Source organism: Suncus etruscus, chromosome 4 (assembly GCF_024139225.1).
Source record: "Suncus etruscus isolate mSunEtr1 chromosome 4, mSunEtr1.pri.cur, whole genome shotgun sequence".
NCBI classification, from domain to species: Eukaryota; Metazoa; Chordata; class Mammalia; order Eulipotyphla; family Soricidae; genus Suncus; species Suncus etruscus.
The window spans coordinates 47438695-47510783 of NC_064851.1; the positions used below are offsets into that span (position 1 = coordinate 47438695).

Below are 72089 nucleotides of genomic sequence, written 5' to 3' on the forward strand. Positions count from 1 at the left end.
AGCACTGCCGGGCATGGCCCAAAAATCAGCGGCATTTCCAATAAAAAAGAGCAGCATTTTCCAATAAAAAGTACCATATAAATGAATAGTGGTTATAAGTATTTATTGTGTTTCTTTTTGGCACTTTTTTTGGTTTGTTTTTGTATTTTATCAACTAGAATGCTTAAACTAAGACATTATGGTACTGTTTTTGTTTTGGTTCTGGTTTTGTTTTTTTTGGGCCATACCCGTTTGATGCTCAGGGGTTACTCCTGGCTAAGCGCTCAGAAATTGCCCCTGGCTTGGGGGGACCATATGGGACTCGGAGGATCGAAACTGCGGTCCTTCCTTGGCTAGTGCTTGCAAGGCAGACACCTTACCTCTAGCGCCACCTCACCGGCCCCATGTACTTTATTTTTTTTTTTAATAGAAACATTATAGTAACTCCAAATGGTGTCCTAACACCTTGTTTCTTTTAATTGCAATGTGCATTTATGGCTCCTGTGAAAAACTACATAAATGCAGGATATGTGGGTTAGCGGTGTGTGCCTGGAATTTGGCATTCGAGCAAGTTAATAAGGTACTTCCTATGGGTTTGGTCCAGGGACCATCACAATCTGAACTAGAAAGGCCTAGACAAGGAGGGTTTTTGTTTTTTTCTTTGGTTTTTGGTTTTTGGTTTTTGGGTCACACCTGGCAACTCTTGGCTCTATGCTCAGAAATCGCTCCTGGCAGGCTCAGGGGACCACATGGGATGTTGGGATTTGAACCACCGACCTTCGGCATGCAAGGCAAATGCCTTATCTTCATACTATCTCTCTGTACCCCTAGACAAGGAGTTTTGTGCTTTACAAATTTTCCATTCAGTAGTTGTGAGTTGGGGGATTCTGCTTAGTCAGACCTTCTTGTTAAGGTGGTAGAAGCAATAGTACACCAGATAGATTTTTTTTTTTTTTGGTTTTTGGGTCACACATCCGGAAGCGGTCAGGAGTTACTCTTGGCTCTATGCTCAGAAATTGCTCCTGGCAGTCTCGGGACCATATGGGTTTCTGGGATTCGAACCACCGATCTTCTGATTGCAAGGCAAATGCCTTACCTCCATGCTATCTCTCTGGCCCCACCAGATAGGGGTTTTGCTTTGCATTCTGCTGACCCAGGTTCATTTCCTGGCATTCCATATGCTCCCTAAGCTTGGTTAGGCGAAATTCTTGAGCATGAGCTGGAGTAAGCAGTAAACACTGCTGTATATGGCCCAAAACAGAAAAGTTGTTTTTATAAATTTTTTTTTTGTTGTTACCAGAAGTTTTCTTCATTATGCTTCCCAGTGGACGTTTATTCAGAAAATTCAAATACTTGGTGGACTTTTTTTTTTTTTTCCGGCCCATGCCTGTTTGATGCTCAGGGGTTACTCCTGGCTAAGCGCTCAGAAATTGCCCCTGGCTTGGGGGGACCATATGGGACGCTGGGGGATTGAACCGTGGTCCTTCCTTGGCTAGCGCTTGCAAGGCAGACACCTTACCTCTAGTGCCACCGCGCCGGCCCCATACTTGGTGGACTTTTCCAGAAAAGTTGAGACTATTAAAGCCCTGTTCAGAACTAATAGATTTTCGGTAATACAGAAGTAAACAACAGATAAAAATTAAAATTTGTGGGTTCAGGAATATCAGTCATAAAGCACTTGCATACTCATGAGGCCCTGAGTTAGATCCCCAGCATTTCGTACACCTTTGCCCCCATGTAAATTTTGTTGGAAGCTGAAAGATGCACCATATACTTTATTCACCTTGATCTGTGATGTTCCCTGATGAAGGTTGGGTGTGATCAGTTAATGGCTGAATGCATACAAATAATGAAAACTGAGGGAGGAAAGAATGGACTCTGTGTTATCATCTGTGTAGTTATCAAGTTCTGCACATTTTTGCCTGCTGCTGAGGTATAAACTAAACCAGCTCTTTGTTTTTAAACACTGTTGACTAAAATGAAATGGTATTATTTTGTTGTTTTTAAGGTTCATATTCTCTGTAATTGTAGAAATAGTGGAATAGTTCCCAAACTGTCCTCATCCCAAATAAAAAAAACTTCTAGGATACTTAGAAAAAGTTTTATTATTATTATTATTATTATTATTATAGTCAAGGTAATGTGTTTATAATTGTATAAATATGTATGATTTTGATGAATGTTGTTATACCACCAGCAAAGTAATACAGAATATAGAATGCTAAAGTTTTTTTTTTTTGGTTTTTGGGCCATACCCGGTAATGCTCAGGGGTTACTCCTTGCTATGCTCCTGGCTTGGGGGACCACATGGGACGCCGGGGGATCGAACCTCTGTCCTAGGCTAGCACTGCCAAGGCTAGCACCACCATGCCGGCCCCATGCTAAAGTTTTTCAGTGATCTTAATTTTAAGACAAAACCTGTAAGGGAAGAATGGATTGAGGGGGAGGTGTTTGGGCCACACCTGGTGACGCTTAAGGGTTGCTCCTGGCTCTGCACTCAGAAATTGCTCCTGGCTCAGGGGACTATATGGGACACCTGGAACTCAGGTCATCCTATATCAGCCGCATGCAAGGCAAATGCCCTACGGCTTTGTTATCACTCAGGCCCTGGAAGGAGGTATTTAGATAACTTACCAGATAGTGCAGAGGTAGGGCAGTTGCCTTGCACATGGCTGACCTAGGACGGACCTGGGTTCGATCCCTGGCTTCCCATATGGTCCCCCTAGCCAGGATCGATTTCTGAGCGCATAGTGAGATGTAACCCCTGAGTGTCACTGGGTGTGGCCTGGTAGGAATGTTACCAGAAATTTCCCTACTTCCTCCTCTACAACCTTTTTTTTTTTTTTTTTTTTTTTTACTGTTTCTTCTGCTTCTTCAAGCCAGCTATTGTTAATATGATCCCTGTTTCTCCTTTTTTATAGCTCTTCTGGTCACAAAAGTGGAGGGCTGGGAATGTCCTTCCTCTCCAAAGTCCTTGTTTTTAGAAGTCAGAGTCCCCAAGAGAATGTTTAACAGTAGATGGACAGAAGAAAACTAAACTAATTCCCCCCCTTCAGTTTGGACTCATCATTGTGAACTTTTTATTTTGAGCAAGTTCTTTTGTCTACCTTTTGGGTCCATACTTGTCATATGGACAGTTTGCTTGCTTATTCCTTATTCCAATATTTCTTTGATTTTTATTAAACTCTCAGTGCTTGTGATAATTAAATTGTAAAGTAGTCACTCTTTCAGTCTGTGTGATAAGACTACCTTGAGACAGCAAATCCTGCAGCACCACAACCTTGGTCTTCAGGACATTATGATAAGTCTTTCTATGGCTCAGATGAGTTTGTGGGTTAATAGCATCTGTATGCTAGATTTGATGGGGTTAATTGAGTGCTACATGAGGAGCAAGGTAAAAATATAGTCACAATTAGATTTGATTTCTTTTTGGTGAAAGGGTCATAGGGCTATGTCCAGACTAGTGTTAGGGGTTTGGGAGACAATGCATGAGATGCCAGAGATGGTAACTGGCTTCCTACATACACAGCCTATGCTGATCAGTCACTCAAGTTCTCTCTGGCTTTGACTTTTATTTCTTCTTTGTTGTTCTGTTTTGTTTGTCAGGGTGGGAGCAGGTACACCCAGTAGTACTCAGATCACTCTTGCAGAGATCACCAGACCATCTTGGGTGCCAGGGACTGATCTCTGATAGGTCACGTGGAAGGCAATCACCCCACCTGCCGTACTATTGCTCTAGCCAAGCTTTGATTTCTTTTTCTTTTTCTTTTTCTTTTTTTTTTTTTTTTTTTTTTGGTAAAACTCATCTTTTTTTTGCGGGGGGGGGGGCACACCCGGCAGTGCTCAGGGGTTGCTCCTGGCAGGCATGGGGGACCATACGGGACACCGGGATTCGAACCAACCACCTTTGGTCCTGGATCGGCTGCTTGCAAGGCAAACATCGCTGTGCTATCTCTCTGGGCCAAGCTTTGATTTCTTAAATCCTTCATGGGTATAGTGTTAGGGAGTAAGTATTTCAATATAGATAACAATGAATCGTAGACCATGAGCTTTACTAGAAGAACTGATACAAATTTCTGTGATACACACATCTATGTGATGCCAACATCCAAACTCTTCTGCCTTTAAAATAACTGTTATGGGGCAGAGCAATTCAGTGTCGAGGACACTAGTCCTGCAGGTGGTCAGCTCTGGTTTATTCTCTGGCACCACATATAGTCCCCCTGTTTCCCACCATAGATGACCCCTGAATACAGAGCTAGAAGTAAGCCCTGAGTGCTTTTGGTTGTGGCTCTAAAACAAAAATGAAATAACTGTTAAGTCAGTACTTGGGATGGGTAAAGTAGTCTATAGGTACTACATACATTTTATCAATATTAGGCTCATGCTAATGGATTTGCCCTTTTTGGGGGTAGGAGGAGTAAATGAGATGGTGTAGGGTAACTTGTAGGGTAAGGTTAGATTTGATTTCAAGTGTATTCTAGGGTGTCTGACATAATAATCATATAATGATAGGGAAGATAAAAATGGTAGACATCAGTCATTTATAACGTGATCAGGCCAAGACTAGGCAGAAAGCCACTGGTCCCTACAGCCTTTGTGTACAGTCATGAATATGTCCATGTGACCATAGGCAAGTCTCAGCATTGGGCAGAGTTACCACTCCCCCCCACTGAGCTGGTTTCTCTCCTCACTGCTTCAAGTCAAACCAGCGGATTGAGAAAAACTGAAAACCAATGTTACTTGCATAGGGAAAATTAGTTTTACTAAGTAAGATCTATTTTCCACCTTTTATGTTCCTGTTGCTGTGTATACAATATGGAGTTTGCCTAAACTTCTAGATAGGATGGATAAGGTGAGATAAGCCTTGGATAACCTCTGGGTAGGAGGTCACTGCAGCTATCACTGTCAGTAATTGTGTTTCTAGGATAATGTTCCTCATTATTAGCCCAGAATTCTTTCCTTCAATTGGGTTGCTTTCTTCTCCCTCTCTTTGGAGGAATTATAACTCTGGATCTGGATCATATAGTCATACATCTTGAATTACAGATTCAATATAATCTTTAGTCATCAAATACCAGCTTTGCTTAAAGTTAAGAAGGCTTTTTTTTTTTTTTTTTATCAACATGAAATGGCAATACGCCATCCCTTTGCACCACTGTGTTGCTAAAGTTCACATGTGGCTTTACTTGTTGCTGTATTAATTTGGCTTTCCAATTTGAACATCTGTTTTTCCCCTTCACCATTTGCAGATGTTCCCTAGCTGTGCTGGCCTCTGCGGTGGGTAGTGTTGTCGTCTGGTGGATTGTTTGTGACTACATTCTCCCCATCCTGCTATTCTGTTTCGATGGTTTCAGAACACAGTAGCCCTCAGGATCCTTTGGCAGGTAGCTGCTGTGTAAGTGTTTCATTCCATTTCTCTACAAGTGCTCACCTCTGCTGTCCAGTATGTTTCCTACGATGCATGTTTTTCTCACTTTCAATCCTTTTAGCTTGGCTGGTTTGCCCTTTTCCAAAGGCTTTTATTGGTGTTGCTGGATCTTTTGAATTAATGTGGGTGGTTGGTGGGGAGGGCAATCTTTTTACTTGTTCCTTTTATGATAGGGATATTAAAACTAGCATTTCGTGTTAATTTGTACTTGATCTTATATCATTGAAATAGCAGCTTCTAAAGACATGGAAATCATTTCTTTTCCCAATCCAAAAGACTTGAGTTTGGAGTAATTGGGATGATTTTCTTTCAGTAATTGATGAATGGGATTTTTCTAGTTTCTAGAGTAATATCAAGTTCATTCTTTACAACCTAGCAATATAAATCTTCTCACTATTTTTCTGCTGATTTTTATAGATGTGGGGTCTAGTAAATATCCCATCTTACTTATCTGATTCTGCTATTTACATTTATACACAATTCTTACATGCCATTGCTTCCTTCCTCTTCTGTCTTAATTCTGCAGATTTTTCTCATTTTTTAAAATTTATTTTATTATTTTTAAATTATCTTTATTTCAACACTATGATTACAAATATGATTGTAGTTGTATGATTTCAGTCATATAAAGAGCACCCCCCTTCACCAGTGTAACATTCCCACCACCAATTTCCCAAATCTCCCTTCTCCCCACCTCTCCCACACCTGTACTCGAGACAGGCTTTCTACTTCCCTCATTTATTTACATTGTTAGGATAGTTCTCAATGTAGTTATTTCTCTAACTGCACTCATCACTCTTTGTGGTGAGCTTCATGTCATGAGCTTCACCTTCCAGCCCTCATCTCTTTTGTCTCTGAGAATTATTGCAAAAATATCTTTCATTTTTCTTAAAACCCATGATGAGTGAGACTATTCTGCATCTATCTCTGTCCCTCTGACTTATTTCACTCAGCATAATAGATTCCATATACATCCATGTATAGGAAAATTTCATGACTTCATCTCTCCTAATGGAGATCTTTCTCATTCTTTCCTTTCCTTTCTCCCCTGGAGGGAATAGCATTAAATTTAGTTCAAGCTTTTCAAGGTTAAAGCAGCAGAGAAGACAACAGTACCTTGTTGGTATTTGTGCTCCTTAATCTCTCCCCTTTTCTCCCTTTTCCAAAAGGAACCAGCCTGTCTATATTGGGTCATTATAGACAGAATAGTCGAAAGTAAGAGCCCAGGTTACCTGTCACTTCATTTGCCCCTATTCTTTCCATCTATGTTGCATTTGTTTTCACTCTGAAATGTATTCTTTTTAGTTCCTGTTTCAAGTATTTCTTCTCTTTCAGCTTCCATCATAGACTTGGAAGTTGCTAAGTTTTATCCCTTAGCAAAGCAAGAGTTTCTTCTAAGATTTCTTCCAAAATAACTATCTCTAGTTAGTGGTCTTGTTGAGAATCTTACGAGGCCTGGAAAGATTTAGGAATTAGCAGGTGCCACCATCCTTTTCTAAATGAAAATAAATAGGGATATGTCGAAGAAAAAAACTCAACCTGTTCCTATTTATTCCTATTTGCTTGAATATCTTATTAGTTCAGACCTGTCACACAGGCAGTTGTTATATTTCCGATATAAACTTTGTTTTAAATGTCCTTTACTTTTCTTAGTAAGCTGAGATTTCTATATATTGAGTCAGGGTATTACAGATTTATTCTCATTTATTCTCTAAGTGGCAAAAATATTTTAAATGAGTGAAGCTTTAAATATTGTTAATATGGGGGCCGGAGAGATAGCATGGAGGTAAGGCATTTGCCTTTCATGCAGAAGGTCATCGGTTCGAATCCCGGCGTCCCATATGGTCCCCCGTGCTTGCCAGGAGCAATTTCTGAGCATGGAGCCAGGAGTAACCCCTGAGCACAGCCGGGTGAGACCCAAAAACAAAAAAAAAAAAAAAAAAAATATTGTTAATATGATTTAAGCAGTTCTTGGTTACATCATTTTTTTCACGGAGTAAGTTTAAAACTCATATTGTTTGGACATTCTTTATAAAATTTACCCATTTTATATTAATATTGGCATTTTATTCTACATATCTGGAGCCAGAGCTATTTGATTTAGCCTGGCTCATCAATTTAGAATTTATAAAAACAAAATCTCAATATCTTTTAACAATCTTTCAACAGATGTAAATAGAATTAATTCTTTTTCCTCTTTTGTGTGTGTGGGGGGGGGGTCATGAGCCGCAGGTGTTTAGGGCTTCTGGCAATGTTCACTGATTACTCCTGGCAGGACAGTGGGGACCTCTGCTGGGGGTTGATTATGTACCATAGATCTAAGCATCCTATAAAAGACCCATTTCTCAGTGTTTGCGACTGTGTGAAAAATACTGTCAGGTTCAAAATATAAGGATACTGAGATTCGAAAAATCCCACAGAAAAGAAAGTTGTACTTGGTCAAGGAATGAAGAGTAGAATTGAGGATTCTGTCAGGAAATTTGACAAGGATAAAGTACATAGGCTGAATATTGCTTTGCATTGTTGTGTGCTGGTCTCATTTGGAAGTGTGAAGTGCATGATTTACATTTTCAAGTGCTTATTAGCTGCTCCCTAAATTTCTGTCAGTGTAGGATGTCATAGATCATATTTCATGGTTCTCTGACTTTACCTATTAATATAATAACTAACTCCTGTTAATGCAAATATAGTAAATAGCCTGAACCTTACTGGCAGATTAACACATTAAAGTTTTTGTAACCACTTACTCTCAAATTTCCACATAAATTAGCTTTCAATAGTATACTAATTTACATTAGTTCTATGGAATATATAGAGAAGTAAGAAATGCTTTCTCAGGCCAGAGTAATGGTGCAAGCGATAGGGCACTTGCCTTGCGCATGCTAACCTAGGACAGACCACGGTTCAATCCCCCAGCATCCCATATGGTGCCCCGAGCCAGGAGCAATTTCTGAGCGCATAGCCAGGAGTAACCCTGAGCGTCAATGATGTGGCCCAAAAACCAAAAAAAAAAAAAAAAAAAAGAAATGCTTTCTGATTATAAGGTTTCTTTTTGCAGTAGTATCTTGGTAGTTGTTAAACATTTCAAAATGAGGCAAATTTAAAATTTGAGACCTAAATTTTTATTTCTCATCAGTGGTTTTATAGTATGGTAGTTGTCTGTACATTGGGCACTAAGTATCCTCACATTATTAGAAAAAGAGGTGTTGTGTCCCCCATATACACCCTCTTTCCAAGGAAGCCAGCAGTAAAAGTCTAATTTCTATGACTATACAGCACACTATACACACTTTTCCCTCTGAGTTCTGACTGAGAAAATACTGTGGAAGCAAGCAGGGCTTATTTTGTTTTGATGATCTCTGTGAAGTCCTAGCTTAAATCTTCCAGGAAACCATTGAGTATTCCACTTCCTTTATATTGTCTGCAAGAACTTTGTTTGTTTCTTTATTTGGAGACACACCTGGTGATGATCAAGTTTTCTTCTTGGCCCTGTACTTAGAGATCACTCTTGGTGGGACTTAGAGGACCATATGGAGTGCAAGGGTATGAAACCAAGTCAGCTCTGTTCTAGGCACCTGCCCTGTCAGCCATACTATTGCTCCAACCCCAGTCTGCAAGAAATTTAGGCTAAACTCATGTTTTTTAGGTTTCTGCATCAGTCTGGGTTCTGCAAACCAGCAGTCTGCATAAACTTTTCTGTTTCACTTTTACAATGATCAAGCTGAAGATCTCAAGAGAAACAGCGAGCAAGGCTCAATCATAGAGGGTCCCTTTGCTCAGCCAGACAGAAGGTTTCCCAGGTCTTTTCAGAAACACGAGATAGATGGATAAAAAGCAGAAAAGCAGCATGTCCATTTGTCTGGCCCAGCCTTCCTCACAACTTGAAATCCATTGGCCTCCCAGTGCTCCAGGCCTTCTTCTGGCCCAGGCCGGGCTTTAGGGATTTAGTGTTGTGACTATTTTACTGAATATTGCTTTTGCAGTGGTTTGATAAGGAATTACTCAGGCTGATAGCATGGCTTAAATTTTTTTTAAATTAATGTGCTATGATTTACCAAGTCATTCATAGTTATATTTTAAACATGCTGTTTTCTAGTACCGATCCCTCCACTTGGGTCCCCAGATTCACTCTCCCTCCCCCACTCCTACCTGCCATCTTGACAACCACCTAAGTTCGATTGTTAAAGTTTGGGTCTCATGATTTCAGTGTTTTGACTTTGGATTGAATGACACAGTTAAATAACTGATTCTGGGCGTGTGCGTGCGTGAAGGTTTGTTGTTGTTATTGATGTTTTTAATTTAACATGTGTTAGCAACAAACAAGAAATAGGACTAGAGCATTCTCGGCTTTTTCTCTTTAGGCAAGTCTCATATAATTTATTGGGTTCACTTTCCACCGTGTTAATGGTAGTAGAGGATTTTAGTAAGTAGTTAAAATTCAAAATAGTTCAAGCTTTGTTTGAATTGATTTTAAAGTTCTGAAGTGTTGAGGCTGGAGTGATAATATCAATGGACAAGGCACTTGCCTTCCATGCTACATATAAAACCTAGGTTTTATATCTAGAACCCCAGATGGTCCCCTGAGCTTGCCAGGAATAAGTCCTGAGCATTGCCAGGTATGGTCAGAAGTCAAAACAAAAGAAAAATTGAAATGTTATCTGGAATCAATATAAATTCAGTACGTAGTATATACACTTTCAGCCTCAGCAATGACTATGGTTTAGAATTTGAGGGTTTTTTGGAAATGATTTTGTTTTTATGACTAGAATTCTGAGACTCTATATTTACTTTGGGCATGAAGGTTTGTTTTACTGATTGATTTCTTTAGTGTGGGAACTGCTTAACATGCCTGTTTCTCTAATTAAAAAACAAAAAAGAGTATTTGTGTGACCTGTAGCTGTGAATGAGAAGCTTCATTCCAAAGATAGTGATGTTACATATATCTCAGAGGTTTCTGGAAAATGTACTGAAGGAAAACAATCTTAACCAGTTCTCAATAAAATAATTTTCACTAATGTGCAAAAATGTCCTCCTCTGTTGTATTTGCTCATGTGTTTCAGTGAAAATATAATCTTATTTTTTTCCAACTATTTTCAGAGTAATCCTTCAGTCCAGTGTTCAGAGCTATAAAACATCTGAACCTAACATTTCTGGCAGTACAGGCATTACTAAAAGAACTACCAGATCTGCTTCAAGAAAAAGCAGTTTTAAAAGGTGAGAAACGATTCCTCCTCATCTGAACAGTTCATTTTGTTTTTCAATTTAATCATCTTGACATTGCAGTGAAGATAGGAGCAAACAGATGCTCTGATGGGAAGTACAATGAATGAGTTAAAGTTTTCCATCATTTAAGAAAGTTTGTGTCATTTTAATGTCAGATTTTTATTGTGTTTTGATTTTTAGGGATGTTTTTCAAGACTGCAAATAAAAGTGTGTTTTAGTTTTAAGTTCTTAATTTCAGAATTTCCCAAAACTCTTGTCAGAACATGGAGGAAATCTTTGAGTCTAAGCAGAGCTATTTGTTGAATCAGCTGCAGGTAGTGATGTTCAGAGGAGAGTTGAGTGTGTGGCACCCTGTTTTGCCTATACCTTTGCTGGATATTGTAACTTTGCAGGTGAATTAAACCTTTCTGTGAGATATATCCCTTTCTTCGAGTTTTTGAACTCTTGTATCTCTTTGAGGCCTTAGATTTTCTGATCTGTTCATCTCAACACAGCCCTGAATGTCCACGCATGTTTATTTATTTGTTCTGGGTCCCACTTGGCAGTACTTGTGGCTCCTCCTGCCTCGGTGCTCAGGAGTTGTTCCTAGTATTACTTGGAGGAACAAGTGCTCTTGGGGTCACAACAGTTGCTGTACATTTTGCTTTCTAAGGAACCAGTCAGTTTTTCCATTTTTCCTCTTTACCTGATTCATTTCCCACTTTTGTGTGCATGGGAATGAGATCAGTGCTTTTTAAATTTAAAAGAAAATGTAATGATTATTATAAATATGATGCAATAGTTGAAAATAGAAACATTAAAATTATGAAGTCATACTCTAATTTTATCAATGTACTTACTATATGTTATAGATAATGTATATATAAATATGCAGCTAAATATAGGTACATTTATATTTATGTAGAAGTTTTGAAAGCTGCCATGATATTAGTGTTTCTTCTGATTGATAACCCCTTAAAGGGGTTTTTGTTATAATTTTTCTTATTCTCTATAATAAATGAGATTTTTGGGGGGCGGGTTTGGGTCATACCCGGGGGTTACTCCTGGCTCTACACTCAGAAATCAATCCTGCAGGCTCAGGGGACCATATTGGATGCCAGGGTTTGAACCACCGTCCTTCTGCATGAAAGGCAAACACCATGCTATCTCTCCGGCCCCATAAATGAGAATATTTTATCATAGATCTTTTTAGATGTATTAATCCAGGGGTCTCAAACTCTCAGGCCGCAAAGGGCCCTCCGTACAACATTTTGTGGCCCTGTCCTAGAGGAATCTTTTTTTGTTTTGTTTTGTTTTAGTTGTTTGGGTCAAAACCCTCCCCCCCCCCCCCCCCAATGCTCAAGGCTTACTACTGACTTTGCACTCAAGGATCACCCCGACTATGCCTCCTGTGGCCCTCAGGTAAATTGAGTTTGAAAAGTCTGAATAGAAACATGCTGTAATGATTGTCTCCAGACATTTTGAATGAACTGCCTATTTGGTGGTGGTGGGGGGGGGGGGGGGTTTGGCCACATCCAGTGGTTCTTGGGTTATTCCTGGCTCTGTGCTCAGAAATCACTCTGGCAGGCTCAGCCCAAGTTGGCCATGTACAAGGCAAACACCCTACCTGCTGTGTTATCACTGTGACCCCTGAACAGCCTCGTTTTTATTATAATCATTCTAATTTCTATGACTTTTTGGATGCACTTGGCACACTTAATTCTGCTTTTTGCTTAGCTAGGCTGTCTTAAGTCCCAGGAGCCAGGATTACAAGTCACTATTTTACCGGGTTCCCCTTAGAAGCTGGGCTGGGACAGCTTTTCTAAATAACCCTGGTGAATCCAGATCAGGCCGGGTTCCCCTTAGAAGCTGGGCTGGGACAGCTTTTCTAAATAACCCTGGTGAATCCAGATCAGGCCGGGTTCCCCTTAGAAGCTGGGCTGGGACAGCTTTTCTAAATAACCCTGGTGAATCCAGATCAGGCCGAATTTACTGGATTGAAGATCAAAATGGCCCAAGGTGGTTTTTCAGGTGTTTTGCATAGTGCTGCAAGCACAGTGTTTCCTTTGAAATTCCAGCATGGGCATTGAAAGATGGGAAGGAAGCAGAGAGTGAATGCTGTGGTTCTGGGGTTCTGTAGCTACTTAATTGGATGGATTTTCAGTGGGAGCACAGTGAGTGAATTAACGTCTGTGCATAATAATATGAGTTAAAATTGTTGAGTAACTTTAAAATACCATCTGGAAATCTCATATGAACAGGCAAAGCAAAATAAAACAGCATCTGTTGCATGTCTGTCAATCATCTTAAGGACTCTGACTGCCAGTTTGCGATCACTGCTGTCTGGGAAAGCCTTTTCTTTTTTGCAGATTGATGTCTTTACCTCTCCTCAACATACTCATTGTCATTGTTAAGGTCTTCCTCTTTCTCTTTGCTGCATAGGAAATGGACCTTTCATTTTCATATTCTTTTCTTAGAGGTTTTCAGCGATAAAATCTCACAAGGAGTTGGAACATAGTTCCATGAATAGGGCGTTTGAATAGAGCATTTGTCTTGCGCACAGCTGTCCCAGGTTCCATCCCGCATGGTCCCATATGGTTTCCTGAGCATTGCCAGGTGTAGTCCAAAAATAAAAACAAAGAAAAGACTGCACAAGTTCTTTCTACTATTTTTTTTTTGTTACTATTTGTTTTTCTTAAGAAGTCCTATGGCTCTGGAAAACTTACCCACAAATCAGAGTGCAGTTACTTAGAGACCAAAGATAAAAGTCTTGTATAAAATCTCATGTTGGGAAGACACACCACTGTGCTAAAGTCATGGCAGGCCCTGATTTTCCTCACGTATCCATGGAGCACAGACATGTCTAAGTCCTTCGTGACAGCCCCGTTAGGGATAGAATCTGGGCAGATGCAGGCTGAGGTTTTAAGTGTCACCTTGGCCCTTTCTTAGAGCCAGAGAAGCTAGAGATGAAGTGTGTACCTTGATGTCCAGTTAAGTTTAGTGAAGGGTTGACTAAACGAAGTGAGACCTGCAGCCACCTTGTTTCACATCATGCAGTGCTAATGTCTGGATGCTTAAGCTGTTGTTCTCTGGGAAGTCTTTTATTAAACAACAGATCACCCATATTTGGAGAAATTTTATGTACAAGTGCCTTGTTTGTTAGTTGTGGGATCTAATGGTGCTCAGGGGACCCTTTGGGGTCTGGAGATCAAACCCAGATTGGCCATATGCAAGACAAATTCCCTACACACTATTCTATCATTCCAGCCCCAGAAATGCCTATTTGAATTCCAAGATGCTTTGCAGGATTTGTTCTGTTCCACCTTCAGACCTGTCATTCCTTTGAGTATTTCCTATCTGTTGTTACAACTGTGTCAGAAAAAAAAATTCTCTGCCTCTGAAATCCCTAGTTTCTTTATGATGCTTCCATTTGGGGTCTTGGGCACATGGGACTTCTTGGATCTTGTTTGCTAATTTGGGGTTGGCTGTGAACACTTCAGTCACAGTTTCCTGTCCCTTAGAGCAGCATTTCTCAGCTGGGGCCTCCAGTCCAACTCCAGGAGATTCCAGGGCCACAGCTGAAAATCACGTAACTGGGGATCACAGCACCAGGCTCAGCAAGCCACAGGACCCAGAGTTGGAATGCAGCACAGAGATGATTGAGCAGCAGTGACCTGGAGTCTGCCCTGTTTTTCACCCTTTGGGCTTTGGTCTGACAGTCACCTTCGCCTTCACCTTGACTTGAGTGTCACTCCCGGAAACCTGGGAGTTTTCTGTTCCTTTCTTTTTAATACAGGTCGCCTCTTACCTTTAAATGATTATTTTTCCTTTGAAATCCAGCTATTTTCCTGCTTGTCTTACTAACTGAACTTGCACTTTCTCTAGTGTTTTGTTAGGGTATCTGAGTTAAAGGGGCAGTTCCAGGCAGCTGCTCCAATAGAATCTTCAGCCATGTAAAGGGCTCCTTCAGATTGGAGATGTTTTTTCCAACTTACACTTACTTTTTTCTTGAAATTGCTTTTAGTTGAAAGTTTATAAAAGAGATGCATTTGGGAAGAAGAGAGAGAAAATGAGAGTGAATGAGGGAGTGTGGTAGTGAGATATAGGGGAGAGAGTGAAAGTGAGACCAACTGTTGAAGAAGAGAAAAGGGTCCCCTAGATGTTTCTGCTCTGAGTACACTTGACTAGGAGTGACCTTGGACTAGCCCCAGCTCTCTAGGTAGATATTGACATGTATTGGTGTGTGTTTTTGTGCATGTAGGTGTGTGTTCTGTGTGTTTCAGTATGTGTTGATAAGTGTAGGTGCGTGCTAGTGTGTTAGTCTATTAGTGTGTTTCAGTGTGTTGGTGTGTATTTTGTGTATCAGTGCATGCCTACTTGGGGCATCTTTTCCTAACCTAGAAACCGCCTGAGGTGCCAGATTTTTTTTTTCTATGACTGAATTATGACATCGGAAATAACTAAGTAACATTTCTTTATCTTTTCATCTTTCCACTTTTCTCACAGCCTGATTCCTCAGAGGGAAGGAAGGAAAAAGAATTCCTTGCAACAAATGCACTTACTGGCTCTCTGGTACTCTCACTGCTCCACTACTTTTGTCCTCCCTTTAAGACAAATTTTTTTTGACTGCTTTTAATTTTTATTTAAGTTTATTTATTTTGCAGAACCAAACCTTTCCTGCTCTGCCTTTCTCTCCTGTCTTTGCTTTATGGTTGATATTGTACTGTTTTTCCAAAGCTATTTGTCATGAAATATACAGAATGTATACTTTTTAGCATGTTGATATTTTTGTTATGTTGCTTTCCTCATTTTTGATTAAACTACAGGACACTTTAATCTTCATGGTAAAAAAAAATCTTCTTTTTTCCCTTCTGTAGTCCCACTATTTCAAGGACTAAAACAGTCTTGCGTTAAGAACAAACCTGTGACCAGAACAGAAGGAAGATTCTAGGAACAGAAAACTTCCACAGGACATTATTAGCACAAAACAGAATTGCCAAAGCCTTAGCTGCTTTACACCTAAGAAGTTTACCCAGTGGAATTTCAGTAACTGAATGAGTTTGGATACAAATGAATGACTTGAAGAAGGCTCAGCTCCCCTTTTAAGGAAGTTCTCAAGTTTAATGGCAAACTAGTGCCCAGGTATTCTCAGGTGCAGATGTGGAAGCGCCAATCAGACTGGTCTGCTGTTAAGTGTGATGGAGATGGTCCCCTGCTCAGCACCCCAGCTGTTAAGTCACACCAGGGAGGTGTTTTACATACTTATTTTCTGTCCACCTTGTGTCAAAGTTGTAAAAGATGAAGTGGGCTGTTATGAAAAAATATTTTTATAATTTGATACTGTCTGATACTGTTTGCTTTCATTATCTTCACTTTAATGTCAGTGACACTTTTGTAAGGTGGGTGTTGTTAATTACCCAAGCTGCTTGTCTTTGACAAAGAGTGCTTTGTTAATAAGAATCTGTGAAAAATCTTTTGAAATGTTGCATGTTGTGTACCAAGTATTACTACAGAACCTAAAATTTGTAAGAGTCTTGGCACTAGGAAAAGCGTATGTGTTTGTGTGTTTTATGTTTGTGTGATCATTGTGGCAAGTATGTTGCAAGTCTCCTTTAAGGAATATTGAGATTGCCCATTCCAACAACTAACTACTGTCCTTTAGGCCTGGTTAAAAACAAACAAAAACGAAACTGCTGGATATTTTCCTGTCCTGGATTCAGCAATCTCAAATAATAATAGCTTTTAAGAGAAGAAAAATAATTCCAGCTTTTTGGGAGTCATTCCCTATAGAATTGTGGGTTTGATGTTCTTTGATCACACATCCTTTGCTTTTGGTGAGTTATATTAGCATCTAGATTTCTGTTGTTTGTAAGAAACTCATGGTTGCCTTTGGTTAGGGAATAATACAATTAGTAGTTCTTTTTTGCAGAGTGCCTTCTCCCTCAGCCCCACGGAGCAGCAGAGTGCTATAGAGCATGCTCTGTATCTCTCTGACTCTGTCTCTTTCTCTTAATTTGCTGCTAAGAAAAAACTTGGGCACTAGATTAAATATTACTATTTTGTAGTCCCCTTGGTTACTTCCTTAATCATAAGTGAATGGATGTAGTGATTAACCAGTTTCCTCTGTCCGAGCTGGAAGAATAGGAGAACAGAACAATAGAGCAGAAGGCAAGACCTTGCACATTAAGAGATGAATTAGGTTACTGGAGGTTTCATCAAAAAGAACAAAGTTTCTACCAAACTCTAGAGTGGTTAGAATGAATCAGGTCTGTGGGTGCACTTGAGATGCAGTGGATACATTTTGGTGTTCACCCTGTTTGAGTGAGATGAGGGAAGGAAGCCCTGTTGGTGTCCAGAGAAGAAGCTCTTCTGCACAGGCACTGAGGTGGGGGTGGCTCCCTTTATCATTCCTGAATTGGAAAGACCCATTTGCCTTCGGGGCCAGGGCCCTCCACTATACCAGAGCAGGAGGGGTGATTCTTCACTTACCGTATTTGCCGGCGTACAAGACGACCCTTCAACCCATGAAAACCTTCCTAAAAGTCAGGAGTCATATTATATGCTGGTATACGGCATGCTGAAACTTGTTCCAGCTTCAGGGACGAGTGATCCGCATCCCTCTCACTTTTAAGAAGTAATTTACTTTTAAGACTTTTAGGAAGTTTTTCATGGGTTGAAGGGTCATCTTATATGCCGGCAAATACTGGAACTGCATTGCTCTGGGAGCCACATTCAGTAACTACATTGTGGGATTCTCAGGACTTCTTCCCTTTGCATGTTTTACGGCAGTGTCCTGATCCAGGGAATTGGGAAAACCAAACCTCCTCTGAGCTATGACAGTTTGGCTTTTTCTTGCCAAGATTGAACAAGGATGCATCTGGCTCCCTCCTAGCATGTTGTCTGTTTGATGACTGGACATAAGTAAAAAATTTGGACTTGAGTGTTAAACCCAACATTTTCTTGTACTTTTTCAAGACTTTCTGTCTTGGCTGCTCATTTCCAGTTACAATACAGATACAGACACTTGTATTTCATGGTGTCGTTGAGATGAGCCCTATTTGGTAAGCATTCCTGGGAACCCAGAGGAGTTGGAGTGTTACCTTGGAGAGCTGCATGGCACAGTGGACTGGCTCCACAAGATCTAGTCTGTCTCCAGGGCTGACTCATGGCACATTTTTATGCTCTGAAGAAGGTGGACTTTTCCCTTCTCCCACCACGCCTCAAGTGCAACTTCAACACACCCAGAATCTTCCTAACTTGGAGTCCCCATCCCAGATCTTGTTGCTTTGGAATATGAAGCGGGACATGTCCGATGGAGAGACTCCATCGATTTAAGAGCCTTAAATAGCTTTGAAAGTACACACAGAGTTTCCACTGGAATCATATTTAGAAATTAATATTTTTAGATGTCCTTGGGATTTTTTTATTTTTCCCAGGAACTCACTTTAGCATACTAGGGACTGTCCACAGGAAGTACTTGCAAAACAGGTACCAAGGAGTCTAGAGTAATGGAAGGACCAGCATCCAACGACATGCTGCCCATCTGCATTGGGACTTTGCTCTTTTCCTGTCTTACCCACCCTCCCCTCTGAGGGTTAGTTCTACCTCTTGTCTTAGGCCCAGACACAAGGAGTTCTCATGGGTTCTCATGGGTGTCTGTTAGTGTTGGGAGCCTGGGGCTCTACTAGAATCACTGCCCAGAGCTGTAAGCAGGGCACATGACACCTTCCATGTCTGTGCTTAGAGGAGTTTAACTGCCTCTCTTGAGTCATTTTTAAAAGTATTGCATTTTGGAAAGCAGTGCTTAAGAATAAAATATTCTTCAGGGGCCAGAATGATAGTGCAGCTGGTAGGAACATGCTTTGCACATGGCTGAGTTTAATCCCTGAATATTGCTCCGAATATTTCCCTAAACATCACCAGGAGTAAACTGGGTCTGGCCCCCAAACAAACATTGATCATTTTCCCCTCTGCTTACCTCCCACATCTGTGTCTTTTCCACGTTGGCAAATTGGAAATTATAAGACGTTTTAAAAATTGGACAACATGGGACCGGAGCAATAGCACAGCGGTAGGGCATTTGTCTTGCACATGGCTGATACGGAATGGACCTGGTTCAATCCCCAGCGTCCTATATGGCCCCCGTAGCCAGGAGCAATTTCTGTGCGCATAGCCAGGAGTAAGCCCTGAGCATCTCTGGGTGTGGCAAAAAAAATTTGGACAACATATCTCTACAGTATAGGAAATTACCTCCTTAAGTAGCCAGTAGGATGAACAAGTCAGCTGGTTATAGCATTGCAGTTTTATATTAATAATTTGCCAACTTTTATCTAACCTGCACTCATGTACAGATTATGTTTTGAAGTGTATTTGATCTATCATTGTCTTGATCTTTTAATCAAAATGTATATTTCTAATCATTTTATAAAGGTGAGAGAAATGGCAGAATGAATGTTTATTTTCTTGAAGAAGGTATTTTTAAGATTAAGCTTCAATATGGCCTGGAAACTTTGCTATCAATGTAGTTTGATATGTATTGCATTTGAAAATCTTGTGTATTGTAACTGGTTTTATACAAATATTGACTAGTTTAAATTGTATAATTATAATTATGCAATTAAAATGATTAACGGCCTTTTGGTTTGTTGAATTTACTCACTGTCGCCTAGAATCATGACACTCAGTGGCTAAAATCCAAACTCAACTCTATAACTTTCTGAGGCACTCTGGCTGGAGAGGGCTTGGCAGAGTGGAGCCTGGACTTTGCATGCAGGGGGTTGGTGTTCAACACAAGCAACATTTAGGCCCCAGCATCGCCAGGGGCAGCCTCAAGCAATCAGTTGCCCCAGAGTATCACAGGGTGTGAGACCCAAAAACTAAAAAACTGAGTTTACCTAACAATTTTCTCAGTTTTAAATGCTGGAAACCCAACATCAGGTCAGCCGTAGTATTGGTGTCTCTTTGACTTCTTGTGCCCATAAATTGACCTTTTCTTTCTGTGTTCTAACCCTTAGTATCCCTCCTGCCTCCAGCTCCTTTTTTTTAAATGTTAGATTGGATTCAGATCCACTAAGGGGCCTCAGTTAAGACTCAATTGCCTCTGGCAAAGCCCTGCTTACAACTACAGTACCCTTTGAGGTATCAGGGGATTTGGGCAGAGATGAGGGGTCCATTCCATACACCTTACCCAATCGGACAGTGAGTGAAGGTACAGCTTTGAAGCCACACTGCACACTTGTCACCTGCCAACGATGCCACTATCACAACGTGGACACCTCATTAAGGAAAAAGACCCCATCCCTTTATCTGGGCATCGATGACTGTCTTGGAACGGAGCTAGGAAGCTGGTGTTTATTTTGTTGAGTGTATTCTGTACTCCCAGTATTCCAGGGAACTTTGCTTTCATCCTAGGTTTTCCAAGTCCTGCCCTATTTTACCTGTTTTCCCCTGTCCAAACACAAGCCACACGGTGCCAACGCTGTGGATAGCTGTGGATACTGCTGCTGTTAAAATTGTGCCTGAGCCTCCGTGGTTCAAACAAGGCTTCCCTGAAGTGGGCAGTGGGCCCTCCCAGGGCATAAAGTAGGTTTCCAGACTGCTGCTGAGTGTCTGAAAAGAGGACTGTGAATTGGCTGAAGAGGTGACAGGCCCTCCTGCTGCTGACAGGCTGGTGGGGACAAAGCAGTTCAAGTGCCATGAACAGATGGAAAACTGGATTGGTAGTAAGACTAGGCCTTTTAGAAATACTTGCTGTCTTTTACAGCTGTCACCATCCTGGCCATAACCCTCTACCATCAGACCACAGGCTAAACCCCTCTGCTTCAACTCTTTTTTTATTTATTTTTTTATTTTTTTTGGTTTTTGGGCCACACCTGGTAATGCTCAGGGGTTACTCCTGGCTATGTGCTCAGAAGTTGCTCCTGGCTTGGGGGACCATATGGGAGGCTGGGGGATCGAACCGCGGTCCGTCCAAGGCTAGCGCAGGCAAGGCAGGCACCTAACCTCTAGCGCCACCGCCCGGCCCCTCAACTCTTTATTTAATCTGGCAGTGCTCAGGGCTTGCCCCTGCCTCTGAGCTCAGGGATCTCTCCTTGTGAGCTCAGGAGACCATATGGGATGCCAGGAATCAAGGCCTGTTGTCTACACTGTCCTATCTCTCTGGACCCACTGCTAATATTTCTTCAGATGGGAATAAAAAATCCTTCCTGGGACTCAAGCGATAAATGCTGAAGCTCAAAGTGCTTGCCAAACACAGGTCCCTTAGTGCTGCTGCTACAGCGTGAACTGAGGGAACCCACAGTGAGCAAGTACCTAGATAACTCCCCAGTGAGGAAGTGTCAGGCTGGGGCCTGAATGGTAGCACAGCGGTGGGTCATTTCCCTTTCGCGAAGCTGATTCAGGACTGACGGTGGTTCGAATCCTGGCATCCCATATAGTCCCCGAGCCTGCCAGGAGTACCCCCTGAGCCCCGCAGGGTGTGACCCAAAAACAAAAAAACAAAAAACAAAGGAAGTGTCAGGCTCCTTGGGCTCAGGCTCGGTAGGAGTGTAATCCTGGAGTTACCAGTTGCGCTGTGTTGATGCAACACTGATCACATTGACGTCAGGGCCCTTGTTAAGGGAGAAGAAAATACTTAATGAGAGGGGCTGGAGAAATAGGACAGCATGTAGGGGACTTGCATTGCTCACATACAATGAGTTCAATCCCTAGCACTCCATATTGTCCCCTGAGTACTGCCAGGAGTAATTTTTGGACCAGAACCAAAAGTGAACTCTCAAGCGCCATTATATGTGCCAAAAACCGAAAAAAACAAACCAAATTAAAAACTCAAGGAAAACAAAATGAAGGAGCAAGCATAGGCAAAATGCTTCAAACAGTGACACCGGTCTCAGTAAATTCACCTCATTTTGGAGGGGGAGTCCACACCCACAGTACTCAGGGGTTACTCCTGGCTCCATGCTCAGAAATTGCTCCTGGCAGGCTCGGGGGACCATATGGGACACTGGGATTCGAACTGATGACCTTCTGCATGAAAGGCAAACACCTTACCTCCATGCTATATCTCTAGCCCCCACCTCATATATTTTTATATTTTGTAATACATTGCTGATAATTTTGGTACCTTCAACAATTTATGGAAATTGACTGTGGCTCCAAAACATGCCAGACACACACATGTGCGCATGCACATGCAAAGCCACTCTGGTACATTCCTATGTGTGTATTATTTCTAGTACTGCTTAGTTCCTTGTAAAATTTTTTTTTTTTTTTTTTGGTTTTTGGGTCATACTCAGCAGCACTCAGGGGTTACTCCTGGCAAGCTCAGGGGACCATATAGGATGCCGGAATTTGAACCGCCATCCTTCTGCATCTAAGGCAAAAAACACCTTACCGTTGTGCTATTTCTCTGGATCGTAAATTCTTACAACAGGCTTTTTACAAGATATGCCACACTTAAAAATGTCTGATGTACAATGCATCTAAAAGCAGCTTGGTATTTTTATTTAGTGCGTGGGATCTTACCCAGACTTGGGTGCAAACCTTGGTTCTACTGTTTATTCACTATGAGATTTGGGCAGTGTTTGAAGGTTGAGATATTTAGAACAAGTACTTGGCACATAATTGAGAACCACAAATACTGCATCATAGTTATTAATGAAATAATTGCCTTTATACCCTCTTAAGGACTGTGCCAATATAAAGTTTCCTCTGGACTATGTTCAGGTCCTGAGTATCAGAATAGCAGCCTGCATGTAACACATGGGAAACCCTATCTCAGCTGCCCCAATCACTCCTATTTGAGGTATTTGGTCTTCTAAGCATTTATTACAGCAAGCCCACATATTTCAGTCCTATCACTTCTTAGCCCAGTAGACCTTTTTTATTGGGGTGGGGGGAGTAATTAATGCCCTGTGGCACTTAGGGGTTATTCCTGGCTCTGTGCTCAGAAATTACACCTGGCAGGCTTTGAGGACCATATTAGATGAGGATTGAACCAGGTTGGCCATGTGCAAAGCAAACGCCCTACCCACTGTACTATTGCTCCAGACCCCCCCAGTAAACTTTTGTGGGAAAATTTTCAAAACCCTGTGCAGATGGCACCTAGGGAATGCTGGTGCCACCATATCAAGATGAAGGTCTTCCCATGGTACCCCGTGGTCCACTGGCCACATGCCCTGCTCTCTAATTGTGTCTCATCTCTCTGCTAGCAAGTCTGCATGGCCTTGGCATGTTTGATGATGGGAACTCTGGCTCCACTGAGATGCCCAGGTAAGGAGCCTAGGTCCCTCCTCACCTTCAGGCCACTGGGCTTAGTCATTGTGGTTCTTCCTTGTCAGATGCCAGGTTTTTTCCTTTGTGGTGCTAGGATTCAAACCTAGCATTTTTTATGTGCATAGCATGAATTTTGCCTTTAAATTCTACCTTGTATGCTGCTCAAATGTCATTTTCAAGTAAGACCAGGTGTAGGGGGGAAGGATGTTCATTTTTTACATTGGGGAGAAATTAATTGCTGTTTATCATTGGGTTCTTATCTCTATAAAATGTCTTTTCAGGGCCAGAGCAATAGCACAGTGGGGAGAGCGTTTGCCTTAGACACGGCTAACGTAGATTTGATCCCTGGTATCCCATATGGTCACGAGTCTGCCAGGAGTATTTTCTGAGTGCTGCCAGGTGTGGCCCCAAAACAAACACCATGCTACTTCAGACTTTGTGAAGAATGCCATGATGGTCCCAGCTGTTGGAAACTCCACTGCCAGCAAGCATTGCTGCCCAATTGGGAATTAGTCTCTTCCAAAACAATAGTTTTGGACAAATTTGTGAGAATGACAGGCAGAACAGTGTGCAGTGAAGGTCATTCTCTGGTTAGACCCCCTATGGCCATAGGTAGGATGGAGCTATTGGACCACCTGGCCCTCCTTTTCTTCAGAGTAGTCTCTGCACATTTCTCTATCCCTGGGACTGGAGTCCATATGATAGAGTTGACTGGCTCCAGGCACAGCTAGGACAGGTGGGGCACAGCCATAGCCAACAGCCAGTGTACCCTGAAGCTCAAGGCCATTATTTTGACTTTGAGCCAGTTCTTGACATACCCAGCAACCCTTTGAGTTACAGGTGTGGTGAGTGTCTATCTCCTCCATTTCCAGTGACGGATGGCTGTCCCGTGCTATCACCCTTCTAGACCGGTTCCTAACCTGGCTCGGGCTCCGCAGGGATTAGACTCCAGAGTCGTCCCTCCAGGACACGCGAAGCTTGAATTCTCTCCCGGTGCCAAGCAGGACGCTCCCAGCAGGAATCCTCGACAGGTGCCATCCAAGCCTGCCTCCAGGGCTGGGCCCTTGGCTACTCAGCATAAGTTTTTGCCTTGATCTTGACCTGAGCATTGTGGGTGGTGGGCAGGCAGGTGGGCGAGGGTAACCCTCTGGCAAAGGGTTACCCTGTGCATGTCTGCTGCCAGCTAGAGCTCTCTTGTTCCCCCAGAGAAGTTCATGCAGAAATTCTGAAGTGCTCAAAGGCCCCTATAGCCTTCCTGGCTTATCCCTCTGCCCAGTTCCAAAGGGTGCAGGACATCCTGGAGACTTATCTTAAAGACAGCTATTCACCAGTCACCCCAAGGCTTTCCTTGTCTTTCCAACAGGAGCAGGGAACTTTTATTCTATGAAAAGCCATTTTGGTATTTATAACCTCACTCATGACCACACCGTACAGGCAGATGTATGTCTCGTCATGCACATGGGCCAAACTACAACTTTGCAACTCATAAGGCTGGAAAATTTCTGGCCCTTTTGTAGGGATTTGTGGCGAAAATCCCTTGGCAGTTGGCACCCTCCCCAGCTGGAAGGAGGCCCCATCGCTCATCTCTCCTAAACAAACCCTCTACAAGTCCTGTGTTTCCTTTCTGCCCACTTCTCCAGGCCCTGTTTCCCATACCACCTGAGATGCACATCTAGTTTGTATTTATGTAAAAACTTTGCTCCTCCTAGTTGCTCTAATGGAAGCTCAGCAGTAGGGATCACAGATTGGTATTAACATAGTAAACAGACAGGTTGAGGTCCTTAGGGGTGCACATTTCTTGAGGTAGACAGTGGCGCTAATTTTCATGGGCAAGTAGAGATGCTCCTCTACTCCCATGACAGGTGTCCTCCAGTTTTCTGGTGACTGCTCCCCAAATTCATCTCATATTTCTGAAGGGAATAAAGCTTAGATGGCAGCTGCCCCTGCCAGCACTTAAGCCACTCCATGGATGGATGCACCAGGGAAATCCTCATTGCCTTTAGTTATGTGCCACCATATGAACAAAGAGCCAATGGTCAGGGCCACAGGCAGAGTGTGAGGCCTGAGAGTCAGACTTGGGTTCCAGTCCCTACCCAGCAACCTCAGGCCCTGCTCTTTGCACCTGCAAGAACCCTAGTAAAACTGCTGAAACTGTTTGCAGGGCAGACCCAGACTTGCTGTGGCCTTGCACACATGGTCAGCAGATTTTGGGTGCCCTCTAAAGCTACACACACTACCTACCTGCCCAGAACCTTGGTTCAGGAACAAACCCCTTACCCATAGATTTTAGCAGTGTGAAGAATGACCATCGGACTTGACATGGACATTGTGGCTACAATTACTATGGCGCACATGTCTTCAGCCGTGCAGATGCAGCATGGGAATAGGTAGCAGCACCTTTGGTGGTGTTGTGAGGGCAGAGTCACAGGCTTCTGGGGAGATTTTTAGGTAGAGGGATACTGGGAGGTTTAATTCACACTTTGTAAATGTGTAAATGTACTGTCTATATGCCACTATTTTTTTTTAATTTTTGTTTTGTTTCTGGGCCATACCTGGTGTTACTCAGGGATCCTGAGCTCAGGAATCATTCCTGATGGGAGCACCTTACTCCAGGCCCAACCTCTCTTTATTTTCTCCCCCACATATTGGCCCCTCTTCCAGAGCTTCCAGCTCTGAACAAAGATTGGGAGGACAGTGGAAGGGCAGCAGGTGCAGAGGGGCACAAGGCTCACTGGTACTCTGGCTGCCAGAAGGCCTGCAGGCATAGGAGAGCAGCAGACTAGAGATACCCTTGGTGGACCCAGCAATGGCTGTGGAGAGGTGACACCACCTCACAACTCAGACAAACGACCAATTCCCAAGACTTTCCTTCCTGGCCTCAGCTGTTTGGCTCTGTATGACCACTGCATATAGTCTCAAGTTCATCTTTGAAGCAGACTGGCCAGATTTGATCTGAAAGTACGGCACAGTGGATCAGGCCAAAACCTCCACAGCAGGTTTCCCTGTCCAAGAGCACTGACTAATAATCATACCAAAGAAAGCCCCCTTCGCCCTGATGAACAAAACTCTGCATAGCCTGTGCCCCCCAAAACTGCAGCCACAGTATCCCAGAGTATTTCTCAGGAATTGGAACCTTTACTTTCAAGTTTTCATAACACTCAAAGGGAGCTCTTTAAAGCCCAGCAAAGTGCAACAAAGTGACAGCTTCAACTTTATACTACTTTGTGCTGACCATTATGTCACTCTCATGAGATTTCTCTCAGACTGGGGATTCATCTGTTTTATCTTTTTCCAGGGACAGGAAAGAAAACTAGTTAATACAGCTATGGTAATTAATTATAGACCAACTGCTGGCACCACAGCAGACGCCCTTAACCAGCAGTCACATGGCTAGTTCAGAGCCAACAGCCTTAAGGCAGCAGGTAGTAAGGACTTTGGTGGGAATTCAAACTGGAAATAGGGCTAAGTGAAAAGCATGTTAATGAGTTCAGCAAGCAGTTACCCAAGTTCAAACTTTGCCCAAGACCAGTGTACAGTAAAGTCTGATTTGAGGAAGAAAGGGGTCACCTGGACTCCCTTACATTTCAACAGGTTTATACAATTTAAAAACCCATATTCAATACTCACCTTTTGCCAAACCATATGTACGTGTATGTGTGCACATACAGAGAAACCAAGAATCATTATGTAACAGAGTGGGTGACTAGTGGCTACATATTAGCTATTGGAATTTTTTGATTAAATGAAAACAAGAAAACAGAAAGTTCTGAGAGTATCACATTTACAAGTAAACATAAATACAATTTTCATTTCATGTTCTCTGAAAACTTCTTGAATGACTATATTTCCGGCTACCTATATAACTTGCTAACAAGCACAATAGATTCTAGCTTACAAATTCTATGTTTTGCAGAAGATTCAATACAAGCTCTATATACATATTTTAAACATAATTTCTGAATTTCATTTGGAATTCCTTACAAAAATAATTACCATTCTCTACCTTCTTGGAAATGTTCTAGACTGCTCTGCTTTTCTGGAGTAAACCAGATCCCGACATCACGATCCGACCCCTCCCCCTTGCCAAAAACTGTCATAAATTCACACTAGATGGAGGTGGGGGAAGCAACATCTATTGTTCAGAATCTGTGGTGGTAATTTTCTGTTGCCAGGGAAACAGGGTTCTCTCAGGCCAGAGCAGGAAAGTCTTCAGGATCATCCGGGTTTGGAGCAATGTTTTGTGTCTAAAACAGAAAAGTTGAAATAACTGTCATTTATGCTATTCTAAGAGTATGGGGTCTAAAACCTGTTCTAGAAGGGGAAAGCCAGAGAAGGAGGCAAACCAGGTTCTGTACTACTTCCTTGAGCCTTCCTGTAAAAATGTAGAACACTATATATTGAACATTGGGAAGAAAGACATGACAGAGATGAAGTTCCTGAAGGGCTCCAGAATGGACCACAGCAGGGGCCATCTAATGCCATTTGCTGGCCAAGTCCGTCCTCATTTCCTCCAGGAATAGCCACTGTTTGATCTGAGAATTACTCAGGTAATCAAGCCCAGCTGGAGAAATACTGGCAGAAACAATGGCTAAATCGCTGGGGCAGAGGCAGGGTACTTGCCTGCACATGGCTGACCTGTGTTTGTTTGTTTTTTCGGGCCACACCCGTTTGATGCTCAGGGGTTACTCCTGGCTAAGCGGCATCATATGGAATGCCGAGGGATCAAAGCATGGTCGCGGTCCTTCCTTGGCTAGCGCTTGCAAGGCAGACACCTTACCTCTAGCGCCACATCACCTGGCTTTGATCTCTGCTATCTGCCAGGCATGATCCCTGAGCAGAGAGCTAGAGGTAAGCCCAAAAGGCAAAATAAAACAAAAGTTTCTGAGGAACCAGAGATAAAGTGGGAAGGAATGATCTAAGAAGGTGGACCAGAAAAAATAAGGCAGCCCGTAAGCCTTTACATATACACCTAAGCGTGGCATTAGCATATAAGCGTGACAAAATGCTGACACAGCATTTGCCAGGCAGGCTCAGTGGACTACATGGGATATCAGAGACAAACCCAGATCAGCTGTGTGCAATGCCAAGTGCTTCATTGCTGTTCTATGGCTCTATTCCCAAAAGGATATTCTGATGGACATTCCAAATCAGGCTTTTTTTGTTTTTGTGTCATACCCGGCAGCGCTCAGGGGTTACTCCTGGCTCTGTGCTCAGAAATCGCCCCTGGCAGGATCCATCTACATGCAAAGCAAACGCCTTACCGCTGTGCTATGTCTTTGGCCCCTGACAGGCCAATATTGCTGACAGAATGGATTGAAAGCAGAAATGAATGATTGTACACACCCTCATCCTCCATTCAGAGTATGCCATCTGGAGTTTGAGGTCATAGCACTCACCACTTCTGCTCTGGGTACATAGTTCTCTGCCCTTCTGACTCTTCCTCGGCCTCCTCGGGCGCCACCTCTGGCTCCACGCCCAGGACGGGAGAGGCTTCCAAAATTGATCTCCAGCTGGGAGGTAATATCATTTGCTGCTTTCCGGAAAACATGGGCCTCATCCTCATAGTCCTCCTTCACCATCTAAAACACAGTTATAGCTTCAAATATGCAGGCCCACCCTGACTCCATACATCCAACAACCCAGGTGTCAGACAACAGATGAGTGGCTAAAGAAATTGTGGTACATCTACACAATGGAATACTACACAGCCATTAGGAAAAATGAAGTCATGAAATTTGCTTAAACATGGAGACTATTATGCTGAGTGAAATGAGCCAGAGGGAAAGGGATAGACAGAATAATCTCATTTCAAGAGATAGTATGGTAATAATACCCAGAGGCAATAGAGACAGGTCCAGAAAATCCAGCCCAGGGTAGAAAGCTTGCCAAAAAGCAGTGTGTGTAGCTAGAGTAGTGATAATTTTATTTCTGCCTTTCATTTGTCCACAAATTCTACTTCAATAAAGGAATATTATCTTTCTACAATAGTACTTCATAAGGAAATTCCTTTCAGCATGATGCTAACCTTATAAGTACCACCTGGCAAAAAGTGCAGAATTTACTTCTGACTAAATTTGAAGTGACAAAAACTGAGTATGATTATCTGTGGGTTGTCTCCAATGCATAAAGAACTAAGCTATTTTGAAATAATTTTAAAAGGTTGGGCTGGAGCAGTAGTATAGCAGGGCGGGTGACTTGGGCTTAATCCTGTCATCCCCCATATAGTTCACTGAGGCGTGGTCCTGAGCACTGCCAGATGTAGCCCCAAAATCAAAAATAGAAAATTCAGATAAAGTTCTTTTGGGTTTGGGAGTTTTGTTTTGTTTGGGGGCCATACCCGGTGATGATCAAAGTTACTTCTGGAGATGCTCTGGGGACTAACTGGGATGCCAGGGATTGAATCTGAATCAACCACATGCAAGGTAAATGTCATTCATACCCACTGTACGATCACTCCAACCCCTATTTAGTTTTAGTTTGTGTGTTTTGTTTTTTTGTAATTTCATTTATGAATGGAATCATTTGGTGTTTAACAATATTTCACTGTCATTTATTAAATTTCCAAATTTGATTTGGCTTTATTTCGTAATGGATGTAACAAAGCCTTCACTTTTAAATGAAACATCTGTTTAAAAACAAAAAAACAAAAAAACAATGCCATTGATCTTGGCATCCTATTGTGAAGCATTCCAAAAACTTGAACAGGAAATGAAGTACTCAAGCAAATTTTCTATTCAAGATGTTAATTACTGGTTTCAAAGTTCTGCTTCAAAGTTGCAGGTTAAAATAAAGTGTAAGGGCTGGGGGTGGGTGGGTATAGCTCAAAGAGGCCTATGGTCGAGGAGCTCAAATTAGAAAAGTTTAAGGCCAGAAAGACATGGGAGCTAGTTGGATTACTGGTCCTACCATAATCAATATTCATAGTCCACCCACGGTATGATCCAGTGATGAGATTACTGGATTATTCCCTACTTTGTATTCCTCTCCCACCCTAGATTATGGCCTGGCTCCTGTCAATAAAAGTAGGGGGCTGAGGAAGGCAGGCACTCATTCTTCCATCTTTCCCCACTAAGGCTTGTGTGGTGGGATTCCTGGCTTGAGTGCTGAATTTCCTGAACCCATTCTTGTACCTTTTCACTGTGTGGATTATTGCCTGCATCAAAGTTTGCTTCCAGACCCACGTCTTACCAGATTCTCGTTTTGGACCCTGGGGCCCTGGTTATATAGCACTGACACTAAATAGTAGGTAGGGCTGCATTTTTATGAAATGACTGGCTCTCAGCATGCCTCTCCAGGAAGCAGCATTTGAGCAATAGAATTTCTACTAAGTGATGAGCATTCAAAGGCCACAGTAATTAGAGAACACAACAGATTTCACCAAGATGGTTCTGAGCTTCCCAAATAAACAGGATTATTCTAGCATTTCCGCCTCTTAGGATATACAGAAGAAAGTAAGCTAGTGAACCCAAGATTTGGCTTCTTCTTTAAGAAAAATCTCAGTGTGAAAGATTAGTAGGAACTAAAAGTGTGTGCTTCAGAGAGACAAAGCTTGATAACTCAGCTATGCAATCCAGTTGCTTCAAATATTCCAGGTCTCCTAGGAGGTTAGGTGCTAGGGGAAAAGGGCAACTTGGTATAGATTAAGGAACAGCAGGTTCTATTTTTACCAAAAATGACAGTAGGATATTTTACATCTGAACACTGCATTTGGCATCTGGACTTTGCATTAGGCAAAGCTTTATTTACAATAATCCAGAACAAAAAGAAGAAAGTGGATAGGAAACAAACAGCTGACTAATGGTCTTGTGAAAATGCCTTGTAGAAGTTTCTTGGAGACAGGAGCTGAAGAGATATAGTATAGCATATAGGATGCTGACCTTTCAACGCAGCCTGTGTTTTATCCTAGTACCCCATATAGTTCCCAAGAACTAGCAGGAATGATCCGAGATCAGAGCTTAGAGCACCAAGTGAAAAAATTTCCTAGAGAACAAATACTTAAAGACTCAAAATGTATTGGTTAAGGGTTCTAAGACTTGAAATGACAAAATGATGATAGGATTCTATGACATAAATGAACTTTTAAGTGGAAGCCTTTGAGCATATGTTTCAGATGCAGGAGACCTAGGCTCAATACCCAGCACTGCACTCCCCCCACCCCCTGAGTTAACTCTAGAAGTAACCCTAGAAGTAACTATTAGATGTGGTCCAAGCCTCGCAATACTCAGATACCACCAAAGTATCAATGGGAGCACGGACAAATCTATGTAGTATAAGATGCCTGGATTTGAAATGGAAAATCAAAGATGCGTACTCAAGGAGCTGGAGCAATAGAACAGTTGTAAGGCTTCTTTCTGCCTTGCATGCAGCCAACCTAGGACAGACCTGAGTTCAATCCTTGGCATAGTCCCCCGAGCCTGCCAGGAGTGATTTCTGAGTGCAGAGCAAGAAGTACCTTCTGAGAACTGCCGGGTGTGCCCCAAAACAAAACAAAAGAATAAAAAAGATGCACACTCTAAATTTTCAAATGAGAATGTTTCACATTGTAGTTTTGCTGGCTATCAATATATGCTCAGGGGCTGCCTAGGACTAATAGTGGTTCGATCCCCCGGCATCCCATATGGTCCCCCCAAAGCCAGGAGTGATTTCTGAGCACATAGGCAGGAGTAACCCTTATCGTCAATGGTTGTGGCCCAATAACAAACAAAAAACCAATATATGCTCAAAGATTCTTTCAATGCTCTGGCTGCCAATACAAAGCTGAACACGAACTATGATAAATCAGTCCCGCACCACAGCAAAACTATTCCCAGGAACATTTCATAGGATAGTTGGTGATTGGAACAGAATCAGCCATGCTGCCAGGTTAGCTCATGCAGTACCTTCTGAGCCTGACGGAGGAAGAGATCACAGAACTACTGCATTGAGAAAGCAGGACTCTGCAGAGCACAAAATTGCACATGGTTTAAATGTTCTTGTTAAGAGCAGAAAGAAATCTAGAGCTTGTTTAGAGCAGAAAGAAATCTAATCAACTAAATGCAGAGTAGTTTTCCTGTGAAATGGCACCAATGGGGAAGTAAGACTAAAATGAAATACAATTAACATGCAGTATTTACATGTACTGTTATTATAACTGCTTTATATTTAATTACTAGTAGGTTAAATTACAATTCTTTTTTTGTTTTTGTTTTTGAACCAGTCAGTGGTATTCAGGGGTTACTCCTGGCTGTGTACTCGATACTCATATCCTGTAAGTGCTCAGGAGCCCACAGGAGATGCTAGGGACTAAATCCAGGTAATCAGTGTACAAGGCAAGCACCTTAACCATCTTTCCCCCAGCCAATTTCTTTCTCTTTTTTGTTTTTGGGCCACACCCGGTGACACTCAGGGGTTACTCCTGGCTATGTGCTCAGAAGTTGCTCCGGCTTGGGGGACTACATGGGACGCTGGGGATCGAACAGCGGTCCGTCCTAGGCTAGCGCAGGCAAGGCAGACACCTTACCTCTAGCACCACTGCGCTTTCTCTTAATGAAAAATTTCACAGTAAAAAATTGGCACACAATACCTCTTGACTACACTTAGGTAGAAACTAGAATGCCAACTATTATTGTTATATTTTTAAAATGCAAACAGAAAAGTCCATTTCATTTCTAAGAAGGTGATATAAAAGTTACCTGTATATACTCACATCATCTCTGTATTTGGACTTATGGATCACCACTGCTTTGGACGGGACAGTAGACTCAGGTTTCCGGATATTAAACTCTGGCTTTGGTCTGGTCTGCTCTTGAAGATTTTTCCACTCATCCAAGGTCATCTCTTGAACTTGAGTTCCTTCTACTTCCAAGTTAGGAATTCTATAAATAAATATAAAGACTCATTTATGAATGGGTCTAAAATGCCTACTTTTTCAAAGAAGTCACATCATTGGCTTAACATACTTTCATGGCACTGCATGTCAAGTCTAATGAGAAAGAATCTTTTTTTTTTTTTTTTTTTTTTTTTTTTTTTTTTTTTTTTTTTTTTTTGGTTTTTGGGCCACACCCGTTTGACGCTCAGGGGTTACTCCTGGCTATGTGCTCAGAAATCGCCCCTGGCTTGGGGGGACCATATGGGACGCCGGGGGATCGAACCGTGGTCCTTCCTTGGCTAGCGCTTGCAAGGCAGACACCTTACCTCCAGCGCCACCTACCCGGCCCCAGAAAGAATCTTTTTGAGGGGCCAGGGTGACAGGCAAGTATATACTGCTGAACACCACCAGGCTCCAACTGTCAGGCCTGCAACTCCAGACTGAGCCTTGCACCAGAAGTTGTTCTACTGCCACCGAAAAACACTGGGTTAAGACTCCATTAAAATAAAGAAAATCTTTGCATCATAGGCTTTGTTATTTTTATTTTTTTATTATCATTTTTAAGCGAAGAGAGCTCCTGTCAATGTTCAAAGCAGTCTTTGAAAATAGGACCATCATCCTTCCAAAATATTCTTAGGCACCCATCCCACTCCTGAGGCAAGCCAAATCAAGAGAGATTCTACAACACTGGTTTGCAAATATGTACTTTCATGAAACCCTTTATTTGTTTTTTGTTTTGTTTTGTTTTTTTGTTTTTTTTTGTTTTTGGGTCACACCTGGCAGCGCCCAGGAAGTTACTTCTGGATCTACACTCAGAAATCACTGGCAGGCTTGGGGGACCTATGGGATGCCGGGATTCAAACCACCGTCCTTCTGCATGCAAGGTTAAAACCCTACCTCCATGCTTTCTTCTCCGGCCCCTTTGAATACCCTTTAATTTGGGGAGTTTTTAAAAGAGAGGAGGAATGGAAATAGATCACTGAAACAGAAGTTAGAATCCAAATATAAACATTCACACTTAGAACCAAGTGTCTGTTTTCAACTTAGGTGCCAAAAACAGTTCAAAGGAGAAAACCAAATGATGCAGGGCAAAATACATGTTCACAAATACAGAGGAATTGCTGCAGGGCACCTGTGATAAATATAAGAGCTACAAGTATGAAACTCAAAATGGTTTTATGTTGCATTAATTGCTGATTATTAAGTCTTAGTAGTGTGGGTGGTGGTGAGGCCTTTCTCGGCACCTGTAGCCCTAGTGCTGCCTTGGCACTAACTTGCTCCAGGGTGGCTCCTATGCCACCCTGACAACTACTTGGTAAACCATAAAAACTTGCTTTCAGGTCTGTCCTGGGTCAGCCAAGTGCAAGGCAAACACCCTACAGCTGCACCATCGTTCTGTCTCCCCCCTTTTAACTGCAGTTTTTAACAGCAGTTTCAATAGACTTGATATTTGACCAAAGAGATGGGTATTTCTAAAAGTGTTCAATGTAATGTAAGTATAGTTCTTCTAAGAGCATGCTAATTATCACTCTAAATGTAACATCCCCTTTATAGTAAATAAAAGACCTTCAGTTTTGGGTTTTTGATTAAAAAAACATGGAAGAGAATTTTCGATTTCTCTCCCTCTTTCCCTCTCTCCCTCCCTCTCTCCCTCCCTCTCTCTCCCCCTCCCTCTCTCCGCCTCCCTCCCCTTCTCCCTCCCTCCGTATCCCTCTCCCTCCCTCTCTCCCCCTCTCCCCCTCCCTCCTTCCCCCTCTCCCTCCCTCCTTCTCCCTCTCCCTCCCCCTCTCCCCCTCCCTCCTTCCCTCTCTCCCCCTCTCTCCCTCCTTTTCTCTCCCTCCCTCTGCCCCTCCTTCCCTCCCTCTCTCCCCTCCCTCTCTCCTCCTTCCTCTCTCTCCCCCCTCCCTCCCTCTCTCTCCCTCTTCCTCCCTCCCTCCCTCCTTCCCTCCTTCTCCCTCCCTCTCCTTCCCTCCCTCTCCCTCCCTTCCTCTCTCCCTCCCTCCCTTTCTCTCTCTCTCTCTTCCCATGCTGGTGCCACCAGGGCCACCTAAACAGTGTTCAGGAGGGATGGTGGGTGCTAAAAGTCTAATCACACCCAGGTTTCTTCATGCAACGCATATATGCCAGCCCCTAAGCTATCAGCCAGGGGTAGGCGACAGCTTTTCACCTGAATATATAAAAGGATGTGATGACTCAAGTAGGTTCTAAAAACAATACTTCACTAAAGATTTGACTGGGGTGAGATTTAACCCAACAAACATACAAACATATAAATAGTGCCTCCTATTTCAAAGTGCTGAATGGAAGTTAATACCATAAGAAACTTGGAGTTCCTCAGAAAAATTTCAATGGGTTTTCAAGAGGTGCAGTCAAGTATGAATGACTTATCCCAACAGAAAGGTTGGGGGATGATAGGTGCTGTCCCAGTGGAAGAAAATTCAATAATTAGTATCAGTGTCTGAGCAAATGCACTTAAAAACATATACAATGAAAAATAGTTCATTGGGGGCTTGAAAGAGTTTATAGGGGTTAAAGCACATACTTATATGAGGCTGATCATGGTTAGATCCTAGGCAATGTCTGGTCCCTGAGCATTGCCAGGTGCAATCTTTGAGGCTATTAGCACCCAGGTAAACTCAGGTAATCCCTAGCATCACGCAGTCCAAACAGGACCACATCCTCAGTCCAAGCACTGAATATGTGGCCCAATTGGCTGAAAGTTGCTGGGAGGGCCCCACACCTCCTAAGCAACGTTTGGGAGACATCCCTCACTCTCAAAAAAGAATACTATGATATTCTGAGATCATATTTCCTAAACATTCTCCAAAAAGTTTGTGTGAGTTTTGGGTCTACTTAGCAATGCTTGGGAACCATGTGGTGCTAAAGATCAAACTTGGGTTTCCTATATAGGAGGGTGCTGAGGGTTCATTTCAGAATGTTGATTATCAAGAACTGATCAGCAGCCCTGCCATGTGATTGCCTATGGGTCATATAGGTACTGTGCTACCAAGTACAACAAAAGGTCCAGAGGATATATTCAACAGTCGCCATCATGGCAGTTCATCGGCCACCTCCAGAGCCAAACTATATGCGTAAAAGAAGTCAGGCTGCAAAAAATCATGGATACACCCATCTTGCTCTTGGGAAATCTGGAAGAGGTCAGACTAAGTCTCTACCCTGCTGAAACCCTGGCAGTCACACCCACACTCCACAGGCACTGCCACTGCCAATGACTCAACTTCACTGCTCCACCACTGGTCTCTACAGACACCAAACCGACAAAAACTCCAGGTATGCTGATTTTGAGGCTGAGAACTCTAGGGTCTTCTTACAATGGGAGCAGGCAGCCTTCTCTCACCTCCCCCACCCCGTACATCCAGAAGCCAGATAGTCACAGCCATATCCCACAGCCACCATGTCAGTGCATTGGTCCAGCTCCAAGAATCCTGAAATTGCTAGAGCACATAGTCACATGTCACCTCAAAATTCCTCAATACTAACAACCCAGTAGGAATGCCAGATTAAGAGGTGGAAGTAGCAGAGAGCCACCTAATCTCAACCAAGCCAGTAACACAAAATGCTCAACTAGCAACAAACAGCTGAGTAAACTTTCAGACAATGACTTAATGACCCCATTGTGAGATTTAACAATTTTCACAAATTATTTTTTACTTTCTTTAAAAAAAAAAAAGGTGGGTTTTTTTTTTCCAATAATTCCATTACCCATTAGTTGTAACAAACAATATAAATTATTTTGTGTTGTGTGTGGACAGACTTGAAGATGGAGGGGAAAATGGGGACGATGATGGAGAGAATGTTACACTAGTAGCAAGACTGGTGCTAGAACATTGAATGTCAGAAACTATTATGACAACTTTGTAAACCACGAGACTTAAATAATGAAATTAAAACAAAAACCCACAAAAGGTCCAAAGGGTAGGGTACTTATAGCCTTGGCAGAAATGTTTGATATGCTCCCTGAATAAAGGAGGGAGGATGAACTGAAAGGAGCAGAAATCAGGCTCCCTTTAAGAAGTGCCAAATTACAGGATAGGCAGACATTGGAAACATTATAGGTAGAGGATGGAATATATGATGGAACCCAACACTGATCAATCACCATTAATAGATTATTTGAACTCTGAATCTACTATTCAGTAATAAGAATAAATTAAGAATAATAATAAATTAAGAAGATCCTCTCTGTGCTATGAGAAAAGGTGGGACTTCTTGCTTTGAGGAATCCTGAAGATCAACAACCCAATGGTAAAAAATGAAACACCTACTTGGCTGGAGATTCGTCCTCCAAGGGACCCAGGACCTCCTCTGCTACTGTGATCTCTTCCATCAGCTCCAGCGGCTCTACATCACTGAAAGGCAGGAATCATGCTAGTCACACAATTATGTTCGTGCCAATGCCTTTACACATTCAAAATAAAACCACTTTTAAAAGTGCTCTTTTATTTTAGCATCCTTAAAGGAATTATGTACAAAATGAAAAAAGAGAATGATGCTCTTAGCTTCCATTCTATGTAAATTATTTCCCAAAAATGTTCACAGTTCTTTGGGTAAAGGATCAGATAATTATCCAAAATTGTATCCTAGGGAAATCTAAATATGAAAAGGTCCATACAAAATTCTCCCCTTCTGGGACCAGAGTAATGGAACAGCAGGTAGGGTGTTTGCCTAGCATGTAGCTAACCCAGGTTCAATCCCTAGCACCAGCCAGGGATGATTCCTAAATGCAGATGTAGAAATAACCCCCAATCATCACATGGTATGAAAAGAAAATCTAGGGGCCAGAAAAATAGCATTGGAGGTAAGGCGTTTGTTTGCCTTTCATGCAGGAGGTCACTGGTTCGAATCCCGGCGTCCCATATGGTCCCCCATGCCTGCTAGGAGCAATTTCTGAGCATGGAGCCAGGAATAACCCCTGAGCACTGCCGGGTGTGATCCAAAAACCACAAAAAAAAATCTATAGATTATTTTTTCTGTGTTAAACAATTTACTATAGATTACTTAATACCATGTCAGACTTAGGAAAAAGATGCAAAAGAGAAACATTACACAAAAAATGAAACAAGTGGGGGCCGAGAGATAGCATGGAGGTAAGGCTTGCATCCAGAAGTTCAGTGGTTCGAATCCCGGCATCCCATATGGTCCCCTGAGTGCTGCCGGGTGTGACCCAAAAAACAAAAACTAAAAACCAAAAAAAAAAAAAAAAAAAAAAAAAGGAACAAGTGCAGAAAAATGCTAAAAATCACTAAATATAAATAGAACTACTAAAATAGCATTAGCAACTATTTTTCTAAATGTAAGCTGAACTATTAAAAAAATAACATTTATGGGGCCGGAGTCCCATATGGTCCCCCGTGCCTGCCAGGAGCTATATATATATATATATATATATATGTATATATATATATATATATATATATATATATATATATATATAAAAACACCCAGGATTTTTTTTCTTTTTTAGCCATACCCAATGATGTTCAGGGGTACTTCTTGGCTCTGCACAAGAAATTACTCTTGGAGATACTTGGAAACCATATGGATTACCGGTGATCAAACCCAAGTAGGCTGCATGCAAGACAAGCACCCTCTGCCCTGTATTATCGCTTTGACCCCAATATCCAGGAATATACAAAGCATTCTGAGGAACATGAAAATAGACAATGTCATGTGCCTGGACCATTAAAAATACACAATCATCTATTACAAATCTCGGTTAAAATTATAGAATTTTGGGGCCGGAGAGATAGCACAGCGGCGTTTGCCTTGCAAGCAGCCGACCCAGAACTTAAGGTGGTTGGTTCGAATCCCGGTGTCCCATATGGTCCCCCCGTGCCTGCCAGGAGCTATTTCTGAGAAGATAGCCAGGAGTAACCCCTGAGCACCGCCAGGTGTGGCCCAAAAGCCAAAAAAAAAATTATAGAATTTTAGGGGGCCAAAGAAATAGCATGGAGGTAGGGCATTTGCCCTGCATGCAGAAGTATGATGGTTTGTATCTTGGCATCCCATATGGTCCCCCAAGCCTGCCAGTAGCACTTTCTGAGCATAGAGCTAGGAGTAACCCTTGAGTGCTGCCAGGTGTGACCCCCCCCCAAATTATAGAATTTTAAAAACAGATTCAAATATATATGTGATTTAAGAAACCTATTTTGAGAAGTTATGTCAATTACTAAAATTAAACTCTAATGAAGGGCAAGAATAAAAATACCCTACACATAACAGAGGGAAAAATTTTCAATAAAATAAAATAAAGGTCCAGAGATTGTTATTTAATTCTAAGTTCAAAAGAAGTACATCTCTCTCATACACACACACACACACACACACACACACACACACACACACACACACACACATTCCATACTTGGTTTCTTTCCCTGAGGCCCAAGTTCGAACTCCACGTCCACCGATGCTGTCTTCGGTTCGGACAGCTCTAGAGAAAGGAAGAATAGCCCTTTAGATTGGAAGTTGTTTTCCAGTCAGGAAAGTTGTTAAAAGTTAACCTGGGTTCATCATCTGTCTCAGGAAGTGAACCTAAAGTTAACTTAAAATGAACATCTAACAAATTTAGACTACTTATTACTAAGATCTTAAATATTATTTGCAAAGAAACTTACGTTTTATCACTCCCATTGTGTCTTTCAAATTCTCGTTTCCCTCTCTGGTCAAAGCTATCATAAGCTCTGTTTCCAGGACCACCTCTTCCTCTGCTTTGATTGTCCCCTCTTAGGCTGCCATGCCCTCTCAGAGGTCTTTCTCCATCAAACTTGTCAACTGGCCTGGGAACAGATAGATGTAATATGTGATGGGATTTTTTTTTCTTTTTTCTTTTGACCAAGGTGGATTACAATTCTTTCACAGTAATATTTTAGGTACATGGTGACATTGAATGTGGTGAGATTTTTTTGAGAAAAAAAATTCCAGAAAAACATTATAGCTACAGCATATTGGGAAGAAAAATAGTAGCTTGAATAACAAACTTAATTTTTGCACAGCCTCTCTGTAGAGTTGACTACTTTACAAAATGCAATTTAATTCCTGTAAACAAGTCTTTATTTGTTCCAATCACAGCCTGCAGACAAGGGCATGGAGAAAATAGATCACCTGCCCAAAGGTGTAAGACTGGAAGAAGCAGCCCCTGGTTAGCTCTTTTTTTTTATTTTAATTATCTTTATTTAAACACCGTGGTTACAAATATGATTGTAGTTGTATGATACCAGTCATATAAAGAACACCCCCCTTCACCAGTGCAAGATTCCCACCACCAATTTCCCAGATCTCCCTCCTCCCCACCCCACCCAAATCTGTACTCAAGACAGGCTTTCTATTTCCCTCATTCATCCACATTGTTATGATAGTTTTCAGTGTAGTTATTTCTCTAACTGTACTCATCACTCTATGTGGTGAGCTTCATGTCATGAGCTGTACCTACATGGGAAGATGGGGGGAAATAAGGGTTGGGACTGAGGCAGTAAAAGATTAGATATGAGCTTTGTAGGGCAGTATCAAGGTCACAATACAAGTTGGATATTATACATATATAAACTGTATGCATACAATACTGTCAATAGGAGACCAAGGAGAAAAAATTTCCAGTGACTGTCCCAACATAAACCAGTGCTAGAACAACCCGCCCTCCTCCCAAAGTGCATTCCCATTACTGTAGGGAGAGGTAGGGGGAAAGCCTGATGACCCCTATGAGCCCACCTGGACCGGCACCCAGGGAAGGCCTGGAGTCCAGGGGAAAAAAGAGAGGGACGGGTGGGGGCCTACCAAGCATCCCAGCACTCCCCAGGCTAGGGAGAAGGCCTCCGGCATGGGGACTCTCCAAACCCCATACCTGGGAAGAGCTGGCCTCCAGAATCAAAGGGGAAACCGGAAGCCAGATATTTGCCCACCCTCCTCCTCATGCACCTCCCTCTTGGAGTACGGAAGGAGGAGGGAAGCCTGAGGACCCCTAAGAATCCACCTGAACCCACTTCTGGACAACTGAGCCGGCACCCAGGGAGGGCCTGGAGTCCAAGGAAAAAAAAAGAGGGGGACGGCTGGGGGCCTGCCAAGCCTCCCAGCACTCCCCAGGCTAGGAAGAAAGCCTCCGGCATGGGGCCTCCCCAAACCCCATACCTGGCATGAGCTGGCCTCCAGAATCAAAGAGGAAATTGGAAGCCATATATCTGGCTGCCCTCCTCCCCATGCACCTCCCCCTTGGAGTACGGAGGGAGTGGGGGAAGCCTGAGGACCCCAGAGTCCACCTGAACCCACTTCTGGCCATCTGAGCTGGCACCCAAGGAAGGCCTGGAGTCAGGGGAAAAAGACAAGGACAGCTGGGGGCTTTGCCAAGCCTCCCAGCACTCCTCAGGCTAGGGAGAGGGCCTCCGGCATAGGGCTTCTCCAAACCCCATCCTGGTTAGCTCTTGAAATAATATATAAGGGCATCTTTGCTCTCTCTCTCTCTCTTTCTCTCTCTCTCCCCTCATTCTCTCTCTTTCTCGTCTATCTTCTCTCTTTTCTCTCTCTTCTCTCTCCTCTCTTTCTCTCTCTGTGTATGTTTGCCACTTTCATAAAATAAGGTTGGAAATACCAAAATTTAAATGTGCAATATTCTCTGTAAGAAAAGTAGTTAGGGGCCGGAGAGATAGCATGGAGGTAAGGCGTTTGCCTTTCATGCAGAAGGTCATCAGTTCGAATCCCGGCGTCCCATATGGTCCCCCATGCCTGCCAGGAGTAATTTCTGAGCATGGAGCCAGGAATAACCCCTGAGCACCGCCGGGTGTGACCCAAAAACCACAAAAAAAAAAAAAAAAAAAAAAAAAAAAGAAAGAAAAAGAAAAAGAAAAGTAGTTAAACTTCAAACAAAACATTCAACCAGTGAATAACATTTGGGGATGAAAACATTAACTGACCCACCACCACTCCATCTGGACTCCTGGGGACAGGTGAAGAAAGCTTCTTTGTTGTTAAATTTTTGTTTGCACCTTTTGACTTATCTCTAAGTCATTTGACACCAATTTTCCTCTGACCTTTTTTTGGCTTCTCTTCCCTACCTGTTCTGAAAAATTTATTTTTGGAATAGGAAACACCCAAGCATCATGAAAAAATTCACAAAGTACTTCCTCTGTCCCTTAGTCAACAAATGGGAAGCCAGATTCAGACCAATCAAGGGCCAAGTATCACACCTGGCCCTCTCCTCTTCCCTCATTCTAGAGATTCACTCATGCTGAAGAATGAGGCTATGCCCACATACAATCTCAGTCTTGGCTCATCTCTATGCTAATGCCATGTGATCTTGCTTCTCTTATTCAGGTATATTCCTTATTCCAAGCCAAAAAGACAGGTGTTTTTTCCCCCGAAAAAACACCTCTCTCTTTCCTCTGTCGAGCAGATACACAACCAGGTACATTAGTCAAAATATGGGATTTCTCAGATACATATGCTACATTCTAGGCCTGATGACACTTCACTCACCATCATTTTTATCATCATTATTCTAGATTCAAGCTCAAGTGGACTATATACCTTTTATAATAAAATCCTTGTTTAATAATATCAGTTATACATTTAAACTATGAAGACTTTTTAGAAGCATTTAAAGCAGCATGCTCTCCAAACATGTTCTCCCTTGAACACATACCTCACTAACCTGTCCCTATGCCCCTATGCCTTCTCCATTCTGGAGAAACCCTTGTTCTCTCTAACATGCACTCCCTCTTTCTTTCTTTCTTACATCTTTGTTTTTGTTTTTTTTTGTTTGTTTGTTTGTTTTTGGGTTCTTTCCTCTTACATCTTTCTAAATAACTTTCTAAGTTACTTTCTTTTTTTTTTTTTTGGTTTTTGGGCCACACCCGGTAACGCTCAGGGGTTACTCCTGGCTATGTTCTCAGAAGATGCTCCTGGCTTGGGGGACCATATGGGACACCAGGGGATTGAACCGCGGTCCATCCAAGGCTAGCGCAGGCAAGGCAGGCACCTTACCTTTAGCGCCACCGCCCGGCCCCCTAAGTTACTTTCTAAGAAAAGTAACTGCTTCACTCACTGAAAAAAACAATTAAAGCAATAAGTTACTTACTAAATCAAGTGGCTTTAGTGTTTGGAGGTATGACTACTTTTATAGCTAAAAAATGTTAGATTTAATATGATGGGTGATGGGTATGATAAGAAAAAATACAATAAAATACATCCTTTTTTACAGGTTGGTGTACAGTGAGAAATTATGAAGTCTATTTAGGAAAGTTTGTGATATAATCACAAGCAAAAGAAAAAATATCTAAGATACAATTTTATAAACTTGCTATTGACTTATAATACTCTGAATAAGTATATATATGTACCACTTTACTCATGGTAAGGAAAAGTAATGGAGAAGAAATGGGACAATGGAGAGTTTCTGTGTAGAGGTTGAGGAAGATGAGAATTCTGGAGGAGGATAGTGATAATGGTTGTACAACAATATGAATGCACCTAATGACACTGACTCACACAATTTAAAGTGGTTTAAATGGTCAATTTTACATTATGTATATTTTTTTTTTTTTTTTGTGGTTTTTGGGTCACACCCGGCAGTGCTCAGGGGCCACTCCTGGCTCCATGCTCAGAAATTGCTCCCGGCAGGCACGGGGGACCATATGGGACGCCGGGATTCGAACTGATGACCTTCTGCATGAAAGGCAAACGCCTTACCTCCATGCTATCTCTCCGGCCCCACATTATGTATATTTTAATATAATGCATAAATGCTTCCTGGGACTGGAAAGATAAAACAGCAGGTAAGGTATTTGTCTTAAATGCAGCTATCTCAGTCAGATCCCCCTCACCCCTCTGGTCCCCTTAGCTCCACTAGGAGTGATCCCTGTATAAAAAGCTAGGAATAACAATAGTCTACAGTGAGGTGTGGCTCCAAACAGTAAGAAACAAAACATGTTTCCATATGAGGGTAAAAATATTTAAACTGAGTAAATGATTCTTTAAGAACTGACTTTATGGGGCCGGGCGGTGGCGCTAAAGGTAAGGTGCCTGCCTTGCCTGCGCTAGCCTTGGACGAACCGCGGTTCGATCCCCTGGTGTCCCATATGGTCCCCCAAGCCAGGAGCAACTTCTGAGCACATAGCCAGGAGTAACCCCTGAGCGTTACCGGGTGTGGCCCAAAAACCAAAAAAAAAAAAAAAAGAAAAAAGAACTGACTTTATGTGATGGTTAGTAAACTGTACAAAGAACCTAAGAAAGAATAAATCCATTTTGAAAGTGAGTAATTTCCTAATAGCCTATAAAAGTTCACTTCAGTTCATCATTGGGAGCCCACAATAGAATTTCTTTTTGTTGTTGTTGTTTGTTTGTTTTTGGGTCACATCCAGTGGTGCTCAGGATTATTTATTCTTAAGCCCAAAAAACCCAAAAACGAAGACTGAAAGCTGAGCAAAGTAGAGTTGCTGTCTAAATGTAAGACAACGATTATAAATTTTATCAAAATAAAGATAAAAATAAAGATCAGGATAGAACTATTACAAATATCTATCAAAAATTTGTCAAGCAGAAAATAAGAAATATCAAATACTCAGTGCATATGCATTATCTAACCATCTAAGTTTTTTTTTTTTGGTCACACCCGGCAGTGCTCAGGGATTACTCCTGGCTTTAAGCTCAGAAATCGCTCCTGGCAGGCTCGGGAGACCATATAGGATGCCGGGATTCGAATCACCGACCTTCTGCATGCAAGGCAAACACCTTACCTCCATGCCCGGCCCCCCATCTAAGATTATTTGTGCAAAAAAAAATAGAAAATAATCCAATGCTAATTTTCTTTGTAATTTATCAATTGAATTACCAGGAGATAGAGTTAAAAAGTCATACAATGTTCTAATATCCACCCCAGTGAATTTTCTAAATTGTCTCAAGTGACTATATATTATATATCATACATAATATAATAGTAATATATACTATATATTTTATATTATATACTATATATTATAATTATATATTATATTATATACTATATATGTGTATATTATATGCACATATATGCATATGTATATGTATAGTTTTTGTTTCTGTTAGTTTTCAACCCATACCCAGTGGGTTACTCTAGGTTCTGCCCTCAGGGATCACTCCAGTGGGGGTTAGGGGTCCATATGTGGTGCAGGAGATGGAACCCATATTGGTAAAAGCCATACTATCTCCTTGGTCTTTATAACTTATTTCCAGTTAAGATACTATATGGGGTGGGGCTGGAGAGATAGCATGGAGGTAAGACGTTTGCCTTTCATGCAGGAGGTCATCGGTTCAAATCCCAGCATCCCATATGGTCCCCCGTGCCTGCCAGGAGCAATTTCTGAGCCTGGAGCCAGGAATAACCCCTGAGCACTGCCGGGTGTGACCCAAAAACCACAAAAAAAAAAAAAAAAAAAAAAAAAAAAAAAAAAAAAAAAAGATACTATATGGGACTTGAGCAGTGGTGCAAGCAGTAAGGCGTCTGCCTTGCCCGTGCTAGCCTAGGATGAACTGCAGTTCGATTCCCCAGAGTCCCATATGGTCCCCCAAGCCAGGAGCGATTTCTGAGCACGTAGCCATGAGTAACCCCTGAGCATCTCTGGTGTGGCCCAAAAACCCAAAAAGAAAAAAAAAAAAAAAAAAGAGACTATAAATATCCACACAAGAATACTTTTTAAGAAATCAAGAAAAATCTTTTCTCATTGCAAATTATCTTTAAAAATGTTCTTGATATAAAAGTAAACAGTCAAGATATTATCTCAGATAAATTTAAGATCACTCAAAAAATTAATAAAATGTCCTTGAAAGCCAAATTTCTAATATGACTTTGAGGAAGACACAACACTACATCTGTGGCTCTGGGTAAAGTGTATGGCCTCATTTCATGAAGAAAGGCCAAAATAAAATCCTCAGTTGTGCTACAAAGTGACTGTCCTAGATTTAAAAAAAAATAATACTCAGGGTACGGCATTTGCCTTGCACACCACTGACCTAGGATGGACCACGGTTCGATCCCCCAGAGATCCATATGGTCCCCCAAGCCAGGAGCAATTTCTGAGCACACAGTCAGGAGTAACCCCTGAGCATCACCAAGTGTTGCCCAAAAAAGCAAAAAAAAAAAAAAAATTTAAATTCAAGGCTGGAGAGATAGAATAGCAATAGGGTGTGTGCCTTGTATGCGGCCAACCCAGGACAGACCGGGAGTTTGATCCCTGGCATCCCTTATGGTACCCCAGCCTGCCAGGAGGGATACTCAGCAGTACTCAGAGCACAGAGCCAGGAGTAATCTCTGAGTACTGCTGGGTGTAGCCCCCCCAAAAAATCCATGAAAGATAAATACTAAGGAACTAATCTAACTTAAAGGTGACTAAATGTTATACACATTATCAGACTAATGGTGAGCCAGAATAGTTTGGGCCAAAAGGTCTTAGTAATATAATGACTGAAACTTGAGTAGTCTATAGATTATTTAGAGAATACATGTTATTATTTATTGTACCAATGTTAATGAGCTTGATAACTATACAAAGCTTAGGGGATTCATTTGAAGAATTTAGGGAGAGATATTCCAGTGCTTTTACTCTCAAATGTCAAATAAAGGAGGATATGAAGAAAGTATAAAGTGGTGAGAGAAATAAGAGAGGAAAAAATAGAGGGAGCTGTAGGGCAGAAGGCAAGATTGAAAAAATGTGCCGGGCGGTGGCGCTAAAGGTAAGGTGCCTGCCTTGCCTGCGCTAGCCTTGGACGGACCGCGGTTCGATCCCCCGGTGTCCCATATGGTCCCCCAAGCCAGGAGCAACTTCTGAGCGCATAGCCAGGAGTAACCCCTGAGCATCACCGGGTGTGGCCCAAAAATCAAAAAAAAAAAAAAAAAAAAAAAAAGATTGAAAAAATGTGCTAAAAAATGTTACTGTTTAAGGTATATAAAAATCTAACTTTTCTATACATCTTAATTAGTGAAAAGAATTCTCTCATATCCCATATCCAACTGTAGATGCTTACTAAACTTTAGCATCTTAATTAAGCTCATTGAAGTTCTTTTCAAGTAATAAATAATGACCTTGACCTATCTTCCTTTACAAGATTCATGGTTTTACTTAAAAATAGGTAACAAGGGTCAGAGAGATAGCACAGCAGAGATAGCACATCATTCAGGCATTTGCTGCTTGGCTGATTCAGGACAGATAGTGGTTCGAAAGCTGGCATCCCATATAGTCCCCTGAGCCTGCCAGAGGCGAGTGCAGAGCCAGGATTAACCCTTGAGCACTGCTGGGTATGACCCCCCCTCCCCCAAATAGGTGACAATGTTTGTTTTCTGAGATAAAATTTCCTGATTTCCATAGAATGTATCTCTGAATACATTCACAAAAGCAGTTCTGATAGAAGGGTTTTTTTTGTTTTTTTCATTTTTGTTTTTGGTAAAGGGAGCAGACTGACACAGCAAAATTAAAGCAATCTCATGTACAGGCAGAATCGAGGTTTTCCATAGCCTCTGTACTTCAACACAATAGGTATACTCAATTTTTGGATATGTGCTTTCTAGGATAAGAACGACAGTCATGGGGCCGGAGAGATAGCATGGAGGTAAGGCGTTTGCCTTTCATGCAGGAGGTCATCGGTTCGAATCCCATATGGTCCCCCATGCCTGCCAGGATCAATTTCTGAGCCTGGAGCCAGGAATAACCCCTGAGCACTGCTGGGTGTGACCCAAAACCCACCAAAAAAAAAAAAAAAAAAAGAACGATAGTCATCTCTTGCTCCCCTCTCTCAGAAGACTTTTTGGGGACTGGGATGGGAGGAGGGCATTGTAATGGACTCTATAATATAAAGCTATGTTCTTTGATTCTTGTAGCCAAAGGTTGGAGAAAGAATTCAAAGGGCTGAATTGTAGGTTGTGAGTTCTCTAGTACCATATTCCCTCCTCCTACCACAACAGGTCCAAACATCACCAGATACTCAGACCCAATAATTGAGTCATCCAGCTTACTCAACTGGACCACAATCAGCGACCCTGCTTGGATTGGGAGACCATCGTCCCTATATCCCACCACAAAAATAACCTGTAGCCAAACAGAGTTCCCAAGGGTAGGACTCAGTGATAAAGCACTTGCCCTGCATGTAGTGAGGCCTCAAGTTCAATTCCAAGCACTGGCCAAAAAAAAAAAAAAAAAAAGCTTGTAGCAAGGATCATGAATGGTATTAGTAATTCATACCATTGGGGAGTAAGGAGTCCCTTAACACTAAACTCTTGGAATATGAATCACAAATTCTGTGTGCTATTCATGAGAGGTTCAATGAACTGATAAAAATCTTTAGGTAGCAAAAAATCATCTTTGTTAGAATCAAATAAAATCCAGAGCTGCTTCCTATGTGAAAGTGGGCATGGAGAGCCCAGCCCATAATGTATTATGTCATATGGAAGTGATGTCAGACTGTACCAGGAGACCACCTACCAGGTGACAGCACTTACTAGAGAGATATAGAAGCCAAAAACTGATGTTGCATACGTCTGAGTTATTACTCAAAGTTTATCATGATAGTCTATTGATCATGGGACTAGGGGCATGTAGCCAACGTGTCAATACCCTAAATGCTAAATCTAACATATATCTCTAGGGACCAGAGCAATAGCACAATGGTAAAGCATTTGCCTTGCATACGGCCAACACAGGATTGACCCTGGTTCGAATCCCAGCATCCCATATGGTCCTCTGAGCTTGCCAGGAGCAACTTTTGAGTGCAGAGCCAGGAGTGACTCCTGAGCACCACTGGGTGTGACCCAAAAAACAAACAGAAAAAACCAACATTATGTCTTTAACCTAAACTTAAAAACAATCAATATAACATGTATTTTTTATGAATATTCTTCATAATACTTATGTTTTTATTGGTCAAACATTTCCTGAACCAAGATTTAATGTTATCTCTAAGACAACTGGATGATCATTCACATATCTCCCAGGGTTGATTTACTACTTAAATTGATGAAATGTTCTTTGACCAGTACCACGAATAGGTTGAAAAGGCTAGTAAATTTATGGAAGTCCTTTGATTTCCACGTTTCTTAGAAAGAAACTTTCATACATACTTGTTGTTGTTGTTGTTGTTGTTGTTGTTGTTGTTTGGGACCACACCTGGTGACACTCAGGAGTTACTCCTGGCTATGTGCTCGGAAATCGCTCCTGGCTTGGGGGACTGAACCACAGTCTGTCCCTAGGTTAGTGCCTGCAAGGCAAACGCCTTACCGCTTGCTCACCACTCCAGCCCCTTTTCATACATACTTTTCATCTGTAAACTTCTCTGGAGTGAAGTCCACTTGCCTCTCAGTTTCATAGGGTCGAAATTCTTTGTATGATCTCCGCTCTACTTTTTCAAGAGCCACTTCTGTTCCCTTGTTCCCATTCCAGCCCTGCTGCTCCCCTCTTCTGGGAATTCGCTTCTGGCCTGTCAGGGAAAGGACAAAAGTGAAAGTTAGAACACGGTCTGGGGCTGTATATCATTCACAGTTAAATTTAAATTTCACTCCTCTGGACACTAATGTTACAGGAAAATTCACAAAGTTTTGGAAAGTTTCACTGGGGAAAAAAGATCATATGACACAGCTATTGCTCACAGTCAACAACTTTTTTGGTCTTGAATTTAGGCTACACTTGGCTGTGCTCAGGACTTACGTCTGGGTCTGTGCTCAGAGATCACTCCTGGTGGTGACTGGAGGACCATATGGGATATCAGGGATCAAACCCAGATTGGCCACGTGCAAGGCAAGTGCTTTACCTGCTGCACTATCACTGAAGATCCTTAACTCCTTTTTAATCAACATTTAAGGTACTAGAAAATCACATTTTCCTTTATGAAATTATAGGAACCTCGGGCTGGTAAGGTGGCGCTAGAGGTAAGGTGTCTGCCTTGCAAGCACTAGCCAAGGAAGGACCGCGGTTCAATCCCCCGGCGTCCCATATGGTCCCCCCAAGCCAGGGGCAATTTCTGAACGCTTAGCCAGGAGTAACCCCTGAGCATCAAACGGGTGTGGCCCCAAAAAAAAAGAAATTATAGGAACCTCAAAGTTTCTCTAACAACTGTCGATATACATAATTATATACATATCTAATTTGCTAAGCAATTAATTTCATAAAACAGCTTCATCAAAAAATGGTAGCTTAATTCCAACCACAGAAGTATATACTATATTTTAGATTTTATTTTTGGAACAGCTATAGGTTTATTTTTTACTATTAAGGTTTTTTATTATTACAAAATTTGCAGATATATCTTTTTTGGGGGGGGGTTTGGGCCACACCCATTTGACGCTCAGGGGTTACTCCTGGCTATGCGCTCAGAAATCACCCCTGGCTTGGGGGGACCATATGGGACACCGGGGGATCGAACCGCTGTCAGTCCTATGCTAGCACTTGCAAGGCAGACACCTTACCTCTAGCGCCACCTTCCCAGCCCCAGCATTGATATATCTTTATCAAATAGAAAATGTTCCCTATTCTTTGATGGGGATGTATATACTTAAGGTCATGCTTCCTAAGAGGCCAAACTGATATTGGCCATTCTACTCTCATCACCTTAATGCCTTACATTATAAGCAGAGACTATGTTTAAAGGCATCTGATACCTAGTAAATACCAGGTTTACCTAGTAAACAACATGTATACCTAGTATATATCAGGTGATAACCAGCAAATTTGTGAAAAACTCTTATTACATCATGTTGTAAAAATGTCTTAACATCTTTTCTTTGTATATATTTAAGAGGACTCCATCTCAATAGTACAATTTCTATTACAGTGGTTGTAATAATTCTTGGTATAAATCTTTATATTGGTTGTACTGAAATAGTGAAATTGAGTGACTCCATGGGCTTCTTTTGGTGGTGGTGGTAGGGTGTCATACCTGGCAGTGCTCAGGGTTTACTCCTGGCTCTGCATTCAGGAATCATTTTAGTGCTTGGGGGACTATACAGTAGGGATCAAACCAGATTGGCTGCAATGCAAGTCAAGTGCTTTACTGGCTATATTATCACTCTGTCCCCCACCTTGGGGTTTTGTGGGTTGTTTTATTTTTATCTACTTAGATACAAGATCTTGAATATATGTTTATATGTATTTTTCTACTTCTAACTTTCTGAAAAAGCTTTTTTTTTTTTTTTTTTTTTGGTTTTTTTTTTTTTTTTTTTTGGTTTTTTGGTCACACCAGCAGTGCTCAGGGGTTACTCCTGGCTCTACACTCAGAAATCGCTCCTGGCAGGTTCGGGGGACCATAGGGGATGCTGGGATTTGAAATGCCATCCTTCTGCATATAAGGCAAAAGCCCTACCTCCATGCTATCTCTCCGGCCCCTTGAACAAACTTTTTTTTGTGTGTGTGGTTTTTGGGTCACACCTGGCAGTATGGGTTATTCCTGGCTCCAGGCTCATATGGGATGCCGGGATTCGAACCGATGACCTCCTGCATGAAAGGCAAACGCCTTACCTCCATGCTATCTCTCTGGCCCTTTGAACAAACTTTTAAACTGGGGGTCTGTAAACAGTTCTCAAGTTATCCACAAAAATGTATTTTTCAACTATGAAAAACTGAACAACAGATCTATTTTAATACCCCATAACCTAGAATAGTTCACATTCAATTTGTATCTTGTACTAATCACAATCTGAGCTTGTGAAATGTTAAGGATATAAGAAAGATGCTATCATAAATAAAGCATTAGAGCACTTTGCAATTTTGAAAAACAAACCAGAAACTGACATTTGTGCCTTGTCATCCATTATGCAATGTCAGGTTGAAGGGTACAGACATTGCTAATAGAGATTAAATTTCAAAGCATTTAAACTATAAGGCAGATGCAAAGAGTGGTGAGTGTAGTTAAAGAAATAACTACACTAACAACTATCATGTCAATCTTTTTTTTTTTTTTTTTTGGAGGGGGGTGTTTGGGCCACACCTTGTGATGCTCAGGAGTTACTCCTGGCTATGTGCTCAGAAATTGCTCCTGGCTTGGACGAGCATATGCGATGCTAGGGGATCGAACCACGGTCAGTCCTAGGTTAGCACGTGCAAGGCAAACGCCCTACTGCTTGCGCCACTGTTCCAGCCCCTATCATGCAATCCTAATGAGTGAGAGAAGTAAAATGTCTTGAATACAGGCAGGGATGGAGAAAGAGGAAGGGGGGGCATTCGTGGTAGGAATGTTGCACTGATGAAAGGGGGTATTCTGTTTATGACTCAAATCCAACTATAATCATGCTTGTAATCATGGTGCTTAAAGAATTTATTAAAAAATATTGGGCCCGGAGAGATAGCACAGCGGTGTTTGCCTTGCAAGCAGCCGATCCAGGACCAAAGTTGGTTGGTTCGAATCCTGGTGTCCCATATGGTCCCCCGTGCCTGCCAGGAGCTATTGCTGAGCAGACAGCCAGGAGTAACCCCTGAACACAGCCAGTGTGACCCAAAAACCAAAAAAAAAAAAAAAGAAAAAAAAACTTTTAAACTTACCCCACCTTCTATTTCCTCAAGGTTATCTTTTTTTGTTTGTTTTTGGGAGGCCACACCTGGTGATGCTCAGGGATTACTCCTGGCTATCTACTCAGAAATTGGTCCTGGCTTAGGGGACCATTTGGGACACGAGGGGGTGGGATTAAACCCAGGTGTGTCCTGGATTGGCTGCTTGCAAGGCAAACACCCTACCGCTGTGTTATCTCTCCGGCCCCTCAAGGTTATGTCTTAAATTTTATCAACTGGGAATCACCATTTAAAACTTAAAATGACATTTGCTGCATAGTTTATATTATTTTTTATGTTAAAGCCTCTTTAAAAGTTTAATATTTAAAGTTAAATAAGTTAAAAAAACTTTAAATTTAAAGTTAAATTCTTTATTAGGATACTTTCAAAATGCTGCAATTTAGTCCTGCCAGGAGCAAGTCAGGATCAAGCCCTGAGCTTAGAAATCATCATCATCATCATCATCATCATCATCATCTTCCTCCTACTTTTCCTCCCCCACACCCTCCCCTCCCCCTTCCTCTGGCTGAGAGTTCAATCCCAGGTGCTGCTGCATGAGGATGCCTAGCACTATTCTAGCAACTCTGATATTTCTGCCTGTACCAAAGACTGTTCAGTGCAAGGACTGAAACTAAAGGGCACAACTCATAGAGAAGTGAATATGCAACAAAAAGACATTGAATACCATGGCCAGGAGCAAGCCCTATGTCAGCACATGTGTGAACAACCAAAGCTTACAACAAACAAGGCAAGCATATAACCCTAATTACCAAAACACCATCAACAGAAAGGAGGTGGGGTGGCTTGAAAGAAAAAACTGCAAGTGAACCTAATATTTTGGTTTTTTGCTTGATGAGCTGCTTTCAAGTAGATAATGCAAACCCTGGAGTTCTGCCAGTCCCTTCCAATTGAAGACTGACACATTCAACCTCAGGTGCAGAAAGGCTGAGAAGCACTGCCTGTGGCCCTGGTCTAATTGCCCGATGCCCATTAGTGGGCCAGGGTACAGGACAAGTGCTGCTGCAGTTGGAAAAGGCCAAAGAGTGCTGATCTAAGCCAAAGCTCACGTACGGGGCTGAATACAGTAACACTTCTAGTGTGATTTCCCACAAAAATAAAGTTGGGCTTTCACTCAGACTCAGGAGATGGGAAAAATAAAAATGAAATAACTTCTGAGGATATCAGGACTGAGTTCACAGAAAAAGACTCACTTCAATATTTATGTCATTAAAAATAAACATATTTTTAAAGTTTACATTTCCATGGTAAGAATCATGCTTTCCACAAATTTTGAGATGCTTCCCTACACTGAACTTTTTTGTTTTTGTGGGCAACACACAGAGATGCTCAGGGGTTACCCCTGTCTCTTGCACTCAAGAATCATGCCTGAAGGGCTCCAATAACCATCTGGGGTACTAGGATTGAACCCAGGTTGGCTTCAAGCAAGGCAAATGTTTGACCCCACTAAGCATTTACTTTTAATTCTAAATAAATGTTTGAATTTAAAGAGTACAGTTCATTCACTTCAGGCTGTAAAAAAAGCTGAAAGAATAGCTCTCATACCAATTACAGATAAATTTAGTTCAGTAAGTACATAAATAAAAATCAATGAGCTATTTGTTCCTGAAATACTGGACTTGAAAAAGAACTAGAATGGCAACATGAAACTCTTTAGTATTAAACTTAAAAGGTAGATCGCAGATAGTAAACAATTAAGAGAAACTCATTTAGGGTAAACCTTTAACTGGGCTAAAATTCCAAGTGAAACCAGAAATCTGTAACCTGATTTGTATCTAAATCGAGGAGGGGAGCTCTGCACACTTATGTATATAAATATAAGCTGTTAATAGCAAGCTTATGATTTCCCTGTTATTTCATTTTTTGTGAAATGTTTTAATCCTTAAAATCGAAAATACATTCACTCCACTTTAAATAATCAAAGGTTAAAAAGCAATACATCAGAGATAGATCTAAATGCAGTTTCATAATAAGGCAATGTTTCTCAATTTTAGTCCATATGGTAACAGTGCAAGCCCCCAGAATATTCCAAGTGGGGCACAGGAAGAAAGCAATGTCAGAAGGAAAAAGGTTGAGAATAAAAAATAGACACATACGTGTATTAAGAAAGCAAAAGAAAAGCTTAGCTTTCTCAGAATTTTTATTACTATATTATCAAAGTAGTTAAAAAATAGAACACAATAAAAATGTACAGTATATCTTATATTTTGCCCCAACGGGCAATCTTAATCTTACACTTACTGGTTTACCAAGAGAACCTTGATAGAGTCAACTGCACCTTAGCTAGATCTCAACATTTTTCTCTTTTTTGTTAGTTTGTTTTAGGTTTTGGGGTCACACCCGGCAGCGCTCAGGGTTTATTTTACTCCTGACTGCGCTCAGAAATCGCACCTGGCAGGCTCGGGGGACCCTATGGGATGCCGGGATTCGAACCACCGTCCTTCTGCATGCAAGGCAAACGACCTACCTTCATGCTATCTCTCTGGCCCCACATTTTTCTATTACCTAGATTTTCATTTACCAATCCTCAAGTCCTCAACCGACAGGGATGTTTCATCAAGAGTAAATAACCTCTAGGCACGGATCAGAGCCCTAACGTGTCCCCCAAGGTTCCACCTAGGCTGGGACAGAGCAGTTTACCGCATCACCCTAAGGACGATGCTCCCCTACAGCCCTTGGGCAGGTCTGATCTGGCAGGGGGACACTGGTCTCATTCTGGACGAGGTGTCGCTGGGGTGCAGGCACGGCTTGGGGCGGGGGGGAAAGAAGGGAGGAATATTCAGAGCCCTGGAGCAGCCCCCCAACACCGAAGCCTCATCGAGTCTGGCAGCAGGGTCTCAGATGTCACAGCTGCACCTTAAGTTTTGGGGAGACTTTGCGGGTGCAGAATTCGGCACCGGGGAAACACGGGGTGACCGCCTAAGTCTCCGCCGTGCTCCCTCGAACCCCCAGCACGATCCCTTCAACTTCGCACTTCGGGGTTCTGGTTCGGAGCCTCCGCACACCCCGAGTATGCATGCTTGCACCCCCCAAGCACGGGAAGGAGTGGATGGGTTCCCGGTGTTCGTTCCCCGCAGCCCGATTCTTCGCGGCTCCATCCCGTCCTCGGGTACCGCCGAGGGGTTGGGGTGCCCCCGGGGGCCCCCAGCTCTCCGTCTCCTCCCCCCGGGCCCGGGCGCCCCGACGCGCGTACCGGGACTGACCGGCCGCTGAGGGCCCGGCGCCGGGGGGCCCTTGCGCTCCTTCTGGGACTCCCGCCGGCCGCCGGCCGCGGCTCCGGCTCGGTGACCCGCCGGCGCCCCGGCTGGGCTCTTGCAGCCGCGGGTGCCCGCCGCCTCGTCGCGTCTCTTGCGCGGCGGCGGCGGCTGCTGCTCGCGCCGGCGCTCGGCCTCGCGCAGGATGTCGAACGGGTCCGACTCGTCGTCCAGCAGCTGGTGGAAGCGGTTGGCCACGACGCAGCCGAAACTCTCCTGCATCGCCGAGCCGGCCCTGGCAGCCGCGGCCACGGGGCTCGCCAGGGCGCCCTTCATGCCGCCGCCGCCGCCGGGCGAGCGAGCAGCTCCGAGATCTCGCTCAGCGACCCGGACCCATCCTCTGGTCTCCGCCGCAGCCCGGCCTCGCTCGCCCGCCCGCCCGCTCGCTCGCTCGCTCGCTCCGGTCCTCGCTCCGGGTGCCCGCCCCGCCCCGCGGCCGCCGGGCAGCCAATCAGCGCGAGCGGACACGCCCTCTTCCCCGCGCTGGCCGAGCCGACGGACCAATCAGCGCCTGGCTTCTGTCACGTCACGTGACCTCTTGGCCCCGCCCCTCGGCTCCGTAGGGTGGGGTGAGCCCAGTCGGCTGGTCCAGGCTGCGCTGGAGGAGGATGGTCGGGAGCACTTTGCATGTGCTTGATGCCCGTTCGTTATCTAACCACCACTCATTTATTTATTTATTTATTTATTTATTTATTTATTTATTTATTTATTTATTTATTTATTTACTCATTTATTATTTGGTTTTGGGCCACACCCTAGTGCGCTCAGGGTTACTCCTGGCTCTACGCTCAGAAATCGCTCCTGGCAGGCTTCTGGGGACCATGTGGGAGGCCGGGATTCGAACCACCGCCCGTCCTGGATCGGCTGCGTGCAAGGCAAACGCCTTACCGCTGTGCTATCGCTCCAGCCCCCACCACTCTTCTTTGACTTTATTCACTTCTTCATTCATCTGCTTACCTATTGAGTTCTGACTAGTCGCTGGCAAGTTTATCGTGGGAGATGCCAGCTCCGCGTCTTCGTGTGTTTCAATCTGGCGACAAAGGCAAGTGCCAGGTAGAAAAGATTTCTTCTCTACGACCCAGAGATAGCTAAGGGAGCAGATCTCATTAGAAACTAGCATGGGATGGCTTAAAAATTAGCAAGACCAGGAGCAAAAGACCAAAGATTAAGGTGGCCTGCAGCGCACCCCACCACTCAAAGAAAATGCGTGTCACTCCACTGCAGAGACCCACAGGGTCTAGTTTGATTAAGGATAAAATTAGATTTTCATATGCAGCTATTGTTGACTTAAGAAGAGAGATATCTGGGGCCGGAGCGATAGCGCAGCGGTATGGCGTTTGCCTTTCCTGCGGTCGACCCAGGATGAATCCCCAGCGTCCCATATGGTCCCTCAAGCCTGCCAGGATCGACTTCTGAGCGCATAGCCAGGAGTAACCCCTGACCATCACCCGGTGTGGCCCAAAACCCAATAAAATAAAATAAAATAAAATAAAACAAATAAAATATATCTGAAACCTACATAATGGCACCAATGTTACAATTATTTTCTTTTTTAATTCATTTTTTTCTACTTTTAGAAAACTCTAAAAAAGTTTAGTTTGAAACCTAATATGCAAAATCCCCAAATAATGCATATTCTACCAAAAAGAGATTACTTTAAAAAAAAAAAAAAAAAAGGTAGACAGGGGCTAGCTCAGCGCGGCACTCCTTCCTTGCAGGCATAAATTTGGAAGCTCTGTCCCTTGCATCAAGTGAGTTTCCAAAAGCTTTAATTTGCCATATCTGTAGCACGTCAGCAGGAGCAGCGAGAAACTTTTCTTTTTTGTTTTTGTTTTTGTTTTTGGGTCACACCCGGCAGTGCTCAGGGGTTTTTCCTGGCTCCAAGCTCAGAAATCGCTCTTGGCAGGCACGGGGGACCATATGGGACGCCGGGATTTGAACCAATGACCTTCTGCATGAAAGGTAAACGCCTTACCTCCATGCTATCTCTCCGGCCCCGAGAAACTTTTCAAGTTGAGCTTGTTTTTCAAACAAGGATCCATCCACACTGTGAAATCATGGGTCTGGAAGGGAAGTTAAAATGGATATGGGAAACCTGGCTGAGTAGAACTCGGGCTGAGTGGGTGATGGTGGCTTGGATTAGGGTGGCAGCAAGGGGCATGCATAAAGAGAATAGATTCCACCGCCAATTTAGAGATTAACTAATCTCTAGACTTTGATGATACATTACACAGGGTCTATAAAGAAAACAGAAGAAATGTGATGTCTATTTCTGGCTTCTGAAATGTCTTACACGTGTTGAGATATGGGTGTTTGTTTTTCTTTTAAGAAAATTCAAATGAGACTTTGAGTTCTTAGAACACAACTAACATGGAGGTTTTCTAGCATGAGTGTTAATCCTAAAACTTTACTTTCCCATTTATGCTTTCCCAGGATCGGTATTTGATTAGGACATCTGTTGACTTTGCCTAAAATTTGATTGGTCTTCAGATCATGCATGTTTTCAGATCTTAAATCACTGTAATTCCACTCTCACAATAAAGATTAGTGGTGCAACCTGCAAGTAGGCAGTACAGATCAAAGAAAATGTATTTAAAGGGGTTGGTGGGAGATTTTAATTTGTGCTTAAAAAGGAAGTGGGATAGCACCTGTCATCTTTCCATTTCCATTTTTCTGTTCTTGTTATGAGATGGACATAATGTCTAGAGGTACTGCCCTTACTGTAAGTAACAGGATAGCAAGAGCCTGGGAAGCTCTCTACCTCAGAGTTATTGTTAAAGGATAAATTTATTATTCTTTTTTTTTGGCCACACCCTTTTGATGCTCAGGGGTTACTCCTGGCTAAGTGCTCAGAAATTGCCCCTGGCTTGGGGGGACCATATGGGATGCCGGGGGATCGAACCAAGGTCCTTCCTTGGCTAGCGCTTGCAAGGCAGACATCTTACCTCTAGTGCCACCTCTCCGGCCCCAGAAATTTATTATTCTTAATGCCCCCCTCGGTTCTTATTGTTTCTTGCATCCAGGAGCATCCTATTAAAGTTTATTCAGGTGGGTCACTCCCAGCTTTCATAGTTTGTAAAGAGTTCTTAAGTAGAAACAAAACCTTTTCATTTTGTGTTTTGTTCCACTGTAATTCCTGAGCAGGAGAGGAATGATGCCTGATTTATTCATTGCAATCAACATTCCCAGTGCTTAGTATTCTGAGGAATGATATAGTAGGTGTTCAATAAATATTTATTAAAGGATTAAATATTTTTAAGACATGGAGTTATTTCCTTGAGATTAACAGAGATTAGTGATAAAGTGGGGGAGCTGTATAGCAGGTAGGGTGCTTGTCTTGCATGTGGCTGCCCTGGGTTCTGGCCCCAGTACCACAAATGATCCCCTTGACCCTTTTAGGAGAGATCCTTGTATATAGAGTCAGGAGTAAGCCCTGAGAATCTCTAGGGATTACTCCTGTAACTCAGAAACCAAAAGAAAAAATAAAGTGTGTGCATTTTGTGGAGGGACACACCTGGCTCCCTGTTTAAAGGTACCAGGGAATGGATCTGGGACCTTAAGCACATGGATCATGCACTCTATGGTTAAGTCTCATTATGTCCCTCAAAAGATATTGATATATAATGCCCTATTATATATATATATATATATATAAATATATATGAGAGGATTTTGCTACTCATCAGTGCTCAGGATGTATTCCTGGCTCTGGGCTCAGGACTCACTCTTCACAATGCTCAGTAGATCATAGTTGATGCTAGAAATCAAATTGAAATGACCACATGCAAGGCAAGTGACTTAACCCTTGTACTATCTCTCTGACCACAAAAATATTTTTTTTACTCAGAAATAATGGAGTATAAGGACCGGAATGATAGTACAGTGGGTAGGGAGCTTGTCTTGCATGTAGCTGAACCTATTTAGTACCTGGCACCCTATATGGTCTTACCAGGAGTAATTCTAGGAGTTGCCTCTGAACACTGCTGAGTGTGGCTCTAAAACAAAACAAAATAAAAATAGAATTGAGTGTAAATATTCAAAGAGAAACTTTTCTTTTTGGGCCACACCCAGCGGTGCTCAGGGGTTACTCCTGGCTATCTGCTCAGAAATAGCTCCTGGCAGGCACGGGGGACCATATGGGATACCAGGATTCGAACCAACCAACTTACGTCCTGGATCGGCTGCTTGCAAGGCAAACACTGCTGTGCTATCTCTCCGGGCCCCAAAGAGAAACTTTTAAGGCCAGAGTGTGACTTGGTACAGTGCATGTCTCCTGTTCTTGGTATTTCCACACATACATACATACATGCACACACGCACACAAACAAAAAGCCAAACTGGTCCGAGGAGATAGCACAGTGGTAAGGTGTTTTGCCTTAGATACAGAAGGACGGTGGTTCAAATCTCAGCATCCCATACGGTCCCCCAAGCCTGCCAGGAGCGATTTCTGAGCATAGAGCCAGGAGTAACCCCTGAGCGCTGCTGGGTGTGACCCAAAAACCAAAAAAAAAAAAAAGCCAAACTTGCATCTGAAGTTCATAATGTATACTCAAAATATAAAAAATGGAAACAACTAAAATATATATCAATTGATAAATGGATAACCAAAATGTAGTGTAATGGACTGACTTGACTATAAAAAGAAATGAAGTAAAGATACCTGCTTCAACAGCTATTGAAAAATCACACTTAAGTGAAATATGCCAGACAGAAAAGCCTCATATTGTATGATTCCATGTATGTGAAATATGCAGAATAGATATGTAGAGATGGCAAAAAGGTTAGTTTTTGCCGTAGGAAAGACAAAGTGACTGTTTAATGGACACGAGATTGCCTTTTAGTGTAATATAACCTTTCCATAACTAGTAGTGATGATGGTTCCTAAACTGTATGTGTACTAAGTATTACTGAATTTGTACATTTTAAGATGGCTAAAATAGTAAATTTTGTGTATTTTACCATAACTATTTTGGTTTTTTTGTTTTGTTATTATTGTTGTTTGTTTTGTTTGGAGCCACACTAGCAATATTCGGTGCTTACTCCTGGTTCTGCACTAAGGAATTACTCCTGGTGAGTTTGGGGGACCATACAGGCTGCCATGTTTTGAACCCACATTAGCCACATGCATGGCAAATGCCCACCCACTACATTATTATCAGTCCAGACTTCAACTTTCTACCTATGGTTAATTTCTACCTCACAACATTGTGGCCTGAGAAAATACTTGATATTATTTTTATTTTCCTGACTTTATTTATACTCAAATATGTCTCAGACAAGACTTTTCTGTTTTGTGAAATGTATTACATGAACTGGAGAAGAAAGTACAGTCATTATTTGATGATGTTCGAGGAATGAGGGTTAGGGAGTGGAGAGTCCTATACTTGACTGTTAATCCCAGTTCTTCCAATTTCTCTATTAGAACTCTTGATTTCTAACTGATGTTACATCCATTTGGTTGATGTGTCCAATGATAGGAGGGGTACTGTTTCCTTCTACATTATGTTGACTGCAATACAGCTTCTTAGATTTATTGTCAGAAGTCTTATAATCTTTGCATACATTTTTATTTTGTTAATAAAAATTAAATCTTCTGGGCCCGGAGAGATAGCACAGTGGTGTTTGCCTTGCAACAGCCGATCCAGGACCAAAGGTGGTTGGTTCGAATCCCGGTGTCCCATATGGTCCCCCGTGCCTGCCAGGAGCTATTTCTGAGCAGACAGCCATGAATAATCCCTGAGCAACGCCGGGTGTGGCCCAAAAAGCCAAAAAAAAAAAAAAAAAATCTTCTTGCATGCTTTTTGGCTGCAGTACTCAATAATGGCCTCACACACTTGGTTATGGTGCACTAGAAATCCCACTTCATTGTGGGATCAGTTATTCAAAAGAGTTGCTGCTGAGGCTGAAGAGATAGCAAAGAGATAGAGTATTTACCTTGCATACAGGACTATGGTTTGAATCCTGGCATCCCATATGGTCCCCCAAGCCTGCCATGAGTATTTCTGAGATAGAGCCAGGAGTAACCTCTGAGCACTGCTGGTTGTGACCAAAAAAAAAAAAAAAAAAAAAGGAGTTGCTGGGATTCTACTCTGGTGTATGGGTAGTCCTGGAATCCAACTGTAGCCTTACCAGTCTCAACAGACTAGGCAGGCATTACACTGCATAGTTACTTCAGTATCTCCTGAGCTTTCTTATGACAATATGTTAGACTGGAACAAAGATTTGCAGGTTTTATGGCAGTCCCAGAAATGGGTATAGGCCCTCACATACAAAAGGTACATGTATATTCTCTTCTTGAATTAGTTGATCAGAGTGTCTTAGAAAAATACTGTAGAAGTGACTAATAGTCAAATCACTCCAGGGTGGCCAAGATTCATTCCTGTTGATTATAGCTGCTATGCTACGAATTATTATGTCTATAATGGAGAATGCCTCACCTTTTTCTTTTACCATTTTTATTAAAGCATCTGAATTTATAATATTAACAATTATATGTGTATGTGTATATCATTCCAACACCACACTCATCACCAATATTCACTTTCCTCTACCTGTGTCCCAAGAAACCATCTCAGCTACCTTGCCACCCCTGCTTCTCATATAAGCACAATTATTTTGTTGTGTTGTTGTTTTGTTTTGGGGTCACAGCTGGTGGTGCTCAGAGATTATTCCTGGCTCTGCACTCAGAAGTCATTGCTGGCAGGCTCGGAGGACCATATGGGATGCTGGGATTTGAACTGGGTCTGTCCTGTGTTGGCCCTGTGCAAGGCAAGTACCTTATAGCTGTGCTATTGCTCTAGCCCCTATAAGCTCAATGCTATAGAAAAAAAAAATCTCCTGTTTTGATTACTTTAGCCACTTGTTATTCCCTTACTATGTTTCTTTATATCCCAAAGTGAGGTCTTTAAAAAACTTTTTGTGGAGGTGGTAATACAGACACATATGATTAAAGCTAAACTCCTAAAATTTCATAAATTGTAAATCAATGAAAAGTTGGAATATTGTTCTTTTAAAAACTAAAGTTTTAGTAATATAAATATATTCTATCTAGGAATATAAATTAAAAATTAATAGTGTAACTAATTCTGTAATAACACATTTAAAATTAATGTGAAATAGGTAAGAGTGGGAGATGAAATGAAAATAAAATCAAGGGGAAATCTAAATAGGTCTATAAAAGTATAAAATGTATTACTATAAAAAAGGGAATATAGGGATTAGAGCTGTGGCGCAAGCAATAGGGTGTTTGCCTTTACACACTGACCTAGAATGGACCGCAGTTCGATCCCCTGGCATCCCATATGGTCCCCCAAGCCAGGAGCCATTTCTGAGCGCATAGTCAGGAGTAACCCCTGAGTATCACCCGGTGTGGCATAAAAACAAACAAAAAAAGGGAATATAGGCTTTATGTTAAAAAAATAAATGCTAGGGCCTGGAGAGATAGTGCAGCGGCGTTTGCCTTGCAAGCAGCCGATCCAGGACCAAAGGTGGTTGGTTCGAATCCCGGTGTCCCATATGGTCCCCCATGCCTGCCAGGAGCTATTTCTGAGCAGACAGCCAGGAGTAACCCCTGAGCCGCCGGGTGTGACCCAAAAACCAAAATAAATAAATAAATAAATAAATGATAGATAATGCTTAAGTAAGTGATTGTAATACAATTTTAAAGATAAAATATCACTTGAATAGACATACAATGTTAAATATAAATGAAATATTAATCTATTGTTGAAACTATAAAATTTCTTAGGAAGGCAGAAATAAACATCTTCCTAATCTTGTGGCTTTTTATTTATTTATTATTTTTGGCTTTGGCACCACACTCAGTGACACTCAGGGGTTATTCCTGGCTCTGAGCTCAGAAATTACTCCTGGCAGGCTTGGGGGACCATATGGGATGCTGTGGATCGAGCCCAGGTGGGCAGCTTGCAAGTCAAATGCCCTACCCCCTATGTGATCTTTTCTAATCTTGTAACACTATGAGTGAGTGACAAACTCAGTAGAAAGAGCTAAAAGGTTTTATCTTTTTTTTTTTTTTTTTTTAAGGAAAGTTCTGGGTTAGAGGTTGTAAATGCAAATGCTCCAGGATCCAGGCAGGAATGTTATATGCAGAACTATGGAGTCCTGGGCAATAGGGAGTATGGCAATCAGGGTATGCTGCACTCTGGGTCTCTCCTCTAGGGGTCACTCACAACTGTGGTGAGCAGGACCTGTTACTGTTCTGATCATCCCAGTTGCTTCCCATGATGCTCTGATAGGCAACCCTTCCATTGTATTTATTTTCCTTATTATTAAACCCTATGGTGCTCAGGAGCTGTGCTTACTCCTGGCTCTGTGCTTGAGGATCACTTTTGGCAGGGCTTGAGTGATCATATGGGATGTTGGAGATGGAAACCAGGTCAGATTCATACAAGGCAAATGCCCTACCTGCTGTACCCCAGCTCTAATACTTCCATTTTAAAATGTCAGATCTCAAGATTTTATCAATATCATATGAGCCAATCTAGGTTTTTTCAAGGGGGGCTATCCCACACCAAATAATGTTCAGGTGTTACTTCTGGCTCTGCACTTAGGAATCACTACTAGCAGTTCTGAAAGATCATATGGGATACCCGTGATTGAGCTCTAATCAGCCAAGTGCGGGCAATCACCCTACATGCTGTACTCTTATTCAGGAACCTTATCTTAATGTTTAAAGGAATTCCTTTAGGGTGTAGAAAGTAGTTTGGTTCCCTAACAGGTTGCAGACCTGGTTTTAATCCCTGATATTCTACATGTACATGGTCTAACAAATACCATCAAGAGTGACTCTGAGCAGAGCCAGGAGTAAGTCTTGAGCACTGCCATTTGTGGCCCAGAAGAAAGAAAGAGACAGAGGAAGAAAGAAGCGGGAGAGGGGAAATAGGAGAGGAAGAGAGAAGGAGAGATAGAGGGGAAGGAAGGACTGAAGGAAGACATACATTCCCCCAAGCTGAGGACTAGGAAATAATGGGTCCTAGGCTGATGACCAGAGATACTTTATTCCATTCCAACAATGCTTATATAGGACAAGAGGAACTGAGAGATATGTAGGGCAACAGAACATTGTAGAAATATAGCCAGCAGGAGGTGGGCCATGTCCAAGGCAAATGCCCTACCCTCTGTGCTGTCATGCTGGCCCCAGGCATTCAGTGTTCTAACTCTAATATCACCACCAGTATGACTTTCCCTCCATCAGTATCCCCAGTTGCCCATCCAACACTTAAGACTGCTCTTGTAACAGGATCTAAACAAATTCAATTTATATTGCTTGTTACAACAGAAAGGCAAGTATAATTATCAATACGTATCATAAAAGTCAATTTATGATAATTGTTAAATCTCACATGGTGTTGCTAAAGTCATTGAGGATTTACTGAGCTGGTTGGTGCTAGTTTTATCTTTTGTGTTATTGTTTTCATTCATTGTGCTTGGTCTATGCAACTTTTCTATCAAAATGTTATAGTCCTACTGGGCTGTCAAAACTTTGAAATTTGGAGGTGGTATTCACAATCCAGGAACTATGAAGCTGGGACAATTTGGTGGCTCACTGTGGAGCTGGGCTATTTCTGTGCTCAGGTTCATTATTTTTTTTGTTTGTTTTTTTGGGGGCCACACCCATTAGATCTTTTTTTTTTTTTTTTGAGCTACACCTGTTTGATGCTCAGGGGTTACTCCTGGCTAAGTGCTCAGAAATCACCCTGGCTTGGGGGACCATATGGGACGCTGGGGGAATCAAACCGCGGTCCTTCCTTGGCTAGCGCTTGCAAGGCAGACACCTTACCTCTAGCGCCACCTCGCCAGCCCCTCATTACTCTTTTTTTTTTGGGGGGGTCACACCCGGCAGTGCACAGGGGTTATTCCTGGCTCCATGCTCAGAAATTGCTCCTGGCAAGCACGGGGGACCATATGGGACACCGGGTTTTGAACTGATGACTTTCTGCCCTTCTGCATGAAAGGCAAATGCCTTACCTCCATGCTATCTCTCTGGCCCCCCTCATTACTCTTTTTTTTTTTTTTTTGGTTTTTGGGCTATACCCGGCAGTGCTCAGGGGTTACTCCTGGCTGTCTGCTCAGAAATAGCTCCTGGCAGGCACGGGGGACTATATGAGACACCGTGATTCAAACCAACCACGTTTAGTCCTGGATCGGCTGCTTGCAAGGCAAACACCGCTGTGCTATCTCTCCGGGCCCCTCATTACTCTTTTTTTTTTTTTTTTTTTGGTTTTTGGGCCACACCCTGTGACGCTCAGGGGTTACTCCTGGCTATGCGCTCAGAAGTTGCTCCTGGCTTCTTGGGGGACCATATGGGAGCCGGGGGATCGAACCGCGGTCCGTCCTAGGCTAGCGCAGGCAAGGCAGGCACCTTACCTCCAGCGCCACCGCCCGGCCCCTCATTACTCTTTTTTAATTGCACAAGTAAATACACTTATACATCACATCCTCTCCTTTAATCTAACAACTACTAATTTTTCATGGCCTCCATACTTTTACATTTTTCAAAATGCCATTCTGAAACCATATATATGGAAAATACATTATAGATAATTTTTATGTTGGCATTTTTAAATTTTTACTTAATTAAATTTTATCAGCTGAGCCAGAGCTCATACTCCAACACTCTTACAGGCAAGTCAAGCTGTTTACCATGGAACCACACCCTCAACTGTAGCTCACTTGTTTTTTGTGCCACACCCAAAAGTGCTCAGGGCTTACTCCTAGCTCTGCATTTAGGGATTACTCCTAGCAGGGCTAAAGAGAGCTTATGGGATGATGTTAAGGGATCATATAAAAGGCTGTCCTGACCTGCAGGACTCCGTTATTCCTCGGGTATAGAGGGGACCCAGGCTAAAAAGAGAATGGAGGGAAAGAAGAGATGGAGACCAAGTAAAGTGCCTTATCAAAGTCCCACTTTATTGACTGGTATAGGCTCTTTTAAGCACGATTATACAGGGGGAGGAGAGAAAGCAGGATGGAACAGTCAGCATTACAGTCTCTACAGGGAGCATCCTGTGAGTAATCTTTACATGCTATCTTTACACAGGAACCATTTCACCATAAGCTAGTGAAGCTTCAAAGATGTCTCAAGCTTCCTGGAATGTGTGACTGATAGGATGCTGCAGCATTTCTTTGAGCTCTTGGGCTAGTTAATAGCTAATGCCTTAGGTTACATATTCAGGCCACACAGAGTAGCTTGTCCTGCAGAATTCATATTAAGGTTTGGTCTCTGGCAAAAGCAACCACTCTAGCTGCTGGATTATTTCTTCCACCATTCCCCAACCATTTATTTTTTATTTATTTTTTATTTTTGGGTCACACCCTGCAGTACTCAGGAATTAATCCTGGTTCTGCGCTCAGAAATCGCTCCTGGCAGGCTCCAGGGACCATATGGGATGCTGGGATTTGAACCACTGTTTGGCTGCATGCAAGGCAAATGCCCTACCGCTATGCTATGTCTCCAGCCCCACCAATTTATTTTTAATACAATTAAAAAAATTTTTTTGGCTTTTGGAGTCACACCCGGCAGCGCTTAGGGGTTACTCCTGGCACTACACTCAGAAATCGCTCCTGGCAGACTCAGGGGACCATATGGGATACCGGGATTCGAACCACCATCCTTCTGCATGCAAGACAAATGCTTACCTCCATGCTTTCTCTCCGGCCTAGATTTAAAAAAAATTTTTTTAAGAGCATTGTAAATTACAAGTTTGTCATATTTGTATTTCAGGCATATAGTGACAGTGAATTAGGGCCATTCCCGAAACCAGTGTTGATCTCACTCCATCACAGTTCCCTGCATGCATCCCATACCTCTGCCCTTAGCCCCCTGGTTTACCAGTGTAACCAGTCCATTTTGTGTTTAGATTGTCATAGTCTGGGTCTCTTGATTCTATTGTCATTGACTTTAACTTGGTTATTTAGTTCTGACTATTTTTTTTTTCACCCAATGCACCTGAGACCACTTGGTTTCTGGACTCCATCCACTTTTTATTTTTCTTTTCTCCATTTGTAGAAAGACATAGAAATATGAGGTAAAACAAAGTAATTCATGTTCCAAGGTTCTATGAAAAAGAAGGGAACCCCTATTTAGAAGATATAAATAAAATTTTGGCAGGGTTGTTGTTTAGTTTTGATTTGGTTTTGTTGTATAGGCGCAACAACATTGGGGAAAAATTAGAAAGGAAATAGCCTTGGCCTAAAAAAAAAGTTGTTTCTACCCATGAAGCATACTGTCATAAGACTAACTATAGTATAGTATAGTATATATACATATATATATAGTATATATATTAGTATACTATAGTATAGTATATATATAGTATACTATACTATAGTTAGTCTTATAGTATAGTATACTAATTGTCAAACCCCAAGGTCTTTCTTTATGGTCCCAGGAAGAGTTCTATTCAGTTGCAGTTGTTGTAGTTAGTCTTCAGTAATTAGAGATCTTAGTTTTTGCACAGATCCTAAGTCAAAGCTGGGGTGTCATGGAATGTCTTCTGATTCATCTTACCATTAGGTAAGTGATGTGGTGAGGCAGGGAAACCTGCCCTTAAAGCAAGTTGTTGGCTGTTGTTTCCTCGTTATTAAGACTATTGTTTTAGGGACTAAAGTGATCGCACAGTGGGTAGGGCTTTTGCCTTACACAGGCTGGCTGGGTTCAATCTCTGGAATCCCATATGGTACTCTGAGCCTGCCAAGAGCACTTTCTGAGTGCAGAAACAGAAGTAACCACTGAACATCACTGGCTGTGGCCCAAAAACCAAAAAAAAAGACTATATTTTTAGTCCACATCATTGTTTCCTTACTATCAGTTAAATAAATTGAAATGAAATAAAGCATATTGTTTGGAATATTTTCAGGCTATTACTATTTGTATATATTTAAGTATTATCATATGCAAAAGGTAATACCATAATAATAATAATGTCTAAGCTTGTTGAATACTTTTTACTATTACCATTCTATGACAAATATTTTCTGTGTGTTCTATAAGGTGAATTATTGTTAATATTTTCTGTGTGTTCTATAAGGTGAATTATTGTTTCCTCCAAAATTCTTACGTTGGCATCCTCAGTGCATTATAATTTAAAAATGAGATCATGAGGGCAGACTCTGTGATGGTCTGCCAATAAGAAGAGGTAACCAAAAATTCTACTAAAAGGGGCTGGAGAGATAGCATGGAGGTAGGGCATTTGCCTTGCATGCAGAAGGGTGGGTTTCTAATCCTGGCATCCCATACGGTCCCCTGAGCCTGTCAGGAGCAATTTCTGGCCATACAGCCAGGAGGAACCCCTGAGCGCTGCCAGGTGTGACCTAAAAACCAAAAGAGAGGGCCCGGAGAGATAGCACAGCGGCATTTGCCTTGCAAGCAGCCGATCCAGGACCAAAGGTGGTTGGTTCGAATCCCGGTGTCCCATATGGTCCCCCGTGCCTGCCAGGAGCTATTCTGAGCAGACAGCCAGGAGAAACCTCTGAGCACTGCCGGGTGTGGCCCAAAAAACCAAAAAAAAAAAAAAAAACCAAAAGAGAAGCAAAATGCAAGCCTCAGAGACAGGCAGCATGCAATTTTCTAACCATGTTGGTTAAATAAATCAAGCATTATTAAAAAAAAAAGATGTGATCAGAACACAGACATGTAGTAGCCAGGAGGTGTCTACTTTGCCAAGGAGGGAGACTTCAAAAGGAACCAGAATTATCCCTGTCTTGAGTTTTCAGCATTAAGTACTATAATAAATTTAATTTTTATGTTTAAATGACTTACTCAGGGGGTGTATTTTAAGGTAATTTTGTAAAAGTAAAACAGTAGTAAGTATTCTCATAATTCCAAGAGAAGGTACTATTGTTCCCATATTTTAGGTGAAGACCTTGAGACCTACGAGAATTTAAAAATGCCCAATATTACTCTCTATAGAATAAATTATGAAAATTTTGGTAACAAACCAAAATTTCAGCAGCTCAGTTCAGTGAAGGTTTATTTCTAAGGAAATGGTAAGTATGGGTACATTGCATTTGCTGTTCATATTAACTCAAGGGCTCAGGTTCATGGAGCTCCTACTTCAAAATGTGTTTTATAATTAGAGGAATAGGTTTGTAGTGAATCTCACATTGACTTCTAAAGCTTCTGCCTGCTAAGCACTTATATTTTTTCAACCAATGCAAGGGGATGGAGGGGGCTACAAAATCATAACCTGTGCCCAGTGAAAGAAGAGCAGGATACTTATAAATAACATGGACACCACATGTAGCAGGCAAAACCCTCTAAAGCCTAAACCTAACAAGCAAGACAGACAAAAGGGATAATCTGTGTTTGCATTCTCATGCTAAATCTACTCCCAAAACTTGAAGTAATCACAGAAAGGTATCTGAAACCCTGATAAGTGGGACAGAAGTACAATTTTCAGATGGATTGGAGAGAAGGATGCCTCTTCAAGACAATTCCTACAGAGCCACAAGCAATAGTAGAAAGTAGTTTCCAAAGTGCAGAACTTTGTCCTGAGAAATGGTGACTGTGTTACCCTGAACACCTCACATTCCAATTCTGTAATCCTATGCTTGCAACACCACACAGTAGGCCAGAAAGTAAGAGGTAGCTAGAAATCAGCATCATTTGCAGGCATCCTTCATAATCTCATGCAATCTTGTTGGTGGATTATACTTCCATAGTGATAAACTCCACTAATAAACTCAAGAACTAAGGGCAGAGCTAAACTGTGGGGTAGAGAGACAGCTGTTTAGCTTTGGCAAAATTATAGACCTTCACTACACCTTACTGCTACCAAATGAGTCGAAACCCTATTGTCAGAAAGTATCCCATGGAATTCTCAAAGCATAGTAAGTGAGCGAGGGGCTCCCATTGCCTGCTGTGTTCCCCTTTAGTTTAGTTTTTAGTTTTTTTTTTTTTTTTTTTTGTTTTTTTTTTTTTTTGGTTTTTATGGATAACACCCAGCGTTGCTCAGGGGTTACTCCTGGCTGTCTGCTCAGAAATAGCTCCTGGCAGGCACGGGGGACCATATGGGACACCGGGATTCAAACCAACCACCTTTGGTCCTGGATTGGCTGCTTGCAAAGCAAACACAGCTGTGCTATCTCTCCGGGCCCTATTTTTTAGTTTTTTTTAGGTCACACCTGGTGATGCTCAGAGATTACTCTTGACATCACTCATGATGAAATTGGAGTTTCTGCCTCAAGCAAGGTAAAGGCCTAACTGGCTGTATTCTCTCCAGCCCTGCAGTGTTCCTCTTTAGTCCTAGAGTGCATAGCTTCCTGAAATTCAATACCATACATGTTCTCAAGCCCTGCTCAAGCCCATGTAACCATGCAGGACCCTGGAGGCTGTCAGGTACTGGCAAATTTGAATTATGTGATTTAAATTTAAAATGAGGGGCTGGAACAATAGTACAGCAGATAAGGCATTTGCCTAGCACGAGGCTGACCCAGAATGGACCTGGGTTTGATCCCTGGCATCCTATATGGTCCCCCGAGCCTGCCAGGGGCAATTTCTGAGCATAGAACCAGGAGTAACCCTTGAGCACTGAAATGTAAGGTTAGATATAGCATCTTAAAAGTAATCGTCAGGCTTCTGAAAACTTGGTTCAACCAGGGGTCACTGCTAGAGCTGGGTCAGAGGTTTGCTCTACCTTGGAGGGATGTTGAAAGCACTTTAAACCTTGCTCATTTAGTAATACTAACTACAATAGAAACATTATCCAAATGTGCTTCTTAGACAATGGAATTTTTCAAGCAATTGACTGGTTCCATAAGTGACTTGTTAATTTAGATCAATGAGGATAATTAGCCCTCAAATTCCAAATTAGGCATATCAATTAAACATCAGCTTCTGTGAATATGTCTTTTAGGTCCTTACTCTTTTGCCCATGTGGTTTACAATACATTAATAGTGGTTTCTCATATATATAATTCTTACACTATACCCATCACTATAGGTATGTAGAGAAACAAAATAGTCTCAAATGTTGACAAACCCTTTACCTCAACTTACAAAACCCAGGTTATTAAACAGTGGGGAGAGGAAACGGGAATGTCAAAAGTCTTCCGTGTTCTATTGTTTTTAGATTTTTTTTTTAGATTTGCTTTGGCTATTTTGAATCTTTTTGTACTCTATGTAAATTCCAACAGCATTGTGTTCTATATTTGTAAAAAAATTGTCATGGTTGATAGGGTGCAACAGAAGGACAGTACAGCAGGTATGGTGCTTTCCTTACACCTGACCAACCCAAGTTTAATCCCATTTGGTTTTATGAGCTCCACCAGGAATGATGCCTCAAGTCAGAGCAAGTCAGAGCACCCCAGGTGTTGATCACCCTTCACCCCAAAAATGTCTTGGATATTTTTTTTTGGTTTTGGTTCTCAGATATTAGTCCAAGTTCTGCACTCAGGAAATACTCCTGAGTTTGCTTTGTGGATTGGGTCCACTTTTGGGGGATTGAAAGCCCTGTAAATGTATACTGAGACCATCTCTCCATTTCTTCAATGCCAGCATTTACTTGCTGAGTTCTTGCCTTGTTTATTTAGTGATAATGAGATGTGATGATAATGAG

General features: G+C 42.2%; 2 protein-coding genes across 6 annotated transcripts in view; one reads left to right on the forward strand and one right to left on the reverse strand.

Annotated features, from left to right (window-relative positions):
- Nucleotides 1-16083, forward strand: part of CDC14B (cell division cycle 14B) — a 93474-nt gene extending 77391 nt beyond the window's left edge. For 2 of the 4 annotated variants that reach the window (XM_049772238.1, XM_049772239.1), the window contains 3 exons: nt 10508-10624; nt 15119-15184; nt 15490-16083. In XM_049772238.1, the coding sequence (XP_049628195.1) occupies nt 10508-10624; nt 15119-15184; nt 15490-15526 (220 nt within the window). In that variant the 3' untranslated portion in view covers nt 15527-16083. The remainder of the gene's footprint in view (nt 1-10507; nt 10625-15118; nt 15185-15489) is intronic. The other 2 variants (XM_049772240.1, XM_049772241.1) reach the window with 1 other exon arrangement.
- Nucleotides 16084-26649: 10566 nt separating this feature from the next.
- HABP4 (hyaluronan binding protein 4) lies at nt 26650-55873 on the reverse strand. 2 transcript variants are annotated; one of them, XM_049772257.1, is made up of 8 exons: nt 55452-55873; nt 49058-49181; nt 39371-39532; nt 39118-39186; nt 37019-37102; nt 32571-32739; nt 28282-28464; nt 26650-27129 (listed from the first exon to the last, which is right to left on the reverse strand). In XM_049772257.1, the coding sequence occupies exons 1-8, from the start codon at nt 55786-55788 to the stop codon at nt 27073-27075; spliced, it is 1185 nt and encodes a 394-aa protein (XP_049628214.1). In that variant the 5' UTR covers nt 55789-55873; the 3' UTR covers nt 26650-27072. The 2 variants fall into 2 exon arrangements, with proteins under 2 accessions (XP_049628214.1, XP_049628213.1); XM_049772256.1 differs by having other exon boundaries at nt 49019-49181.
- Between the last annotated feature and the right edge of the window lie 16216 nt (nt 55874-72089).

What these genes read in the sequence shown, in the direction of transcription:
- HABP4 (XM_049772256.1), bottom strand. Translation starts at nt 55,788, where the DNA reads ATGAAGGGCGCCCTGGCGAGCCCCGTGGCCGCGGCTGCCAGGGCCGGC. An exon ending in CACAATGGGAGTGATAAAAC is followed by an intron (nt 39,187 to 39,370) that starts GTAAGTTTCTTT and finishes TCCTTTCTCTAG; the next exon opens with AGCTGTCCGAACCGAAGACA. An exon ending in ATGTACCCAGAGCAGAAGTG is followed by an intron (nt 27,130 to 28,281) that starts GTGAGTGCTATG and finishes TTTCTGTTTTAG; the next exon opens with ACACAAAACATTGCTCCAAA.